General features: G+C 39.9%; 1 long non-coding RNA gene and 1 pseudogene across 1 annotated transcript; one reads left to right on the forward strand and one right to left on the reverse strand.

The window, feature by feature from the left end:
- Positions 1–34871: 34871 nt before the first annotated feature.
- LOC149250314 (ubiquinol oxidase 2, mitochondrial-like) lies at positions 34872–56335 on the reverse strand (annotated as a pseudogene).
- A 49-nt stretch (positions 56336–56384) lies between these two features.
- Positions 56385–57508, forward strand: LOC149250315 (uncharacterized). The gene is made up of 4 exons (XR_016265935.1): positions 56385–56793; positions 56913–56980; positions 57083–57117; positions 57303–57508. It is a non-coding gene; the product is annotated as an uncharacterized LOC149250315 (long non-coding RNA).
- Positions 57509–72089: the final 14581 nt, after the last annotated feature.

Genomic DNA, 72089 nt, shown 5'->3' on the forward strand with positions numbered 1-72089 from the left:
AAGTTTCCTCTACAGGGCTCATCATGGCAAGCCTTCAGGACGTTTTAGATTTCATCTTCATGAATGCATCTTCATATGCACATATCAGATCCTATATGAAAAGGTATCTGCCAATCCAAGAAAATCGGGCACTGCGCTGGACAATCTATTTCCTTTCTCTTTGTTGTCAAGTGTCTGGGTAGCTTTCCTACTACCAAATAGTTTGCTACATCTGCATACCATGGCATTTTAACTACTACAGAAAACAAATGTTCGTCTAGAAATTGGTCATCTACTGCCAACAAATCATTTATCTTTGGAACTTGAGACAAAAAATTTACAACTGGGGTTTCCTTCCCTGTACGGTCTTTAATGGTGATATCAAACTCCTGCAAAAGTAACAACCAACGAGTCACTCGACCATTTGTAATGGGTTTGTTAAATAAATTTCTAATGGCGGAATGATCAGTATACAAAAAAACTTGATAGCCAATTATATAATGTCTAAATTTTTTTATGGCATAAATGACAACTAAAAATTCCTTTTATGTTACTATATAATTAAGTTCAGCAGGAGTAATATTTTTGTTGATATAATAAATAGCATAAGGCTTTCCGTCCTCCTCTTGGCCAAGGACAGTGCCTATTACTACATCTAATGCATTTATAGAGATGTGAAAGGGTAGCTCCCAGATGGGTCCACGTAATATTGGTGTCGTCGAAACTAATTTCTTCAAATCTGTAAAAGTTGTGTCACATTTATTAGACCACTTAAAGTCAACATTTCCTGTTAAAGCATACAAAGTCGCAGCAATTTATGATTTTTTTCGATAAACCTATGATAATAACCTGCATATCCAAGGAATCTATGCACCTCTGTGTGCATACAGGGTGTAGATAGTAGGAGAATTACCTGTATCTTTGCTAGATCTAGCTGTATCCCAGCTGCAGAAATGTAGTGTCCTAGGATTATGCCTTCTGTCATCATCATGTGACACTTGAAATTACTTAAACACAGTTTGGTGGCGATGCATCATTCCAAAACCTTCTTTAATGTCTGTAGCGCTTGATCAAAGTCGTCCCCATATGGGGTAAAGTCATCCATGTTAACTTCAAGTCCTTCATTTATCAGATCAACAAAAATACTGAGTATGGCCCTCTGAAATGTAGCCGGGACATTGCATAAACCAAACGGTAACACTCTATAAGCGAATGTACCCCATGGGCAGGTAAAGGTGGTCTTTTCTTGGTCTTCAAGGGAGATTTGGATCTGATTATAGTAGCTAAAGCCATCCAGAAAGGAAAAGAATTGTTTTCTTGCCAATGTATCAAGGACTTGATCAATAAATGGAAGAGGGAAGTGATATTTCTACGTGGCTTTGTTCAATTCCTGATAATCCACACAGATATGCCACTTCCCATTTTTCTTGGGAACAACTACCAGCGGAGAGACCCACTTGCTATCTGAAATGGGATAAATAAAATTCACATCCAGCAACTTCTGTAGCTCTTCTTTTACAATATCTTTGAGATGTGGATTCAATCTCCGCTGAGGTTTCCAGATAGGACGAGCATCCTTTTCGGTGTAGATATGATGCGTACATAATTGTGGGTCTATGCCCTTCATGTCTGGATAGTCCCAAGAAAAATCCCCTTTATATTTTTGCAAAACTTGAATGAGCTTTTGTTGTTGGTCACTATCCAAACTATCATTAATGTTTAAAATATTGTCTGGTTCAATTTCAACAAGCTTGTTGTTATGAATGACAGTTGTCTAGATATGTTGATCATCAGTATCTTTCAAAGGGTCTTCCAAGGCTTCATTGTCAAGAATTTATTTTAACATTTGACATTTTACATTATTCATAGTGGCTGGCTGATTAATAAAGTTATTGATTACATCATCTTCAGTATGATTCTTGAACTCAAGTGGTGAATGAATGCTTTCTTCTAGGTATGAGGGTGGTTGTTTAAGTATTTTCATAATGGGCAGACTTGGTTTGGCAGGAGGATATAAAATAAGATTTTTTACAGCATCCCCCTTAGCAATGATCATGCTACCCTCTCAAAAACTTATGTAAGCATCAGTTGTTTCCAGCCAAGGTCAGCCCAAAATTAAAGGGTGCCCATCTAATCGAATTTTTTGGTTTATGACAAGAAAATCTACTGGGTACTCCCATGAATCAACAGAAACCGTAATATCCTGTAAAGTTCCCTCTGGTCTTACCACCAAATGATCAACGAGTTCTAGCAGGGTGGTGGTTGGTTCCAGAGCTATGACACCAAGGGTCTTACAAGTTTCTGCGATTAAGATGTTAATGGCTGCACCCAAGTCAACTAGTGTGTTTGGAAAGGAGCGGCCATATATTTGGATTATAACCATGGGATTCCCAGGATGTTCATATTTTATCAGTGTTTCCTCACCCAAGAGAAAATCAGACAAGGTCCCTACAACATGAATAGTGGGTGGATCTTTTACCTTCCTCACAAGCTTTTTCACACATAGTTCTTTAATTGTTTTAGCATAAATAGGAATATCTTGGATGGCCTGGAGGAGAGGAATTTTAATGCAAAGATTTTTCAGTTCCCCTACGAGATCAAAGTCTGGATAAACAACAGGTTTAGGTATTGTTAATCTTTCAGGGAATGGAGGAGAAGTAACTACGAGTTTTTCAGGATCTTTATGCTCAACTGTATCTCCTCCTTGTTTTATTTATATATCAGTCACAGTCGATGGTGTATGTACAGGTGGGATTTCTAACTCAATTGGTGGTTGGTCTTTGTCTTTCTTGTTGGACACCTAATCCTTAATGGGTTAGTGTGGAAGCCGAATGGACAAAAGGAGTCCAAGAGACCTTGGGATGTGAAACCCAACGGTCATAATATGTATTATAAATGTATATCAGTTGTTAATAAAATTGCACTCTCATGTTTTATCTTTCATATTTCTCTTGCTGCCCATGTGTGTTTAACATGGTATCAGAGCAGGCGATTGCTGGTCCTGCTCCAATTTGAGCCACTTGTTTTGTGGTCTCTATATATATGTCAGTTATGCCTTTCTCCTAATCAGAATTGAGCAGAATTGCCACCTTATAAAGTGTTTTACTGTGTGCAGACTTGCCAGTTCTGCCCATTACCTGTAACGCTCCATTAATCATTGTCTACCAGAAATTTGCTGCCTCTTCTACCTGACCTCTGGCACTGTATACACTGCACCTGACTCTGGCTATTTTAAGACTCTCTTCTGCGTTACCTGCGCTCTCTCGCTGTCCTGACTGTTCATAAACGTTTCATAAAAGAAGCATTGCCTCTGACCTCTCTGCCATAATCATTGTCTGCGCCATCTTCCTATCAGTTGGCACAATTTTTCTATATGGTCATAATGTCTTCTTTACCCACTTCCATCTCTCTTTTTTCTAGAAGTGGAGCAGGTTGGGGTCTGCGTTTACATTTTGTGCTGATAGCGCCCACGGGATTGAGTGGGTTTGTCTGTAGATTCTTATGAGAAACGACATCACCACCACATGAAGCTCCATTTATTTTAGATATATCATTGTGGAACTGCTCAAATTGGTTGTACTCATTTACTACTGCCGAGGACTATCTCATACACAATGTCATTATATTTCGTTCAAGCTCTAACAACAATGCAACCAAATTCTACATCATAATTCCATTTCGCATGGCAGCAGCCTGAATTTCATTGTGTGCCAATGCATCAGTTACAGTTGCTTTTGCGTGGAAAATTGATCAAGTGAAGCTCCAACTTGCTGAGTCAATAACTATTGTGTGGACTGAATGACTGCTGGTGTTGGCAAACCTCCAGCAGCTGATTGTAAACCAGTTGATTTGAAACCTTCTGTTTCATTGCTTTCTAAGGGAAACGAAATGAAACATGGCCTGGATCAACCTGAGTGTCATGAGTAGGTAAGCTTGCATGAAAATTGGTTATGATTTTATCACTCCCCTCAAGACGCAAGGATCTTTTGATGGTTGTCTGTAAGTTTAACTGTTGAAAGAACAAAACTTGAATGATGGTTCTCAGTGGTAAGCATTCATTTTCAGCTGCATGAGTACATGCATTTAGTGAGAGCTTTTGATAGTTAATTATTTGGGATAGTTGCTCCTTTTCACTCTCCAAGCCAAGGATGTGCCTTCAGATAAATGTCGACAGCTCTGTACAACCCATCATGCAAAGACTGTGAGTTCTCTGGCAGAACCTCTGTCAATGACTTGAATTTGGTTGGTTTCAGGTTATATACCACTGTCCAATGTCTAAATGCTTGTGAAGGCTACCCTTACACATGTTTAAAATCCACTTCACTGTACGTCCATACGTCCCTCGCCACTGGCTTCTTCCGCTCCAGCGTTTGGCACATCTTCTCCAGCGTTTGGCATCTCTTCGACACCAGCTTTTGGTGCAACTTTGACACCCGCATTTGGTTCTACGACATCTACTCCATTTGGTGGAACATCTACATTTGGGAAAAAGCTTTCATTTGGAGGATTTGGATCACCAAGTCCTGCTCAAGCAAGTCCTTTTGGAAGAACTTTTGGACAGACGCAGCCAACTTTTGGGAGTCAACTTTTTGGTGCAAGCAGTCAACTTGCTTTTGGTTCAACTAGCACACCTGCATTTGGATCTACTTCAACACCTGCAGTTGGATCTACTTCAATGCCTGCATTTGGTACCACAACCCCTTCATTTGGGTCAACAACTACACCTGCATTTGGAGCTTCCATTACTCCAGCTTTTGGGGCTTCCACTACTCCTTCCTTTGGTTTTGGGAGCACTATAGCTTTTGGTCAATTGACTCCAGCATTTGGTGCTACATCTACATCAGCATTTGGGAGAAGCATAACATTTGGAAGAACTCCATCTCCTTTTGTTCAGAGTTCAGCTTTTGGAGCTTAGTCAACAACTCCAACATTTGGAAGCTCTGGATTTGGACAAACTACCTTTGGTGGACAGCGCAGAGGTAGTAGAGTGGCACTGTATACAAGTACAAATGAGGCAGAGACTGTAGGTGGTCAGGTACCAGGGAAACTTATCTCCATATCTGTTATGCAACAATACAAGGATAAAAGTCATGAAGAATTAAGATTGGGAGGATTATCAATTGGGAGACAAAGGTGGCCCAAATCCGGCAAGCCAACAACCTGCAGGGGGCAGTATCTTTTCCTAGCCGGGAGAGTCTAATCCCTTTGGTCAAAAAACACCTTCTTTTGGTCAAACAACACTTTCCTTTGGTCAAGCATCTGCTGATCCTTTTTCGGCTACATCGTCTTCCAGTCCTTTTGGTAATAAACCACCTGGATTTGGTGGTAGCACATTTGCATCTTCATCAGGTTCTGCATTTAATTCACCATTTGGAGCAACCTCCTCATCCACCCCTTTTGGGACTTCTTCAGCTACATCTCTTTTTGGATCTTCAACAACATCAGCCTTTAGAGTGGAACCCACAAAGGAATATGTTCATGGAAAAAAATATTTCATATGTGAAACATTATTAATACCAAACAGATTGTGGAAGATTGTGCATGCTTCATTGGTATCTTTCTACGAAGACTGTAATTTGGTATGGGTATGTTGGCTCACATATATGATGCATGGTTGGTGCGTGGCTGCTATTTAAATCATTGAAACATATAAAGTCAAATTACAATGTTATTTTGGAGATAATTGCATAAATATATCCTATTTTTTTAACTATTTTGGGCCCAGCTCCACTTCTATTTCTAGGGATTTATTTCTAGTTGAAATCTTTTGAGGTCTTCATTTTTGCTGAGATAATGGCCAGAATCAATAATTTTTTAGAGCTATTGAGCACATTAATGTTGTCTACTATTGAAGACATGGTGAAGGTCAACAAAGACACTCTCTGTGACATTCAGACCTGCCTATATAATGCATAGGAAAAGATCGATTTTTTGCAGCTTGAATCACAACTACAGCAAGAAGAGCTACATCAAAATAGACATCATTCTGAACCTGTTTCTGTTCAGAACATTGAGACAACAACCCATCAGAAGCAAGTCAATAATGTTATAGTTCATTCAGATTTACTACCCAATAAAGCAGTAGTTGTACATGCACATGCAGAAGTTCAGTCTACACTTGCCAAGCCGATCATCAAACCTTGGGAATAGCTTGTCCACAACAAGCACAGAACCGGTCTTGGATATGACAAGGACTTGTTCTTTCATATTCCAGACTACTCAAAGCCCATTCAGTTTCAGAGTGCTAGATTCATTCATGACAGTTCACCTGCCCCTCATGACAGTTCAGCTTCAGTTGTTCAAGACTCTACCCCTCTTCCACAACAACAGATTGTGAAATGCCAACACTGTGGCCGAGTTGGCCATTTGAAAGATCACTGTTTTGATCTTCATCCATGTAAGCACTATCATAAAACCAGTCATTCTTCACACAGATGCTTAAAAAATAAACGTCCTGCAAGAACAAAGATTCATCTTGGATGGATCGCTTCTTGGCAATGGGCATCAACAGCCAAGAAGATATTCCAAACACATGTCAGAACTTGTTCTAGAGTATTGAACAGTCTTGCAGTTGAGTTTTCTCCATCATCTCACCTTGTATCTGACAGGGGGGGAAATGATGGTCATCTACAAGCTTCAAAGTCACATCAAGCGAACCTGAGCCACAACCTGCCACACCAGTTTCAGAGTTGTAGCGAGAGACAAAGATGCCCGTGAACATGCCTTCAGTTGGTAATCTGGGACACTTCCTCTAGCAGAAGACTTCAGCTTCTTGCCAATTTTGGAAGAATTCCAGGAACAAAATTGAGAACACTTCCTCTAGCAGAAGACTTCATCTTCTCACCAGCTTTGGAAGAGTTCCAAGAATTGCATTAAGCATTCCAGAGTTGTTGGTCATCCTTAAACCATCACAGGTTGAGACTTCCCTTTTCATGTTGAAGTTTTCCCTTTTATGCGAGGTGAGACCTCTCTTTCATGGTTGAAGGTTTCCCTCTTCAAAACAATAGGATCACTTCCTCTAGCAGAAGAATTCAGCTTCTTGCCAGTTTTGGAAGAGTTCCGGGAACTGCACTAAGCGTTCCAGTGTTGGTGGTCATCCTTAAACCACTGCCCTTTATACGAACATTTCAGAGAGCACATTCAGCCTAGTGCTGCCATGCATTTTTGCACATTTTGTATTACAGCTCTCTTCTTGGACTCATACATAACCCTTCGCATTAAGGGGGGAAATGTTGGACACCTAATCCTCAATGGGTTAGTGTGGAAGCCGAATGGACAAAAGGAGTCCAAGAGACCTTGGGATGTGAAACCCAACGGTCACAATATGTACTATAAATGTATATCAGTTGTTAATAAAATTTCACTCTCATGTTTTATCTTTCATATTTCTCTTGTTGTCCATGTGTGTTTAACATTTCTCAGGAGTGATAATGCATCCTAACCTCAATCTAAGTTCATTTCATTCTTTTTGTTTGGTCTCATAGTCTAAGTTTTAAACAATTTGTATTAGTTGAACTGTCCTGTTATTGGGGTTTGGATTCGGTTGAGCTGGTAGTTAGGGATGCAAAAGGGGCTAAGGATTTTGCTATAATGGATATGGGGTTGATAATGTAGGTTAAGGTTGAGAACCTGTCCCCATAAGCGTATTAGTTATCCCTAGAGGTCACTGCCAATTCAGAGACAAGTTCGAATTTTTTGAAGTAGAGGCCGGCCATTGGGATGGGTATTGATTACTTTTCCAAAAAGGAGTAAATTGAGAATTTGGCCAGCCATTACCCAGAAAGGACTGAGTTGGCCAAGGTGACATAGGAAATGGTTGGTACTGCCAATTCGAGAAATGTGATTGACCTTGCCACGATGTTCTGGAATTTTGTTGCTCATTAAATGGCGTAGAAGGAAAGAACTAAGATGGGTCTTGTGACATACCTGTGGGTCGGCCTTGCCACTATCAATGTTGATTCATTAATTATATTGGTTTTGTCTCTTCTTCTTCTTCTTTAAAAACTTCTTTCAACCCTAGAAGTGATGGAAACTGCTTAATGGCATGGTCCTTGGTGCAAATAGTGCATGTCGGGACCATGTCCAATGGACACTCTCGTTGACTGTGATTCTTCCAGCAGTGTGGGCAAAAAATGGCCAAGTTCTGTTCTGTTAAGGCTTGTTTCTGTTTGGCTTGTAGGACATCCAACTGTGTTGTAAGGGTGCCTAGGATGTCTGTCTTGAAGTACTCCAGGAGGTTACCTGACCCGATGTGGGTGCTACCTCACGAACACCTGATACACGAGCAAACGATTTCATCATAATCCTCTTGAGAAATGTCTCCCTTCCCCATAAAATTTAAATTTTCTATCCATTCTTCTTTCATTCCTTTAATTAAGATGGCTTTCAGAACTTCTTTTGGTAATGTGGAGTGAGGGGATCTCTACAAATTGTAGTGAAACCATTCGACATATTCCTCTAGAGTTTCATTATCCTTTGCAGACATCTTAAAGATTTCATCTTTTAGTTCCCTAGTCCTACAATAGTCCTAATATTTTGTGAGAAAATAAGTTTTCATGTCATCCCAAGAGTTAATAGTGCACCCACCTAAACCCATGAACCACCTCAAAGCTTCTCCTTTTAGGGTAGAAGGGAACAACTTCAGTTTTTGAGGGTCGGTGGTATAATCGTATCCTCTACATAGGACATCAAACTCGAATAAGAAAGCGTTTAGATCCTCTGTGGTCATCCCATGAAAGGTTGGGATGTTTTGCAAGGGAATAGCTTTCATCAGGGCATTAGCTACTAGGTTGACTATGGGGTATTCCAATGTTGAGGTCTGACCTTGAGGTACGTGGTTCGCCATTTTGTTGAAAATGTGTCAATATCTCTCGGGGATTTCAGGGGATGTTATCTGAGTAAGTGGAGTATTCTCAATCCAAGGTGGTTTTGCGACACTGCCCAGATCTGGGATCACAGGAGATCCTAGTTCAGACAATTGTGGCTCTGCCTTAGCAGTTCCACTTGTTTCTCCCTCTCCTTCTCTTAGATTGCATGATTTTCCCTCTTGTAAAGGATGAGAATTTCAATTTTCTATAACCTGAAATCTCTATTCAGATCCTCCAATTTGGCTATGGATCTCAGCGTAGGCTTCAAATGGTGATCTTGCTGCCTGAGGGATTATAGTTGGGATTTTTCCAGATATAGTCCGGGGTCCTACTGATGCCTGAGATTCTTCTTTTCTTATGATTTCATCTATAAAAGTTGATCTCCCAAGGTTCACTAATCCCTTGGGTTTTGCGGATTTAGGTGGGGGGTTCTGATCTTTTTCTATCTTTCTATTCCTAGTCATTCATAAAGACCCCTACTCCTATTTAACCTCTATGCATTTGCTGAAAAGCGGGCTGATGAGAAAGCACTTTACTTGTTGGTTACACAAGTTCTTACCTCCCGCTTTTAAAACCCAATTCTTTACAGAAAAATAAAAAATAAATCACTTTGAAACACTCTCCTCGGCAACGGCACCAAAATGTTGGTGCATTAAGATGACTATTTAAACCAACCTTAATACCTACATTAGTTATCAAACTAGCGCAAGTTTGTTTAATTCAAAAGTCTTCGACATTGTTTATGAAAGTGAATTCAAAGGCTAATTCATAATAAAATGATTAAGAATCATTACAATGATTGATATCTATTCTCGAAGTTCAATCTAAAACAATTATGAAAGAAATCTTTAAATCATTTTCCAATCTAATTTAATCTATTCTACAGAGAACTGAATTGGAATGCAAGTAAAAGGAATCACTCTTAGAAAATTGTTGTAGCGGCTACAACCAACCTCCAAAATTTTGGCGTGCACCCAATTTCGGAGCCTCCCTTGAGGGTTTCACTTAATGTCTGCGCACACCCAAGTTCACTCTGTGAGCTCTTGTGAGTCTTTACACCCACCTTGTTTGATCATTTCACCCAAGTTTGCATGTTGATGTCAAAGTCATGATTGCGACCATGTTCTGGCTATACTCAAAATCTTCTCTTCGTGTGTACTTGTTATGTTCGCTATGAAAGCATCTGTTGCACTCACACACAGAGTCAAATTCACTATCGTGCAAGCGTCATCATGGTCGACCAATGATCAATCACAAGTGTCGCACTTGTTGCTTACACCGTCGGTCAGTCATGTTGAGTATGTGTGTATGGATGGTTTGAATCCTCTCGTCATCAAGTCATGTAAATGTGTGTTTGCAAGATCACGTATGCATCTTTTTCTCATTCACACACTTAGTCGCTTTGTTGAAGTTCTGATGACTAGATTCCCCTCTGACAGCTCGACCATCACCCCACTATCAACTTGATCAACTTTCACCTAGAACAGTGTAGAAGCACCAAGCAAATATTTTCAAGCTACACTACGTGCAAGCAATTCAATCAACCTTCATGTTGGCCACCCGGAGAGTCGGACCCGATAGCCACCCAGGGACTGACTCCCCTCAAAAATTACACAGAGGTTGCTGACCTTTCCCACTATGTTGACTGAAGAAATCATGCAGGCAGCCTGGACAGACACCTAGTGGTCATCCCTATCTCCCTCGGGAAATTGCGTAGTTTTTCCAGTCAGTCCTCCCGACAGTTGACTGGCTGCTCATCCAGAAAATTGTATAGTTTTCATGAGCAGGCCCCGTACTGTCCAACAGTCCGCTCAGCTCAGAAATTAGGAAGAGATGATCAGCAGGTCGACCTCCTAGCCTCAATACAGTTTCTCTCGCCAGCAGCTCCCAATAGCAGACTGCCAATTCCCTCCAGAAATTGCACAGTTTCTGTTGCCAAGCTCCCAGTAGCTGACTACCTGTTCCCCTTGGGAATTGTGCAGTTTCTACTACCATTGAACCAGCAGCCAGTTTCTAGTTCCCTCCATGAATTGCACAGTTTTGGCTACTAGTCTCTAGGCCAATTCCTCCAAAAAACTACGCAATTTCTTCTTGTTGATCCTCCATGAAGCCCGGCTTGTTCCCAGAAAATTGCTCAAATTTTGCTGTCAAGCCCTTACTACCCACTCATTTCGGAAAATGTGCAGTTTTTGTCTGCCTTGCCTTCATGTAGCCCGGGCTGTCCTTCCCAAAATTTGCATAGTTTTACCTTCCAGCCAAGCCAAACCTCGCAGACAGTCACTGTCGACTTGGATTTCCCATCTTCATCACCCAGTGACTCTTGGCGCAGTTTTCACCAATGGTGCCCAGAGCCATCATCCTGCCTCCCAACCTTGCTGCCACTCCAGGTCACCTGCATCCTAAATGATCATGTGTCATGGTAGACTAGGAGCTTTTTGGATTGATGTCGTCTCATCATGAGTGACTGCAGGTACAGGTACACCAACGAACATGGTGCGGTGATGAATGGGATGAACGAAGGGAGCACATGCAGGAGAACAGGTTCATCAATGGACGAAAGAATGATGCACGAGATGTTCTCACAAACAGATGATCATGCAAAGATGTGTTCATGGACGGATAGATGAGAAATCATGCAAGATGTGCTCATGGACAGACAAACGGACGAACATGCACCTTTCGCGAACAAATGAGCCTGTCAAGCCTTCTCCCATACAAGCAAGAAGCAACGTACTAAAGAAACATCAAGAGAACCAATGACCATCAAAGACTTCACGCACTTTTCCATGCAGAGGTGAAGCTGTAACACACCATGAAGACATCCATCACCCAACAGCACTACAGCTCGACATGCACTCCAGCAGCAGCACAAGCGTACCAGCACTGTCATGTGGAGTCGTGTCATGAGTGTTATATACCTAAGGGGGGATAATATGGGGTACAGGTAGAGTACATGGAGGCTCAAGCAGAAGATGTTCCAGGGACTGACATATCAGATGATGAGCCAGTGATGATTGACAATGAAACACAAACAGAGGTTGAAGCAGAAAAGGTTACGGGTGATGATACATCAGATAAGGGCTCAGTGGTTGAAGTAATATTGGAAGATAAAACACCACAGCAAGCACCCCAACATGCACCAGATAACAATCAGGCTCTAGTAAAGGGTGAATTAAGAAAAAGACACTGTGGGTTAAAACTTCAACATATCATCACCCACATCACCCCACAAGACAACAACCAACAAGATGGCAACTAATTAGCCACAAGGACAACAACCCCCGCATGATAGATAGAGAAGAGCGAAGATCCACCTACTACACATCAACACAGAAGAGCTGCCACGGTCAACTTCCATCTCAAGCGAGCGAGGTACCAGCAAGATCGTGGGTTCACGTTTCTCTTGAATGGCTAGATGCACATGTATGGTACTAGTGCACTACTCTTTTGAGTATATATTATTATTTATGTTCTTCCCATGTTTCGAGGACGAAACATGCTAAGGGGGGTGGAATGTTATATACCTAGGGGGGGATAATATGGGGTAAAAAAGGAGGTACCCAAGGTAATAATGTAATAATGGGATGGGCCATAGTAATAAATAAGGTGGTTAACCCATATCATGTAAGGGACCACAAGTAGTTAGTAATAATGTAATGGACCCATGGTATTAGTTCGATGGTATGAGGGAACCATGGTAATGACCCATGGTATTGTATGTATGAGGCCTATATAGAGGCTAGAGACTCCACATGGAGAGATGTCAAGGAATATTGTATGAACAGGCATATGGCTTGTGGAGTGTTCTCCTTCCTTAAGGATAAATGTATGGTGTTGCCCTACCTTAAGGGTTTGATATTAATAAAGAGAAGCATTTTCTATATTTAAGATCTTCTTATTTCTGGGTATCTTTGTATTTTCATATATTTCTGGGTTAGATCTATAACAATGAGTCATGTTGTCCACATCTCTACTGTGGGGCATGTTTTCAATCAATGTAATGTAACATGGAAGTCCAAGAGACCCACTTGTTGTACAAAGAGTCATGTAAAGTCGAAAAGTCATGCAAGTCAAACAGTCATGAGTGTAGTCGAACAACCACAAGGGTCAGTTTCACCCTTGGCTATAAATACCCCCTCATTTGTACATGAAAAAGGCCTTTTCACCTCAACTCCTCCGACATAGCCAAGAGAGTCTGTAATATTTTCTTTGAGGAGTAAGCAGTGGCTCCAATGCCCCTCACATAGGGCTAGTGATGTATGGTGTAACGATGTGTCTTGGAACTTTCACTTAATTCAAAAGCCTGCCAATAGGTCAACACATTTTCACACATGTATTGTATCTTTTGTACGACTAATATTTAATGCTTGTAATGCATGTTGCTTTAACCTGTGTTGAACACTTGAACTACTTCACTTGTTTTAATACATCATCTATTAATGAAAATGTGTTATATATGTTGTTAACACTATCTCACCTATCTAGACTACTCCCCCAGACATCAGACAGACCTTTCACATGGAACTTGCTATAACAACCGTTGTACCTACGCAGATTAATCATTGAGTCTTATACGTGTTATCTTCCCTTGTGTGTTGTGACTGCCACATCCGTGTGGACTGTTCCATCAGAAGCTACACATGTCCTGTTGTGTTGTGTGTTCCTAGCAGAGTTGGGACTTCTCCCAACTGACTTGGGACTCACTCCCACCCTCTCCCTCTATGGTGAAAGAACCATTGACACAAGTGACACTTACACTCACCAGGCACGCAAACCTCACTTCTCAGAAGACAAAGCAGACCACTCTCATGTGCTGACAAGTAAGAGTTGAGGAAAATCTTTAAGATAATGGCAACTGGTCCATCATATCGGATGGGACTCCTACACCAAACGGTGTGAGGTCTAGTTGGGACTTCATACCGAGGAGATCCCCTGATGTTGGAGGGTCAAGCACTGTTAACATTTTTGTGCTAGAAGTAGGGCCATATGACAAGCTGAGCTCATACATCTGGGTTGAATCTCTTACCCAATGAATAATACACAATTTGTGCTCCCGGGGTGTTTCTCTCATTTCTCCCTTAATCAATTATCAATCCCTGATGAGCTTCTCGATCACTTGTCCTTGTTAAATTTTGACGGTGAGGACAGAACGTCCATAATCAAGCACATTTTTTATTTTCTTCATTTTTGTGAATCTCATGAAATCGATAGTGATGAGATTTTTTTCGTACTCTTCTTCCTCACCCTTGAAGGTGGTGCTAATCAGTGGTGTCATACCCTACCACCTGCTTTCGTTCATTCCCTTCTCACTTTCCTCAAGGATCTCCATCAAGCCTTCGATGAGTGTGACCACCAAGATGTCTATGAAAGAATCTCTCATTTAAGAATGAAGCTTAGAAAATCAGTTAAGGACTTTGCTACCCACTTCCTTCACCTATGTCATGAAATTCCTAAGCAGTTTATGGACCTTGACTTCATGAGCCAAGAGATAAAATACTTGGTTCATGTCTCCTGAAATGGTGAACTTCCTGATTTGCCTTCTTCGTCAACTCTTGCGGATCTCAAGACACCTCATGTATTAAAGAGGGTGCCCCCTCGTAGCAACCGCAAAAATAATAAATCTATGCAGCAGGTCCCCCCTTGTAGTGGTTGCAAAGCTGAGAAATCTACGTAGCATGTTCCCAATCCATCTGCTCAGTTGTCTCCCTCCCCAATGGAGGAAATTTCAGAATGGTTAGGAAATCCTATGGAGAAAACTCATCCCTCCATTCCACAAGAGGACATCACCATTACTAACCCAAGTCTTGAGTCTAATCTACAGCTATACCCTCCTCCATCATCTACAAGCCATGACTCCTTTCACCATGACTCACTTGAGCGATCTACTTCACAAGCTAGTTGCACGCACTCTCTTGATTCTCGAGTTGTTGGCTTAAGTTGCAGTCATGTGCAAGGTAGTCTCATCATACAAGCGAAGGAGCAGGACGATGAAGATACAATCAATTCCTCTCAAAACATTGAGCTTCCATTCTTGATCGATCCTCGATCATGAGTCTTGGTGAAACATCATGTGAAATCAATTCTTTTGATCAACCTCGAGTCTTGGGTTGTCATCACTCCCACGCTTCTGTATGTTGTGATGAATGCCCAAGCACATCATATGATCTATTGTCATCTCATGTATGCTCTAACTCAGATATGGAATCAACATTGGTCAAAGCAGACATCCATATCGAAGCTTCCTCTGCACCTCACTTACATGTGTGTCCTATCATTCACAGCGCATCAACATGTGTTAGAGACACTCCACATTCTCTTGCTTCTTCATCTTCTGAGTTATCTCCTCGATCGACACAAGGCAATGAGGTTGTCCATGATGAAAATAGTCTCAACACACAGGACTCTTCCCACTCGTCATCATCTTGTGTGTTGCATGAAGACAACTCATCAAGTCAGCTTGCTGAAAATTTTGATGAAGCCTGTGACAAAGATGGCTGTCATCCTAAGAGAAGTTTTGAAATCAGTAACAACATCCATCCTCAAGCCATGCATGATCTGGTTCACATCCCAAAATACAATTTTTCAATTCTGGAAAGTTTTGGGACGTGCCAGGGAGTTGAGGCACTTCAATGTCCATTGATGGTTATGTCAGGACCTCGCGACTCTGGTAAGCCCGTCAAACCAAATCAGATCTCGTTTCTCATGCACAATCTATCTATCTGCATGGTTGCACTCGACATGGATCCCTGTGTAAAGAATATTTACTGTTTGGGGTATGATATTTCAAAATTTCATATTTTCGCTAATGATCGAATCCACGAGTTCGTTACAACATGTTTGTCTTCATGCACCTCTCTTACATCCAATTCGGGTTGGGAGTGTCCATCCCTCATCCAATCATGGGACAGTGAAGTTGATCATCTCTATCCAGAATCACACTTATCAGATGTTCTCTCTCGTAATCATCTCCTTGGTCTTTTTTCAAATTTTGCACGTCAAATTTGCCCACTCATCACACCAACAATCTCCCTGTGTGATGACGAGCGCACAACCTATCGCGCGAATCAAGTTACTCTCATTTCACCACACCCCAACCAGTTTCACACATTCACAGTGTTGGCATCCTTTCTACATTTCTATGATGACCATGATGCCTGCGCACTTTTTCACCAGTTGTAGGTGGGTGTTCTATCATGCCTAGCACACAACGAACTTGGTTCCCTCATTCAGAGTGTTTGCACAATTGTTCAAAAGGTTTCTTTGTTCATGTCAAACTGGGAATCCGGCATCTCGACCGACTGGTCTGATTTCTCTTCTATCTTGGGTGGTTGTCATGTAGTTTATCATTTTCCCAACAATACATCCAATGACAGTCGCTTCGCACACTATGATATTCACCATGTAACATCTTTCTTCTTAGACTTCTGTCAAGCAAGTGAGGCACTTCGACCTACACTGATGGCTATGGCAAGCCCTCACTGTCTTGACATGACTGATGAGAATGACCAGATCTATCTATCCGTATCAAATTCCCATTGTGATCCCCTCTCTCAAATCAGGAATCCATCTTCTCAAAGATCACGAATCTTTCAAAACAACCATCACGAATTTTATGATCCAATTGCTGAATGGCTGGAACAATCTTACTTGGCGAGTCATGTTGCAGGTAACAAGCTTCAGTCCTTCCTTGCACTTGTTGAGAAACTTGGTGCAAAACAACACACACTCGCAAGAGGCCTCCGAGGTTTGTTGAAAAATGGTAGTCACGGAAGAGGTAAGCGTGTGTGTTGGGTGGTTGTGACACATTCTTCCACCCACAGGTGAGACCTTCTCTCTCGTGTGCAAGTTTTTCAAGTTTTTTCATTTTTTGTTGCACACTATTTTTTATCTGTTTTAATCACTCATATCTTTGTGACTGCAGGTCAGGTATGCCTATGGTGGCTTCATTGGAAATTTCATTTCACATAACCCCGACCATTTAACGTAGGAGTAGGAGTAGTGTTTTCTTTTTCACTTGTCTTTGCTTTCTGGTTTGCATGTTTGTTTTCTTGCTGACTTGGTTGCTTTGCTTGCTTGTTGTTGTTTTCACTTTGTTTGCTTTGCTTACTTCTTATTTTTTTCATTTGTTTGGTTTGCTTAATACCTTACTATTTTTGTTTCCGGAAATAAGAGCTGCCAACTACTACGTTCTGGATTTTGAATAGAGTATGTGGCTGAGATTTGAAAACACTTGTCGCACTACAGCACTTGGCCAATCTTGTATCTGTCTTCTCTGTGCTTGGTTATAACGTTCGGTCAATGAAGTCTTGAAGAAACATGTGAGCCATATACAAGGGAAGGTTTGGTCCAACCATGAACCTATGTCCACACTGGGAAGCCTCATGCCTACGCTCAGCTTTCTGCTCTATGTGTTCAAGCTCATCCAACTAGTAGAGATGGATAAGGGGAAAATCTAAACGAGAAAACCTATGTCAGAGGTCTTACCGGCTTCTTTGAAGGAACAACCTCTTCTTCTCTCAATAAGTCGGGATCCCTCTTCTACCCCAAAAATAAATAAGTGCCTATTCACAATCCTCTTAAAAAATACAAAGGCGAAAGAAGAAAGGCTTCCTGCATAGAGAGGTGAAGCATTCAACTCCACCAGGGTATTGACCAGGATCGCTAGTAGTGAAGCAATGCGTGTTTTTCTGCGTGACTCTACCAAGGTACTGTCTAGGCCTGCTGGCAGTGGAGCAACACCAAAGATGAAAACTTATACTCTGAAAATCTTCAACTCGTGAGCTAAACTACCCTTCCCAGATTCAAAACATTGTGATCAAGCGAAGCTTTTGATTGTGTTTGACTGAGTTGGTAAAAGGTGAACCATGTATGTCCATGGGGTAAGTGGGGAAACCGGAGTAACACGCACAACAATTCAATACTCCTCGAAAGACCAAGGGCCTGTGCTATCAATTAACCAAAATAGAAAGCTGGACTTCTACCAGTGTGTTACCAAGTGTTTTAGCAGCTACAACCACCCTCCAAAATTTTCGCTTGAACCAAATTTTGGAGCCTCCCTTAAGGGTTTCACTTAATGGCTGTGAACACTAAAGTTCACTCCGTGAGCTCGTGTGAGTCTTCGCACCCACCTTGCTTGATCATTTCACCCAAGTTTGCATGTTGATGTCAAAGTCATGCTTGCGACCATGTTCTGGATATACTCAAAGTCTTCTTTTTGTGTGTACTTTTTGTGTTCTCTATGAAAGCATCTATCACACTCACACACGGAGTCAAATTCATTGTCGCGCAAGCGCCGTCACGGGCGACCAACAATCAATCACAAGTGTTGCGCAAGTGTCGTCACGGTTGACCAACGATCAATCACAAATGTCGCGCTTTTCGCTTACACTGTCTTTTAGTCATGTTGAGTATGTGTGTATGGATGGTTTGGGTTATCTCGTCGTCAAGTCATGTAAGTGTGTGTTTGCAAGATCACGTATGCATCTTTCGCTCATTCACACACTTAGTCACTTTCTTGAAGTTCTGACGACCAGATTCCTCTCTGACAGCCAAAGCATCACCCCGCTATCAACTCGATCGACTGTCACCCAGAATAGTGCAGAATCACCAAGCAAGTATTTTCACACTGCGCTGCTTGCAAGCAATTCAATCAACCTTCATGCTGGCCACCCGGAGAGTCAGACCTGACAGCCACCCTGGGACTGACTCCCCTCAAAAATTGCACAGAGGCTGCTGATCGTTTCCCACTCTATTGACTGAATAAATTGCATAGACAGGATAGAAAAACACCCAGTTCCTATCCCTATCTCTGCTAGGAAATTGCGCTATTTTTTCAGCCAGTCCTCCCGACAATCGAACGGTTTCTCATCCAGAAATTTGTGCAATTTCAATGAGCAGTACCCCTGCTGTCTAGTAGTCCCCTCAACTCATAAGTTGCACAGAGATGATCAGTAGGTCGACTTCATAACCTCAGTGCAATTTTTCTCGCCAACAGCTCCCAGCAGCAGACTGTCAATTCCCTCCAAGAATTGTGCAGTTTCTACTGCCAAGCTGTCAGTAGCTGACTGCCTATTCCCCTTGGGAATTCCATAGTTTCTGTTGCCAGTGACCTAGCAGCTAGCTTCCAGTTCCCTCCAAGAATTGCACATTTTTGGGTGTTAGGCTCCCAGCCAGTTCCTCCAAAAAAATGCGCAATTTCTGCGTGTTGATCCTCCATGCAGCCGACCTGTTCCTCTAGAAAATTGCACAAATTTTGTTTTCAAGCCCTTGTTGCCTGCTCGTTTTGGAAAATGTGTAGATTCTGTCTGCCTTGGCTTCCTGCAGCTTGGACTATCCCTCCCAAAATTTGCGCAGTTTTTCCTTCCAATCGAGCCAGACCTCGCAGACAGTCACTGTTGACTTGGATTTCCCATCTTCATCACCCAGTGACTCTTGCACAGTTTTCACCAGCAGTGCCTGGAGCCATCATCCCACCTCCCAACCTTGTTGCCTCTCTCAGTCACCTACATCCGAAATGGTCATGTGTCATGGTAGACTAGGAGGTTTTTGGATTTGATGTTGTCTTGTCATGAGTGACTACAGGCACAGGTACACCAATGAACATGGCGCGGTGACAAATGGGATGAACAAAGATAACACATGCAGGAGGACAAGTTCACCAATGGAAGAATGAATGATGCATGCGAAGAGATGTTTTCGCGAATAAATGATCATGCAAAGATGTGTTTGCAGACTGATGATCCAAAATGGATACTAAAAACCTCTAAGTCTTCATATACATAACTATCGGAAACACTATCACATGGGAAAAACATTAAGAAATGGTGAAAAACAGAGTAAAGCGAAGATTCAAACAGGATGCACAGGAGCCGTCGGATCAGACCGATCAACGGTCCAGATCAAATTGGCATATCGCAATCGGCGAAGGCCAGTAGGAGATATTGTAGGAAACCGTATGAAAATCGTGATAGCGATCAACGCGAGTCAACAAGGACTGTCGATCAAACGCGCAAATCAACAGTCCAAATCTACTCGCAATATCGCATCGCTAAAACACAGGGAGGACTTAAGTCGCAGCCCAAAGACTATGTGATATGTGATTGCGATATATCGCATCGAAACTATATAAGGGGTGATATCAAAGATGTTGGAAATAATACTGAGAGGGGGGGTGAATCAGTATTATCTAGCAATTTACCAAATCTTCCTTATTTGATCTTTTGAAATATTCTTGCATATCAGTACCATAAAACAATGAGCATGAATAAAGAAAATAGACAATCACACCGAAGAACACAAGATGTAAGGTGGAAACCCAATGCGGGAGAAAAACCACCTGCTGCAATATGTCTCTATCTTCTTTCAAGAAATTCTTTTTACAATGATTTTGTACTGGTGCAGTCCTTTACCAGCACGCAGGCTGCAACCTGCAGAGAGCTACAACTCTCTCTCGTTTTCCAGTCTCTCCTGGAAGGGAGCTACAACCCCCTACTTCTTTTCATGAAGAATCAAATGATCAACAAGTATACAACAGATACAGTCTACTACAGATATCAGATCAGTAATTACAGAAACAACCCAGAACACCTTATGGACAGAAATATACAGTCAACAGATTATCTTAAGACAGGGACGCATATTTTCTTTCTGTGGCCTGCGACTGGACGCAGTGTACCTTATGCTGTTCTGCGTGCAGACGCACTGTTCCTCTTTGCTTTTCTGCGACCGACGCACACAGAAACACTATCGCGCCGCGTCTTTCGCTTCAGAGACGCACCCAATACCACAGTCGCGCCGCGCCCTTTGCCTCAGAGACGCACCTGAGCCTTTACTGTACTGCGTCCCGGCGCACTTTCCCTTCACTGAATCTGCGTCCCTTCAGATATAGAAGATAAGAGGACTTCAGAACCAACCCAAACACTCAGATCCACAGATCTGATCATGCGCCATATAGATCGTAGTCCATTAGAAGATTCGCCCTTATAGATTTGGACTAGATCTCACCAAGAGATATTCAACCAAGATGATGCTTAATCCAAATGAACTCCTTTGCTTTATATAGGCAAGCTTCTCCCCAAAGCGTGGAACAATACCACGAGCCGACACCATAGAAACACAAAACCGTCGGCTAGATACCACACAAGAAACCCCCACGTGCTTTTCTCTGCCTTGAAATGTGTGCACTGGGCGGACGCACCTCCTGAACGGCTGGCCTGCGGCCCTGGACGCGGGTTCTGCATGGTCTACCTGCGGGGACGCACTTGCTGAACATATTTTCTGCGTCCTTCTTGATTTATCACCTGAATGAGTTTGCCATCAAGGACAACACCTGAATCATAATGCCAACAAAAGACCAGTGATCGTGCAATATGCCGATGTGCCGATAGCTAATAAGGCCGATTAGAGCAATCAGAGATCAAAGATCAGGGAAGATATATGACATGCGATAAAGCCGAACCTGAAAGGATTTATGGATGCGAATTGATATATTTTGAGTTTCAGTAACAAAGGTTTTTCCCTATGTATTTACGCATTTCTGTTATAAAACCGAAATACAAAGGAAATGCCCCATAAGCGATAAAACCGAACCTGAAAGGTTTATAAATGCAGCTCTATATTATTTGAGTTCCGTGGTAAGTGGGATTTCGGGCAGGCCTCAGGTGGTAAGTGGTATTGGATGGGCTCCACCCGATCCCATACACTGGCCGACACGTGGCTTGGCGCAAGACAGAGGAAACTGCCTTTTCTGGCGGATAATCTTCGTGCACATAACCCACCTGAAATGGATATCAACCATTGGATCGAAGACCACACAGATCAATGGTGGGCTTGAAATAGTGACCAAAGGTGGACCCGATAGGATTATAGGGCAAATTCAATGTTATTTGAAGTCTGATAGAAAGTGTTTTTACGGATTTTTCAGTGTTTTCTGTGTGTTTCTTTGTGTAAACAAAGAAACGACCTTTTGGGATTTCACCCACACCAGTGGTCCTTTTTGTTATGAACAGGTGGCCACCATACCTTAGGGAGTTTAGCAATGATTGTTAAATGCTCCAGAAGAAGAGGAAGGGATAGCAACTGGAAGCTAGAGAGCCCGAAAGGGGAGACAAACAGACAAGCATCAATAGGCTTAAAAGCCATTCAATGACAGAGATAGAGGGGCAGTTGCTGAGACAGAGAGAAAGCAAAAGATAGAGAACAAGAGCGAGAGTCTGTGTACTCTTGTAGACTTGAGGATTTCAAATAAATCCCTGTTGCTTTGTCACTGTTGTGTCGAGAAACGGTTTTGAGCTCACACTTGTAATAATCTGCTCTTGAAGACATAATATAGAGGTCAAACACTGAAAGCTGGACCAGGAGACACAGCCAAGAAGTCTGGTGAACTCCTTGATTATTTTACTGTGTTAACGTGTGTGACTGTTATGTTTTCTAACTGCTCATTGTCTATATTATTAGCAATCTTTTCGATCCATTGCACTAAGTAATATAGGCATTCCTACACATAAGTCTATAATACCTTTATATTGAATTAAGATCTCATTTTCAGATCAACAAACGGAAAAGCAAACATGAAATATGTGCTCATGGATGGATAGATGAACAAACATGCACCTTTCGTGAACAGATGAGTCTGTCAAACTTTCCACCATACAAGAAAGAAGAAATGTACCAAAGGAACATCAATTGAACCAACGACCATCGAAGACTCTGAGCACTTTTCCATGTGGAGGTGAAGCTGTAACACACCATGAAGACATCCATCACCCACCAACGTTGTAGCTCGACATGCACTCTAGTAGCAGCATGAACGTACCAACAATGTCATGTCGTCCAAATCTCTATTGGGGGCCATGTTGTCAATCAATGTAATGTAACGTGGAAGTCCAAGAGACCCACTTGTTGTACAAAGAGTCATGTAAAGTTGAAAATTCATGGAAGTCAAACAGTCATGAGGGTAGTCGAATAGCCACAAGGGTCAGTTTCACCCTTGGCTATGAATACCCCCTCATTTGCACTTGCAAAAGACTTTTTCACCTCAACTCCTCCCACATAGCCAAGAGATTCTATAATCTTTTATTTGAGGTGTAATCATTGGCTCCAATGCCCCTCACATGGGGTTAGTGATGTATGGTATAATGATTTGTCTTGGAACTTTCACTTAATTCAGAAGCTTGCTAACAGGCTAGCACATTTTCACACATGTATTGTATATGTTGTAAAACTAATCTTGAACACTTGTAATGCATGTTTCTTTAACCTACGTTGAACACTTGAACTATTTCACTTGTTGTAATACATAATCTGTTCATGAAAATGTGTTTTATATGATGTTAACGTTGTCTCGCCCGTGTAGACTACTCCCCTGGACATCAGACAGACCTTTCACATGGAACTTTCTATAACAATTGTTGTACTAGCGTGGACTAATCTGCTCAGTGTTATACATGTTATCTTCCCTTTTGTGTTTTGACTGTCACATCTGTGTGGATTGTTCCACCGGAAGCTGCGCATGTCCTATTGTGTTGTGTGTTCCTAGCAGAGTTGGGACTTCTCCCAACCAACTTGGGACTCACTCCTACCCTCTCCCTCTACTGTGAAAGAACCATTGACGCAAGTGACACTTACACTCACCAAGAATGCAAACCTCACTTCTCGGAAGACAAAGAAAACCACTCTCCTGTGTTGATAAGTAAGAGTTGAGGCAAATATTTAAGATAATGGAAACAGGGTCATCGTACCAGATGGGACTCCTACACCAAATGGTGTGAGGTATAGTTGGGACTTCATACCAGGGAGATCCCCTTATGTTGGTAGGTCCAACACCGTCAACACAAATCTAAATAGTATAGACAATAATTCGTTCAGCATGAAGGAGAGCTACAGCAAATGAAAATCAAGTAACTATTCAAACATCTCACAGAAAGCAATCAACTATAAGCTTAATATCTCTGGTTACACTACTCTAAAATGAACATCAATCAAATACTTAACTAAATTTATCAATTTAGTAAAGATTAACGCACAGATGTAAAACACAACAAGATCTAGAATCTAGTTTGAACGACAAAAGAAAATCGTAATAATCAATACCCACAACAATTAGAATAATTCAAATTTCATGAACTAACAGTAATAAAAAATTATAAGGATAAACATAAATAAATATGACACAATTAAAGTAGTAAATCTCTTATCGACCAGGCCCAAAGTCTCCAAAAGTCACTTCCTAAAGACACTCAGAATATAATTATAGGTAAAACACATTCTTCTTCATTAAACTTGATAATAGAGTTAAAGTGTCACAGTAATGAAAGTACTCTTTGTAAAAAATGAATAATTACAATATTGAATTTTCTAACAAGTTGTTCATTTCGCCTGGTGGCTTTATATAAGCTAGGAAAGATAAACAGATAAAAGTGAATCCTCACGATCAGGAGATCCTAAGCATTTTGCAACTGACAATCTAATTTCATCACATAATAGAATTGGTTCTCCTAGTCTTTTGTTGTCCTTCGTAATCGAGACGTTGTCCTTTTCCTTTCTTGGTCACTATTTTTCTGTTGTTTGGACAACAATCATTCAATTCATGTTCCTGCATATAAAGATAGCGAAAGTTAGTTTTTCATACCCAGATTTACCTAATTCGTTAATGATCGATTTTATTCAGCTTCTGCATTTGTTTCTTCTATATTTATTCATAAAACGAAGATAAACACATAAATACAAATGATTAATTAAGCTAATATGAGGAGAAAGCATACCTTTTCCATGGCCCAATAGTGTATTCATCCCAAGAATTCGATGATGGCTTCTGTTCTGCTACAACCACCCTCAAAAATTTTGCCTTAGCTTCATTTTGGATCCTCCCTACCAACCTTCCTCAGCATCATGTCTTGCCTTGTCAAGTACATAAGCTTCAGCAATTTTCTAGCATATTGCTAGCCTGTGCATGAGAGCTTGTTGCACCCCCCTCACAAGTTGTTTCTCCAAACTTGGTCCAGTTGCACGCTGAGTAGCTCCCTCAAGAAATTGCGCAATTCTGGAGGGGAACCAGCCTTCCCTCCAGAAATTGTGCAATCCTATCTGGCAGCCTGCTGGGCTCCAGAATTGCGCAAATCTTCCTGTCACCCTTCACTGAAAAAATCATGGAATTCCTCTGAACAGGACTGCTCAGCCCAGATATTACGCAATTTTGGGTAGAAATTGGCTACTCAGCCTAAAAATTGCACAATCCTTCTGGGCAGACAGCCCAGCTCCCTCCAAAAAATGTGAAAATTTTCCCCTCAACTAAGCAGGTTGTTGCATGTGCCATTGAGTTGATCGGTTCCACTCGAGACCGAGAAAAATTGACTTGCATGCATGGGATGATTTTTCCCGGAATTGCGAAAGAAACATGCAAAAATAATCCCTAGATTTTAGGGAGCTATTTTTAGTAGCTAAAGGTTACATGCAAAGATATTTTTAGAATCTTTCCTCCAAGTGTCGCTTTTTCCTAGATTTGTTGCATGCATGTCATGATGCTCAAACTTATTTATTCAACGCTTCATATCTCACTTATTCACATTGATCTTGGAGCCGTGACATCCCACAACACATCTAGGAGTATTCAACACATCCAGCTCAGGAATTCATAGGTAAGTCCTCTTAACTTATATTTTGTAGCATTTCTATCGCTTTTTGTGTTTTGACTTGTGTGTGTGTTGTTTCCTTGATTTATGTGAACACTTGTTGTCCTTTACATGAATACTAGCTTGTACTAGCACCGTTTTAGTTTTCGTTAGCATCTCACTGTTGTCACATGCACAAAACTATCTTGCACAAACAGTCATCGAATCGACAACTCACTTCACCCACATGCATGTTGTTTTGTTTTCTTAATGTTTCATTCACTATTTACATGCACGATCATTCACTCCTGCTTACACTCAGTATCGCCATACATTCACATTCACATTTTCTTCCAGTTGCCCGTCGGCGGGTCTGGACAGCGTTGGCCCGAACTCTGCCTCACCAAGACAACATTGTGCAATCCTAAGATGGAAGGCTCTGTCTTCCTCTCATGAAATGTACATTTCTGCCCAATGACTATCCTCCAGTATTGCATTGCATAATTCTGAGGGGCAGTGGCTGTTTGCCTAGAACATGGTGCAATGCAGTCACTGGGTCTTCAACCATTGCCAGCTTCAATTAAGCATTGCAAAATTCCAACAGCAAGCAAGCTAGCCTGGATTGTGCATTGCACAATTCCAGCAGCCAACTAGCCTCCCAGACAACCCAAACTACCTTTTTTGCAGTTCTGGAAGCTAGTCTCCCAACCTCCTAGGAAAAATTGCGCAATCCTTGCCAGTCAATCCCCAAGTATGTTGAATGTCATTCCTCAAGTTTTCTTTGGTTTTAGCTAACAGATTTGTTTCCATCCATGTCTCTATGTCTCTAGATCTAGCATATTTTTGTTCGCTTCTTAGAAATTCAGGATCAATGGCCTCCAAAAGAGCAGGATCAAAGGACACTGACAGAAGTGCAACAGGAGAAACAGTTGAGCGAGTGTCTACAAGTTTTCTGATCTATGAAGACACCAAGCTGATTGTAGACAAGGACATCAAGCTGAAATGGAAAGAGGTCAATGATGCATTTGCAGGCACATTTGGGGAATACCTCGAAGACCGCCAAGTCTATGTGAACATTCACAAGTCTGACTTGTACCAGATTGCATGCAGGTATCCCGTGCTCCCATGTGCGGACATGATACATTGGATCATCTTGCACACTGATCTCAAGACGATGACATTGAGCAGTATCAGCGGGATGGAGATTGCTACCTTCAGGGTACAGGATTATGAGGAGATGTATCATATGTCAAAGCCCATGATCACCATGGAGACTCCCTTCAACATACCCAGCAGCAATGCCAACTCCAGAGATATCTTGAAGAACTGGGTGAAGGAGCTAGCTAAATTCAGGATGACACCCAACCAGGTCTACAAGATGAAGATATTGTGGAAGGCGTATCAATACTTGGTCATCTTTGCATGTCGTATGTATGGCCAAGAAAGCACGGAAACCTTCCCACAAAGTTGGGTGATTGCATTGGACCAACTGGCCAGAGAAGGCAAAGAATGAAACTGATCCAACATGTTGGCTCATCAGCTGAAGGAATGAGTGACAAGGGCTCGACATCCTCCCAAAGGTATGCAAGTAGAAATCTACATGTCCACCTACATCTTGGATGCAATATGTGCCCATTAGGAGTTCCCGGGGTTTGAAGTGGGCATGGACATCGGCGGAGACCTCTGTGAACACTTATTGTAATATGTTGTCCGAATGAAACTTCAGAGGAGTTATCACACATATGTGAGATCATTTTCTCACCCTGGTTTACAAGATGATATTCGAACAGGATCCACCCTGCATGTCGAATGGATAAATGGAGGCACTAATTGACATAGTTGACTGGTATGCCTCACCGTCTGGCACCTTCATACGGATGTACAGTGTGGAGAAGCCACCACATGTTCTACCGAAGTTTGCCTTGGACAAACTCTTCATGTAGGAAGTATCATATCACATCTCGACGAGATTATTAGCTAGGCTGCACCAGAAGAAGAAGGCACCTTGGCCCGCTCTTTCGTTGCACATTGGTTTATACAAGATACAGAGTTTCAAGCAAGTGGTTTTCGAAGCGAATAAATATCCATTTGATGCCCGTAGTTACAATCTGTATGACCCACATTGTCTTGTGAAAGACCACTGCACGAGATTTCAGTTCAACTGGATCCACGGGGCATGTCATTGGGTGGAGGAAGACCCATGGAGATATTGTTACAACTTCTCTAGACCCAATGAACAATTCGGCCTTTCTATGGAATGGGCAGTGAAGCAGTGAGAAGCAATGTCCTAGAGAGCAGTATAAGTAGCACCACTAGAGGTAAACATACCAGTGCACGACAAGGGCAAGAGGAATATTGTCAAGAGCATGGAGGATGAGAAAAGTTGCAAGTTCCAAGCAGACCCACTTGTACAGAAAGTAGCTTTGGAAACAGAGGCAATGAGGCAACATCGCGACAAGAGAAACATGCAAAGGAAGAGAGAGAAATGAAGAAGGAGTTGCATGAGTTGAAGGAGCAACTGTGGAAAGAACAGAAGCTGCCCAAACAAGAGAAGGAAGCGCAATAGGAATAGGTACTGTAGGGGGTGAAACTTGTATAGACAGATGAAACTGTGCCTATACAGGTAGTAGACTCATCAGAATAGCTGGCATCAGGCAGACAGGGTGAACCATCACAGGAGCAGGACTTCACTCAGGAGATAGAGAAAGCACTTGAACAGATGGATATGAATATGGAGCAATAGGAGTTAGAGAAAGACATCGACCTCATGCCTCACCACCAAGAGGTCGACCCACCAGCTTCACCACATCCAAAAGAGGAGCAAGTCCCAAGTGACCAAGGAGACACTGAGATCCTTGGAGATCAGTCGAAAGGAGAGATGTGCAACATCTCATTCAAAGAGTCTCAACATAGAGTTATGCAATCCCATCGAGTGTTGACTCTGGATGATCATACATCTCCTGTGCAATTTGAGGAACGAGTGATCATGTCTAACGTGCGCAAGCATCCAAAAACATTGGCCGATGCTACCAGAGCATATGACGAAGCCACTAGCTCGAGTGTTCGCTTACTTATAGCTGAGAATGAGAAAATGGCTAAGGATCTACAGATGACCAAGCAGGGAGGAGAATTGGTTACAGCATCCTCCTGAGCAGAGTTGAAGAAGGCAATGTTGGATGAAGTATTATCCCTTGACATAGTCATGAGGGCGTTGTATTCCAAGTTTGGTACTGTGCATAAGGAAGTTGTCCATGTCAACGGTTGGCAATAGCGATGTGCTAGTAGAGCACGTATCTTTTCAACCATGCATGCCGTTGTTGATTACATGCAAACATGGACAATGAGATACAAGGGAGCCCTACTACACTTTCCTAAGATGATGAATTCGAGAGCATTTGAGTTGAAGGCACACATCCGGAGTCAGATCCGGAACTATGAAGATCTCCTGTAGCTCATCACTAGTCTATAGGCTTCCCATGCATGAGTATTCAACAGTATGGATGTTGTTGTGCGCGGACATGCAATCCCATCTATTGGACCCTCACCCAGGTAAAGAAAAAGGCACAGGTCTGACTGGAGCTTGACTCCAACTTTGACGAGTTGATGTGCATAGCCACCAACCCAGAGTTGTCATTCAATGCAAACACCAAGCACAAGTATGTTGCTAGTCCGGCCACACTCAAGACAATGATGCGCATGCTATCAGTCGAGTTGGGCAGAGGAGCCCGAGTAGTGTACCTAGATGTTATGGAGGCAAGAGTTCGTTTCCAGAAATATGTCACCTTAGAGTACACAAACAGCATCGCAGACTACCGAACTTGGCATCAATTCACTGCTATCAACCACCATGAGGATGTTGAAGAGTTGGTCTTCCAACAGTTGTCTGAGTCATAGTGATGTCTTGCATGGCTTGCTCAAGCCATTTTGTCTCACATGGGTACATGTGCATTGTAATGTAACGTCTTGTCAAGTGTAAGTTCAAGTGTCAATAGTTAGATGTAACAGTCATAGAGTAGATGAAGAGTCATGAGGGTAGATGAATTGTCACAAAGGGGAATGTCAAGGGCCACCCCACCATTTTCTATATATAGTCCCTCATAAATCATTGTAGGGGATTTTCGTCAGCCAAGCTTCCAATAGGAGTATCTTAGAGAAAGCTTGGACAGTATTGTAATGAGCCTTGGCTTCTCCACTATGCAGAGCTGGTATATCTATTTGGAGGAGCAAGCGGTAGTGAATGTAATGTTTCGCTGTCGTAACTAGTGGTTGGTCATGGATGTATTGTATTACCGGAACTTACACTTATTAATATAACAGATCCATCATGTTTCATGCATATGTCGTATTGTATTTCAGCTATATGTTTACTCTAAATGATATATGTATATGTTTGCTTACACATGCATGTGTCGCTATTTTCTGTATATGTATGTATGAATCTTACTTAAATGTGTTGTTGGTTTAACCATCACTTTGGATTGCTAGCTAACTTTCCTTCCATGTTGTGATGCATCTTTGCTCATGTGTTCCCTTCTTAACTACATGTTTTCACAGGTTTCAAAGGGGCGCACTCACCTCACCCTCCGTGTGTTAGAACTACTCATGCACCTTCCTTGACTTACTGCATATGTCACACCCTTGCTACCAACAAGGACATCTTACTTGCCTCTATGCGAAACCACGGTCAAGGTGATACCATATGACCCACTGCTGGGAATCCTACACCAAACGGTCTGAGGTCTAATTGGGACTTCTTACCAGGGAGATCCCCTGACATGTTGGCAGGTCTAACACAGTCAAAATTTCTGGCACTAGAAGGAGGGCCATATGACAAGATGTGTCCTCTCATCCTGTTTTGAACCTTTTCACATCTATCATGGAGTCTTGCACACTTAACCCTCCACGATGTTTTTCGCATGCCAAGTCTGTCCACATCACGAGGGATTTTTTGATCTCTTGTATAAATAGACGTATGATGGTGAAGGAGAAGTGGCCTGGCCTGTGTTCTTACATGAATTCCTTTCCATGATTGATGAGGAAAATGAATGTTTTGACAAACAAGCCAGCCTGTTGCTTGTATACACACTTCGTGAATCCCCACTACGGTGGCTATGTAACCTATCGGCTCACAGCGTGCACTCACTTGAGCATTTTTGTGATCTCATTGAAGATACTTTCCATCATTTTGATCCAGAACATCTTGACCACAAATTGTTACAACAACAGAAGGCTCCGCATGAATCGCTTATGGATTTTTGGTAGCACTTCCATGATTTTCAGTTTCAAGCTCCAAAAATCCAGATGAAGTTTCCATATCTTTGGGATAGATTCGAGTATGGTCTTAACAAATCTGTCAATCCCAAGAAGAAATATGAGCCCAAGCCTCACTCATCATACTTCAGTGATGGAGTTGCACAATCATAGATGGATATGGTCATTGTCACAAGTGATTGTCTGCTGTCCCCTCATCAAACAACTCCACCACTACAGAGTGATGCAGGAGATCAGGCACACACATCTATTCAGTTGTCACATCCTCCCAACATCACTTCACTTAATTTTCGTGTAGATTTGGTTGTAAGTTCATCGAGTTGTCATATGCATTTTGTACCACAACCTCCATCTTTGTACAAAGATGATCCTCCGGATGATACTGTCTTGTGTTCTTCCATTCCAGACTCTACACTTGTTGTGAATGAGGATCAAACCGTTGATGGAGTTGGTGTTGCACAACCAACATGCGATGTCATTCATGAAGAGTATGACTAGGATCTTGAACATCAACACTCGGTGAAGGATGATTCCCTTCTGTCTGAGCCTCCTCCGTTCTTTCCTAACATCTTTGGTAAACATGTCATCCATGATTTCGCATGTGTGTCTCTGTCTACGGATGCACCCATTGTTGATCACTCGCAGGACACATCGGATCCCAGTCCATCCTCTGACAATGGAGAGGATAAATTTTTCATTGAAAACCCACTAGACCTTTCATCTGCCTTTTCTGGAAACAGAGAGGGTGAATTTGTCTGCTTCTCATCTGCCCCTCTATTTGATTTATCAGATCATGAGGATGTCGAACAAATCATTGATTTTTTTTATTGTAGATGTCGTGATCTATTTACTCCCATATTCGATCACGATCATGATTCTATCGTAGTTGATTTTTCGAAGCCACCTGTTTATGATGATCTAGCTGACGATGAAGTCAAAACACCCTAGGTTGTCAAGGCACTTTAGCCCGAGCTGATGGTTATGTCAAGGCCTCGCTATCTTGAGGTTGGTTTCACTTTCGATCAAGAAATTGTTCAATCACCCGAGGCTCCTCATCACTCATCTATATGCATTGAAGATCAATCTCACACACAGATCATGCTTCCTCCACTCGAACTACATGATCCCATCGCTCATGCTTTGGAGGAATCTTACATTGCAAGCACAATGCACGAAACAAGCTGTCTTTGTTTATTTTGTTTTCTTGCATGTCACAGTCAAGAATATGCATATGCTTCACAGCTACACACAGTGTCACACAACACTGTGACAAGTCCATGGACTGCATGTCATGTACTTGCACTCACTTATGTCTTGTGGACACTTTTAAACATGAAGTGTGTTTGTCTTCGTTGTTATATCTTTTCTGTTTGCTGGTTTTCACAATCGGGTTTCTCAGAGACCAAGGCTTCACCAACATGGGTCAACCAATGTGTCGGTGGCTACATTGGAAATATCACTTCACGTGATTAGGCCCATGCACTGTTAGCTTAGGAGTAGGGGTATTGTTTGCTTTTAGTTTGTTTGCTTGCATGCTTGTTTGTTTTCTTTCTTTGCATGTTTGTTTGTCTGCTTGCTTGTTTCCTTCCTCACTTTTCTTTCGCGTTTACTTCTACTTCTTCTTTTCTTTGTTGTTTGTTTGCTCTTTTTTGTAGTTTTGCATGAAACCATGCACGACTCTTGAAACAAGTTAGGTAAAGTACAAGAGGCCATGTACAACTATCACTACTTGGTTATATGTTATCCTGCCTCTGTGTGAAGAACTTGTTACTTTTGGTCCATGATACATTGATGGAAAATACATACTGTTCAAAGTGAACCCTCGTGAAAACACAACACTTGCGTGCTAACTAGTGTCACCTACTCTAATCGGTTGTTTTTGGGTTAACCCTTGTCATCTCAGTCAAGTAGAGTAAGGTGAGGGGGGAAACCTTAACATACACGTCATAGGTATATAATAAACTAATCCTCTAAAGGAACAACCTCTTATGCTCTCAATAAGTCGGGATCCCTCTTCCACCTCTAAAATGAAGTGCTATGCACAATTATGAAAATGAAAAATGAAGAAATGAAAAGTGAAAAATTTCGAAAAAGTGAAAAATGAATAAGGCGAAAGAAGATAAAGGCTTCCTATACAGAGAGGTGATGCAAGTAACTTCGTTGGGGTACTGACCAGGCTCACTGGAAGCGGAGCGATGCTTGTGTTCCTGCGTGACTCCACCAAGGTACTATCCAGACCTATTGGCAACAAAGCAACACCAGAGATGAAACTAATACCCTGACAATTATAATGATTGCGCAGCAATATACCCCTCAACCCCAATCGAAATGATTATGTTTCCTCGGCTTCGAATGTATTTTAATCAACCAAGAGCTTGGCAGATGCTACATCTTACAATCAAGAAAATGTGAAAACCAAGACAAACTGAGAACTGAACAATACTTCTAGAGGTGTTAGACTTGTTTTTCACAAACAAGGTCCATTCACAGAGCTGGAGTTCTACTAGTGTGTCACCAAGTGTTGTAGCAGCTACAACCACCCTCCAAAATTTTTCCTTAGCTTCGTTTTGGAGCCTCCCTACCAACCTTCCTCAACAGCATGTCTTTCCTTGTTTTTTTTTTCTCGTTAAAACTAATCTATTATATACAGGAGCAAGAAAACAGTTACATCATTTCAAGACCAACAGAACCAGAGGCCTGTTGTGGCACTTTGGACCAAAAAGAACAACCCTCGCAGGGGCGCCAGACTAGAGATAAACAACCCTCGCAGGGGCGCCAGACCAAAAATGAACAACCCTCGCAGGGGCGCCAAACCAAAACTAAATAGCCCTCTCAGGGGGGTCGGACCAAAACATTACATCCCCCGCAGGGGCGCCAGCAGAACTTCAGCATAATCCCTCTCGGGGAAGACAGACCCATCCCTGAGCCAACATACCATAAACAGACTATGAGCCAACATAACATGAACAATAAGACCAAAACAAAACCTGAGCAGCGAGGGAGGTCGGGACTCCGAACAGATGAGCGGCTATTCGTCCGGCTCCTCCTCGACCACCCTACACCATCCATACTTCTCCACCTCCTCTGCAGTGGGAGCAGTGTCCATGTTGACATTGTCCCCTTTGCTGGTCGTCGCCTCCTGAGCCAGAGGGCGATTAGAGACATTCTCTGGAACATCCGCAGGCTTCTCCATGACATTCTCTGAGCCGCCAACAGGATGCTTCCCCCTGCTGTCTTGAGAGTCGCCACCATCCGGAGAGTCTTCGAGGAAGAGAACCGACACATGGGCACTGATTCGGGGTCTATTCAGAGAACTGCTAAAATTGAAAATGGCGGAACCGAAGGCAGGCGTGGAAGCCGGGTCAGAATCAGGAGCGCTTGAGTCCAGAAATTGGCTAGTCTGAAGGGGGTTGGCCTCAGAGGTTCGGTGGCAATAGCAGTGGCAACAATGGGGATGAGAAGCATCTACTGGAGGACGTGAAGACCCGCCACGGGTGGAACCTCGACGGCTGAGCATTCGCTGTCGAGGCCTAACCATATTTGCAGGGTCACCAAGAATATAGAGCAGCTCGAAATTGAGTAACCGTCCAGGCTTAGGACTACCCAGAACAGTCAGGGAATTGGCCCTGGCGACAAGAACTATAGCCTGAAGAACCATAGACCGAGCAAGAACCTGCACACAGAGCACCATGGACTGAGCATGAACCGGCGCATAGAGAGCCAACCCACCGCATCTTTTAACCTCCCTACCGCCACCTCGAATCCCGTCCGCCATTACTACCATCTCCATTCGAACCAAGGAGCCGGACAGAGCATTGAATTGCCTCTGGAGAATACCAATCCATTTATTCCTTAGCAGCTAAAGACAGGTCGTCTCACATGCGTTACCCTTGTGACAGCGCATGGCCTGCATGTGGCCTCCATTAAACGCGCGTCCTGTCCACATTATCACCCGCATCCAGGGGCATGTCTTTCCTTGTTAAGTGCACAAGCTTTAGTGATTTTCTAGCAGATTGCTAGCCTGTGCATGAGAGCTTGTTGCACGCCCCTCACAGGTTGTTTCTTCGGACTTGGTCTAGTTGCAGGCTGAGCAACTCCCTCAAGAAATTTCACAATTCTAGAGGGGAACCAGCCTTCCCTCCAGAAATTACACAATCATGTCTGTCATCCTACTGGGCTCCAGAATTGTGCAAATCTGCATGTCACCCTTCATTGAAAAAATTTCGCAATTCCTCCCAACAAGCCTGTTCAGCCCAGAAATTGTGCAATCCTTCTCGGCAGCCAGCCCAACTGCCTCCCTGAAATGCAAAAATTTTCCCCTCAACTGAGCAGGATGTTTCATGTGCCATTGATTTGACCGGTTCCACTCGGGACTGAGAAAAATTGACTTACATGCATGGGCTACTTTTTCCCCAAATAGAAAAAGCAACATGAAAAAGGCATCCCTAGATTTTAGGGAGCTATTTTTAGTAGTTGGAGGTTACATGCAAATATTGTTTTAGAACCTTTCCTCTAAGTGTTGCTTTTTCCTAGATTTCTGGAATGTGCATCATGAGCCTCAAACTTATTTATTCAACACTTCAAAGCTCACTTATTCACATCAATCTTGGAGCATTGACATCCCACATCACATCCAGCTCAGCTATTCACGAGTAAGTCCTCTTAACTTGTCTTTTGTAGCATTTCTGTCGCTTTTTGTGTTTTGAATTGTGCGAGTGTTTTTTTCTTGATTTTTGTGAACGCTTGTTGTCATTTACATGCATAATAGCTTGTACTAGCGTCGTGTCAGTTTTCATTAGCATCTCATTGTTGTCGCATGCATGAAACTATTTTGCACGAACAGTCGTCGATTCAACAACTCACTTCACCCACATGCATGTTGTTCCATTTTCTCAATATTTCATTCACTATTTGCATGCACGATCATTCACTATTGCTTAAACTCAGTATTGCCATGCATTCACATTCACATTTTCTTTTAGTTTCTCATCGGCTGGTCTAGGTAGCCTTGGCCCATACTTTGCCTCACCAAGACAACATTATGTAATCCTGAGAGGGAAGGCTCTGTCTTCCTCTCAAGAAATGCGCATTTCTGCCCAGTGACTGTCCTCCAGTTGATCCGGGTCTTAGCGGAAGGCCCTCAAGATCTAAAATATTGAAATGGATCTTAGTGTGGAGGCCCCCTAGAACTGAAAAATTGAAATTGCCAAAAGAAAAAGAGTAAAATGCCCAATAAACAAAACCACAAAGATTTTTTTTATTAAAACAGATAATAATTGTAAGGACTACATTGTGGTGGATAATCTGTCCTTTTACAAAATTTGACTTGTTACTTATAGTATTTTTCAGTTACAATACCATGGGTGGATGTCATAATACCACGGGTCAATTCCATAGGTGAATGAATACCATGGGTGGATGTCACAATACCATAGGTCAATTCCATGGGTGAATGAATACCATGGGTGGATGTCAGAATACCACGGGTCAATTCCATGGGTGAACGAATACCATGGGTGGATGTCACAATACCACGGGTCAATTCCATGGGTGAATGAATACCATGGGTGGATGTCACAATACCATGGGCAAATACATGGGTGAATGAATACCATGGCTAGATGTCACTTGCAATACCATGGGTGGATGCCTCTTACAATACCATGGGTAAATTCCATGGATGGATGAATACCATGGGTTGATGCCATTTTCCATTTGGATCATTCCTCCCTCCTTAAGAAGCAATGGTCCCCATTGCATGAAGTTCCCCCCTGTGAAGCCTTTGTTGAATATGAAGAGCCACTGAAGAGAAGGGTTTTATGTGGTTAACCCATAACCATAATGAACGAAGATCCAAGGATAGAGATATCATGTAATGCTTGTGACCAACTGTGATACTGATAGTGTGTGGTCTAGCAAATGGACTTCAATGAAGTGTGGCTTTGTAGATAACCCATAACCATGATGAATGAAGATCCGAGGATAGAGATACCATGTAATGCTTGCGACCAACTATGATACTGACAATGTGCGGCCTAAAAAATGGACTTCGATGAAGTGTGGGTTTGGGGATAACCCATAACCATGATAAACAAAGATCCAATGATAGAGATACCTTGTAATTCTTGTGACCAACTATGATACTAACAGTGTGCATCCTAGCAAATGGACTTCGATGACAAGGACTTTGTGTGGTTAACCCATAACCATGATGTTGGTTGTTGATGAAGTAGCAGGTGCCTACATAGCCTGGGGTAGGAGGGCACATCTCCAAATAACCCAAGTTGAATGCTGCTATGCTGAAATTGATGAATGTGAAGCAAGTGCCTACTAAAGTGGGGTGGGAGGGCACGTCTCCAATGGGAACCTGCTCCGAATGCTGCTCTAGAATTAAAATGGACATAAATCAATCAATATAACTTAGAATGTTTATTATAACCTATTTTTGGAAGCATAAGGACCATTTTGCATCTTCCCATGTGTTGGAAATCCTTATCTGGACACTCTAGAATCTCATATTCGTGCTGCAATTTTTCCGCCGTCACAAAAGTTCTAAAAAAATAGTTGATTTTAAATCAACAATATCTCCCACATCCGAACTCTAATTCGACCCATTTTTTTTTAAATTGGGTGATTTTTCAAGAGGAGCTCAGATCTACAATCCTTTTTCTGAAATTATGCACAAAAACTTCAAAAAATGATAGGAGAGTCATCGTCCACCAGTTGTCGTCAGAAAAAAATTCTACAACATAGCTGATTTTAAATCAGTGATATCTCCCTCATCCAGACTTCGATTCAACTGCTTTTTTTTTTTTTTAATTTGGTATTTTTTTGCAAGGAATATATATATATATATATATATATATATATTGTAAATATTGCACCAAATGTTTCATATCTGATCTGCAAACTCACTGCCAAAAAAAAAATCCTGCAAAAAAATGAAAAAAGAAAACTTTGTCCTGCTTGACCCAAGAAAGTGCTCTATGGAGCTCACAGCGCGTGCCTGAAGTTTGTTGAATATTGTTGCAAAAATTTGAAACTAAAATATGCATGAAACCCTCATTCTCATGGAATCGTAACCTGCTCTGATACCAATAATCCGGATCTTAGGGGAAGACCCTCAAGATTAAAAATATTGAAATGGATCTTGGGGGGGAGGCCCCATAGATCTGAAAAATTGAAATTTCCAAAAGAAAAAGAGTAGAACGCCCAATAAACAAAACCACAAAGAATTTTTTTATTAAAATAAATAATAATTGTAAGGACTACATTGTAGTGGAAAATCTATCCTTTTACAAAATTTGACTTGCTACTTATAGTATTTTTCAGTTACAATATCGTGGGTCAATTCCATGGGTGAATGAATACCATGGGTGGATGTCACAATACCATGGATGGATGTCACAATACCATGGGAAAATACCATGGGTGAATGAATACCATGGCTGGATGTCACTTACAATATCATGGGTGGATAAATACCATGGGTGGATGCCACTTACAATACCATGGGTAAATTCCATGGGTGTATGAATACCATGGGTTGATGCCATTTTCTATTCAGATCACTAGTCTTGCATTGCGCAATTTTGAGGGACAGTGACTATTGGCCCAGAAAATTGCGCATGCAGTCATTGGACCTACAACCATTGCCAGCTTCAATTGCGCATTGAGTAATTCTAGTAGAAAGCAGGCAAGCCTGGATGACGCATTGTGCAATTCCAGCAGCCAAACAACCTCCCAGACAGCCCAAACTACCTTTTGTGCAGTTCTAGGAGCTAGTCTCCTAGACTCCCAAGAAAAATTGTGCAATCCATTCCTATCAATCCCCAGGTATGTTGAATTTCGTTCCTCAAGTTTTCTTTGGTTTTAGTTGACAGATTTCTTACATTGCATGTCGCTATGTCTCCAGATCTAGAAGGTGTTTGTGCACCTATTAGCAGTTCAGGATCAATGGCCTCCAAGAGAGTAGTATCAAAGGACACTTACGGAAGTGTAACTGGAGTAGAAATTGAGTGAGTGTTTGCAAGTATGCCAATCTATGAAGACACCAAGCTAATTGTAGACAAGGACATCAAGCTAAAATGGTAAGAGTTCAATGATGCATTTGTAGGCACATTTGGGGAAGAGCTCGAAGACCACCAAGTCTCTATGAACATCCACAATTCCGGGTTGTAACAGATTGCATGCAGGTACCCCGTGCTCCCATGCACGGACATGATACATTGGATCGTCTCACACACTGATCCCGAGATGATGACATTGAGAAGTGTCAGCGGGACAGAGATTGCTACGTTCAGGGCACAAGATTATGAGCAGATGTATCATATGTTGAAGCCCGTGATCACCATGGAGACTCCCTTCAGCATACCCAACAGTGATGTCAACTCCAAAGATATCTTGAAGAACTAGGTGAAGGAGCCAGCTAAATTCAAGATGACACCAAACCAGGTCTATAAGACGAAGATACTGCGGAAGGCATATCAATACTTGGTCATATTTTCATGTTGTCTGTGTGGCCAAGAAAGCATGAAAACCTTCCCACAGAGTTGGGTGATCGTGTTGGACCAACTAGCCAGAGAAGGCAAAGCATGAAATTGGTCTGACATGTTGGTTCATCAGCTGAAGGAACAGGTAACAAGGGCTTGATAGCCGCCCAAAGGTATGCAAGAAAAAATCTAAATGTCCGCCTACATCTTGGATGCAATCTGTGCCCATCAGAAGTTCCCGAGTTTGAAGTGGGCATGGACGTCGGCGGAGACCTATGTGAACACTTATTGTAAGATTTTTTCCGAATGCAGCTTCAGAGGAGTTATCAAATAGTTGTCCGATCATTTTCTCACCCTAGTTTACAAGATGATATTCGAACAAGATCCAGCCTACATGTCGAAGGCAGAAATGGAAGCATTGATCGACATAGCTGATTGGTATGCCTCACTGTCCAGCACCTTTATACAGATGTACAATGCGAAGAAGCCTCCACATGTTCTACAGAAGTTTTCCTTGGACAAAATCATCATGCAGGAAGTATCATATCACATCTCGGTAGTATTATCAGCTAGGCTGCATTGGAAGAAGAAGGCACCTTGGCCCACCCAAAGTTACAATCCATATGACCTGCATTATCTTGTGAAATACCACTGCACGAGAATTTAGTTCAACTAGATCCGCGGGGCATGTCATTGGGTGGAGGAAGACCCATGGAGATATTGTGATAGGTTCTCTAGACCCAATGAACTGGTCGGCCTCGTTGTCGAAGCAGTAGTGAAGCAATGTGAAGCAGCATCCCAGAGAGCACCAAAAGTAGCAGCAGCAAAGTTAAACATGCCAATGCGTGACAAGGGTAAGAGGAAGATTGTCGGTAGCATGGAGGAAGATAAAAACTACAAGTTCTAATCAGACCCACTTGTGCAGAAATTAGCTTTGGCAATAGAGGCAAAGAGGCAAAAATGTGACAAGAGAAATGTACAAAGGTAGAGAGAGAAATGGAGAATGGAGGAAACAAAGAAGGAGTTTCATGAGTTGAAGGAGCAACTCTGGAAGGAACAGGAGTTCTGCAAACAGGAGAAGGAAGCGCAGCACGAACCTGTACAACAAGGGGCACAATTTGTACAAATAGATGAAACTGCGCTTGTACAGTAGTAGACTCATAAGAACAGTTGCCATCAAGCAAACAGCGTGAACAATCGTAGGTGCAGGACTTCGCTCAGGAGATAAAGCAAGCACTTGAACAGATGGATACCAATATGGAGCAATATAAGATAGAGAAAGACATCGACCTCATGCCTCACCACCAAGAGGTCGACCCACCAACTTCACCACACCCAAAAGAGGAGCAAGTCCCAAGCAACCAAGGAAACACTGAGATCCTTGGAGATCAGCCGAAAGGAGATATGCACAACATCTCATTCAAAGATTCTCAACATAGAGTTGTGCAATCCCATAGAGTGTCAACTCTGGATGAGAATACATATCTTGCGTAGTTTGAGGAACAAGTGATCATGTCTGACGTGTGCAAACATCCAGCAGCATTAGTCGATGCTACCAGAGCATATGCCGAAGCCACTAGCTCGAGTATTCGCTTCCTTATAGTTGAGAACAAGTGAATGGAAAAGTTGAAGAAGGCAATATTGGATGAAGTAATGTCCCTTGACACAATCATGCATGTGTTATATTCCAAGTTTGGTACTGTACATAAGGAAATTGTCCATCTTAATGGTTGACAGAAGCAATGTGTTAGGAGAGCATGTATCTTGTCGAACGTGCATGCTATTGTTGATTACATGTAAACATGGACAATGAGATACAAGGGAGCCCCGCTACACTTGCCTAAGATGATGGATCCTAGAGTAGTCGAGATGAAGGCACACATCCGGAGTCAGATCCAGAACTATGAAGATCTCCTGCAGCTCATCACTAGTCTATAGGCTTCCCATGCATGGGTATTCAAGAGTATGGATGTTGTTGTGCATGCACATATGATCCCATCTATTGGGACACTCACCCAGGTGAAGACAAAGGCATAGGTCCAACTGGAGCTTGACTCCTACTTTGACGATTTGATGCGCATAGCCACCAACCCAGACATGTCAATCAATGCAGACACCATGCACAAGTATGTTGCTAGTTCGACCACACTCAAGACAACGATGCGCATGTTATCAGACGAGTTGGACAGAGGAGCTCGAGCAATGTACCCAGATGCTATGGAGGCAAGAGTTCATTTCCAGAAAGATGTCACCTTAGAGTAAACGCACACCATCGCGGACTATCGAGCTTGGCATCATTTCGCTACTGTCAACTACCATGAGGATGTCAAAGATTTGGTCTTCCAACAGTTGTCCGAGTCATAGTGATGTCTTGGATGGCTTTCTCAAGCCATTTTGTCTCACATGGGTACATGTGCATTGTAATGTAACGTCTTGTCAAGTGTGAGTTCAAGTTTCAATATTTGTATGTGACAGTCATAGAGTAGATGAAGAGTCATGATGGTAGATGAACTGTCATAAAGGGAAATGTCAAGGGCCACCCCACTCTTTGCTATATATATTCCCTCATAACTCATTGTGGGGGCTTTTGATTAGCCAAGGTTCCAATAGGAGTATCTTAGAGAAAGCTTGGATAGTATCGTAACGAGCCTTGGTTTCTCCACTCTGCAGAGCTAGTATATCTCTTTGGAGGAGCAGAAGGTAGTGACTGTAACATTCCCCTGTCAGAACTAGTGGTTGGTCATGGACTGGAACTTACACTTCTTAATATAACAGAGCCATCACGTTTCATGCATATGTCATATTTTATTTTAGCTATATGTTTACTCTAAATGATATATATATCTATTTGCTTACACATGCATGTGTACCTATTTTCTGTATATGTATGTATGAATCTAACTGAAATGTGTTGTTGGTTTAACCATCACTTTGTATTACTAGATAACATTCCTTCCATGTTGTGATGCATCTTTGATCGTGTGTTCCCTTCTTAACTATGTGCTTTCACAAGTTTCCAAGGGGCACACTCACCTCACCCTCCATGTGTTAGAACCGCTCATGCACTTTCCTTGACTTATTGCATATGTCACAACCTTGCTACCAACTGAGACATCTTCCTTTCCTCTATGAGAAACCATGGTCAAGGCGATACTGTAACAACCCACTACTGGGACTCCTACACCAAACGGTCTGAGTTCTAATTGGGACTTCTTACTGGGGAGATCCCTTGACGTGTTGGCGGGTCCAGTACCGTCAACACAGCTATGTTGCATGCTTCAGCCCACAAGTGTAATGGTAGGCCGTAATCATGCAACATTGCCCAAGTTGATCCTACATTGCTTTTGTTTTTCCTTTCATCCACCCCATTCTTTTGTGGGTTATGAGGTGCTATCAACTCTCGTTGAATGCCTTTTGATGCACAAAAATTCTTGAACTCATTTGACACGTACTCTACACCATTATCACTCCTGAGAGATTTAACTTTCGTGCCGGTATCTTTCTCGACCAATGCTTTAAATTCACAAAACTTTTGCAAAAGTATGATATTTCTTCTACATGAAGAAGATCCAATACTTACAAGAAAAATCATCAACAACTATACCATAATACATGTTCTTGGTCTTGGATGTTGTCAAGAACGGTCCACACACATCTAAGTGAACTCGATTGAGGATCACCTGTGCTTGACTGTCTTTGTCATGAAAGGAATATTTTGTGTATTTTCCCAATGTACACCCTTTTCATGTGTTAGCCTGCTCTAGTATACCCTTGGGAATATTGGTAGAAATTTGTTGCATGATATTCAAAGCACCATGGTGCAAGTGACCCAAGCTCCTGTGCCACAACTCACCAAGCTGCACCTTCTCTTATTTTGTTCTCAAGACAACACAATATTATACCTCCAACTTATAGAGATTCTTCACTTGAACCCCTATCCTCTTCACATATCCTGTGACTATGTGATTAAGGAATTCCTTTCCCTTACTAAATATCACATCATAGCCTTTATCCTCCAACATGGTAACAAATACCAAGTTCTTCTTCAAACCAGGAACATACCTAACATCTCACAAAGTGAGAGGAGAACCTGACTCCCTTTGAAAGGTAATAGTACCAAGGCTAGTAGTGTTATACCTCCCATCATCACCCATCTCGATATGCATCTGGAGATCCTTCTCCTCCAAGTTATTGAAGAACTCTTTTTTACTGGTCATGTGGAAAGAAGTTCCACATTCTAGGTACCACACACTACACATAATCGATGACACCATACAAGTGATGAGGGTAAAGTCTAGTTCGAATTGTGAGGCAAGAACCTCACCTGCTGCTCCTATTTAAGGCTTCTTATCGGCCTTCTTGAGCGGACACTTTGTGGCAAAATGTCGTAGCTTGTGACAGTGAAAGCACTTGACTTTCGACATGTCCTTCTTGCTGCCCTGATAAGAATGTGATTTGGAATGGGATGACTTCCCCTTCCCTTTCTTTGCCTTACCCACTAAGGCACAATTCTCCTTATCATCAACCTTTGATGAGGATCCATCTATGGCATTCCATTGAATATCTTCTTGTACCAAGTCATACCACAATCGCTCCCTATCTGGTAGTTTCTCCCTCCCATTAACTGTGTCCTGGTAACTGTGATAGCTCTTGGGAAGTACTAGAAGATCTAGGCTCACCATATCGTCTTTGGCAACAGTAATCCTGACACTTCCAAGCTCATCCTGACAATGGGTGAACTTGGTCAAGTACTTCGGAATTGAGTCGCCCTTCTCCATCTTGATCTTTCTGAGTTTGTCCTTCAGTGCCAACTTCCTATGGTCATTTTTATGTTGAAAAACGTTCGTTAATGCCTTCCACATTGCGTATGGAGTGTCCTTACCTTGGATACTCCAGACAATGTGATCTCGAACTCCTTCCAGGATAATCCTTCTTGCTTTTTCCACACACTTTCTCCATTCATCCATATCTTTAGCATAAGATGTTAGAGGCTTAGGAATGTCATGATCTATGAATTCCTTGAGGCCATTATCTTCCAACACTACCTCCATTATTTCCTTCTAAGCTATGTAATTCGAGCTGCCCTCCAAGTCATACTCAAGTCACAAACCGTAGAATGACATATTGTTGACTCTGAAGTATGAACTTGCAAATTTGACTTCACCTACACAACAAACTCAAATTCTCCTCTTCTATACTATCTTTAGCTCTAACACCATGTAGATTTTTACTGTAGAATCTACAACTTATGTGATATGCTAAAACATAATACAAGAATCTACTCTACTCATCAGTGAAAACCAAAATTGATCAATGAAAACAATAAGCAGAAAAGGAAGAATATCAATCGCACATAACACAATATTTCTCTAGGGAAAGAAATTGCTTAAAACCCCAACTATCTATATTGCATTAACTAGAAGATATAAGAAGAAAATGCAATGCTTGTTCAACCCAAACAATACCTTCACTAGTACAATCTAACTCTCTACCTCACAAGCCAGCTCAAGCCAACAGTTAGCCAATTCTGCTGCCTACCAAGCCCCTACTTCCATGAACAATTCCTGAGAGAATTAGCTCGTATTTAATTGGGAAATCCACACTACATAACTGCGCAATCCATCCATAGGCCCTCAACTGATTGCATGCACCATTTGTACAACTTGAAAAATTATACAACTAATAGTACATTGTCCCTGAACTCTAATATCAACTAGGTCTTCCTCTAAACTAACATGCATGAGTTATTTATGAGTGAATATTCAGTTAACTGGTGTGGTACTGAGGATGCACTAGTTCCCATCCCCACTACTAGACCTCCTACTAGTTCCTCCAACAATTAGAACTAGTTTAACTGACTATAACTCAGTTAGACTAAGTTAATTAATTACAACTCAAAAGAACTCAACCTAGGCCCCTAAAATTTAGGGATCACTCTACATGACTCTACATAGACTGCCAACTCAAATTTCCTAAGTCAATTAAGTCAATTTAACTTAATTAACTATTACAAGTTGCTATGAGAATAGAATTTCGATTTAATTCCCAATTTAATTCAAGGACAAATTAAATTGGATTTTCTTGTTGTTATTTTTAACAAAAGCGTAGTCACCCACAACCTTGGTGATGGTGTAAGGCTCGTAGCAGAGTGGTCAGATCTTCCCATGGGCTTCGAAAAGGCAATATTTCTGCAAATGTAACCAATATTTGTCGCCCACCTGAAACTTATGTGGCACCTAATGTTGAACATGTCGTTGCTTGTACTTAGCATTAGACTTATCCAAGATGTCGTGAACCTGTTGGCAGATGTGTTGGATGCACAATAAACCTTGTTGCTTTATCATCCTTGGACTATACATGTGTGGATTTTGTCTATGTATAAGTAGCATGAGGCATGGCAACATCAATCAAACACAATGGTGGAAATCCTATACCCAATTGAAAGGGAATGCGATGAGTCGAACTATGGAGAGCTCTATTATAGTTGTGCTACACATAGGGAAGGTTCTCAACCCAGGTTCGTGGATGATTTGAGTTATACATGAGGAGTATGTGCACTATCATCATGTTTATGACCTCTATCTAGGGATGGAATGTAGACGATTTGGTGAGCTTGGTGTTCAATAGTGTCCGTAGGCTCAACTAGAATGTGCTTAGGAACCTGCTTTCCCAATCTGATATAATGGTCTTTGGGATCTCAAAATGTACCCACACTCGTTCAAAGAAAAGTTTGGCAGTATCCTTCGTTGTGATACTCTTCTTGTAGGCCACCAATAGATCCATCTTAGAAAATATGTCCATGACCACAAATACATAGGCATTACCATGCTTTGTAGAAGGGAGGCCAGACACATAGTCCATGGAGATGGATTCCCAGGGTTGGTTGGGAGTAGAGTAGGTAGAGGAGTCTATAGACCTTGCTTCTTGATGGTTGGATTGGTGATGGCACAGGAAGTGCAAGATTTGATGTATTTTCAACGTCACATCGAATTTTGGGACAATAAAAATACTTATGTAGTACGGCCATAGTTTCTCCACACCAAAGTGTCCTGCGACCCAACTGTAGTGCACATCCAAAGTCAACTTGGCACACTCACTTGAAGGAACACAAAGGTGGCCCAAGTCACAGAATAATGCATCCTAGAGGTGGAAATGCAGAACTTTCTTGCTATCCATTAGCATCTAGTATGTGGTGGCGAACTCCGGATCATCTTTGTACAGTTGCGGCCATCCACAAGTCTCATGGCCACAAGAGTTGAGAATAGTAGTCAATGATGCAACTAGGGGACGACTGAGATGATCTACAACATGATTGGTGCTGTTATTTTTTTATTTAATGTTCAAGTCGAATTTTTGCAAATATGTAGACCACTTTTGATGGCGATCATTCTGCAACTTCCATTGTGTTTGTATAAACTAAATAGATCGGTGATCTGTGTGGCCTTCCCTAGAATGTAATGTTTCCATTTTTTGCAAGCCTTCATGATAAAATACATGTCTTTATCATAGGTGGGGTACTTCTAAATTGTATCGGAAAGTGTCTCACTTTGATAGGCCACTAGATGCCCCTGATGGGTGAGGACTACAACAATAGCATAGTTGGAGGCCTCTGTCTCAATTTCAAATGGTTGTTGCAGGTCTAGCAATGTGAGTACAGGTGTAGAGCAGAGGCGATTCTTTCACTTTTCTCTTAGTAATATGACTCAAGGGCAAAGTGATATGGGAGAATCCCAACACGAACCTCTGATAAAAATTGTTAAGTCCCAAAATGCTGCTAAGTTTTATTACAGTGGTTGGGGTTGACCAATCCTAAATGACTTGGATTTTAGTTGGATCCACATGCACACCTTTCTCATCTATTATGTAACCCTATATATGTACCCGAATCATTCCAAAGGTGTATTTATCCAATTTGGCATGAAATTTGTGTTGCCACAAGGTTTGAAGGACCCACCGAATGTGTTGCAAATGCTCCTCCCAACTCTTGTTGAAGATGAGGATGTCATCTAGATAAACAACCATGAATGAGTTGGTGAAGGGCTACAAGATGTCATCCATAAACTTCATAAAAGTTGCAAGGTAATTTGTCAACCTGAAAGGCATGAACAACCACTCAAAAAAACCTTCCTTGGATTTGAAGGCAATCTTCCATACATCTGTAGGATCTATTGGAACCTGGTGATGGCCAGAATTCAAATTGATCTTGCTGAAATACTCGACCCCCTTGAGCTGGTCTAGAAGGTCATAAATCCAGGGGATTGGATACATGTTCCTGATATTGAATTTGTTTCGTGTCCAATAATCAATGCAGAGCCTCCAAGTCCCATCCTTATTCTATACAAATACAACCAGGCTGCCATAAGGTGAGGAACTTGGTCAAATGTGCCCTTTTTGCAGCAACTCCTAGATCTACCGCTTGATCTCTTCATTTTCTATAATGCATTGACGATATATAGGCCCATTGGGTAGAGGTGCTTTGGGAGTAATATCGATCGAATGCTTGACTTGACAGTGCAAGGGTACCCATGTGGGTGAGGAGAATATGTTCCTGTATTCTTCCATAACCTTATCCACCTGATTCTGCTACATGGAGGAACACTTCTCGAGAGACATGGATGTGGCCATGATATTTACCTTATTTTGAGAGTGAATAAAAAAGAAAACAAATTTCCCAGTCTAGGAGATGATCTTACTACATTTCTTAGCAAAGATGAAAGAGATGGTGGTAGGCGGGGCTAACTCTGGTATCTTGTATAACTTACTATCCAAAGTAATAATAACAGTGTTATACCTTGACTCATACACAACATGATGCCTCCATAATTATGGTTGGCCTAATAGTACATCACAAAATTCAAGAGGAGAAATTCCACATAGTACCTCATCTGTGAAGGGTTTGATGTTGTAGAGAAGAAAACACAATTGGTTGACGCGGAGATCCCGTCCTTGGTGGAACCACTTAATTGTGTATGGTTGTGGGTGTGGTATGGTCGGTAGGCCCATACGCTTAACTATCACTATTGAGATGAGGTTATTTTTGGCTCCCATTGTCAATAATCAACTGCAACAGAGACCCCTTCACCCACATCTATGAATGGAAGATACGCTCCCCTTCCTCTGGATCTTCAGGCTCTATCTTCTAGATCTTAGTGATGGAAATGGTGGTGTTGGGCTCCGCATCAATAATCTGCTTCCCTTTGTCATTCCCCTTGTCGGGTTTTGACATTGCTCTTCTTTGCCATGTAGGTCACCTATGGGGTGCCATGTGGAAGTATCCACTAATGTGGCATGGGTTAGGTAGTAAATATTTGGAGGGGAATATATTCCAATCTAGAAGTTGGATTAAGATAGAAATTATATCATTGGAAATCCCTTACTGAGCTGAAAGTGATAGTTGTGTTTATTCTGAGTTTCAAGGAGATTTGAAAAAGAGAATTTTGGTGACCCCATCTTCATAATAAACGTTGTAGATTGGGTTAATGTTGATGTAATAACTTTTACTTCCTGAGAATAATCCAAGGGGGTGGTAGGGAGTATTACATATTTTTTATGGCTTTTTTTCTCTTTAAGTTTCTTTTAAAAATTCAAATATTAACACTAATACATCAAGAGGTAGTTGGGATGCCCTGATCTGTGACATGGAAAATTTTGCCATATGAAAATCAAATATTAACACTAATACATCAAGATGAGTTTGGCTTCCCTATCCTAGGACATGGAAAATTAGGCCACATGAAAAATCAAATATTAAAACTAATACATCAAGAGGAGTTAGGTTTCCCTTGTCTATGACATGGAAAATTATGCCACATGAAAAATCAAATATTAACACTAATACACCAAGTGGAGAATGTTGATAGTTTATGTATATGTAGTAGCCACTGATATCTGGTGTCCATGAAATGAAATCAAGTGGAGAATGAAATATTAACACTAATACATCAAGGGGAGTTAGGGTGCCCTGGTCTATGACATAGAAATTTCTGCCACATGAAAAATCAATATTAACACTAATACATCGAGAGGAGAATGAAATATTAAGACTAGTACATTAAGAGGTGTTGGGTTTCCCTAGTCTATGACATAGAAAAATTTTACACATGAAAACCAGATCAAGTTTGTAATGTGGAAAATTCTACCACATGGAAAATCAAACCAACCTAAAAATACCAATGGCAATGCCTTGAAAATTCATCACTAGAAAGTATCACATGAAATCCAAGCTCTAAGGAATTAACTTCATAATTCAAAGGCATATCAGCAACTTACTTTCCACTTGCTAAAGAATCAACCATTTTTTATTCTGATAAAAAACAAGCTTAGGTGAAAACTCTAATCTATAGAATACATCTATCCTTCCTTGTTGCTACTGATTATAAAAAAATGGAATTACTAATTTTTCACTTATAAATGTCAATCAAATAAATCTTCCTTTTACTTACAGCTATCAAGTAGTGAATGGAATCTTACAAAGTTAGTCAATATTCAATTTTATTACTCTATTACTTCATAATCAAAGGAGAAAGAGCATCATGTGCTATCCTCAGGTTCCTAAAAAAATGAAGGCTCGGAATTTGACACAGAGTTATCCCTCTCAAGTTAAATATGGCAAGTACACAGAGAGAATTTAGGTTTTATGTGTTCAGGTAGTATAGAACCTTGCAATGGCATAAGGTTAATAAGCCTACAACATCCATCTTGAAAATTTTGATGAGCAGTGTGGATAAACCAAAACTCTGTATTCTTCTAATATCTATATATACATAAATGTAATGTAGTACAACACAAGAATTTTTGAAATATGTATAATATGTTTCTACTTTTATCGAAATGGTTTGTTACCACTCTAATTTCAAACCTATCCTATGATATCCATATTTTATATGGTACCAAATTCTAATACATAAGCTAATACCATAGAGAGAGAGAGTGCGCGCCCTTAGCTCTTTTCCTTGAATGAATGTCCTGCGAAATCATAAAAATGACACTAACACGACATTGCAAATGATTAGTCCGTAACAAAAACTATCTAGTGAATGAAGTTAAACTAAAACAAATTGAGAAGATCGATATGAAAATTCTTCCCTAGAATCACATTGTTGAGGCAATTAGAGTCTAAATGAAACAAAATGACAAGATATGTCCTAATGAATGAAACAAAAAGATTGTATAAAGCTTAACTTGAGCCATAAAAACTAAATGAAATTAACAGAAGATGGGATAAACCCTTAGCCTTGAGCCCTACATCCTAAATGAAACTAATAGAATTAGAGGTTTATCCCGTAAACCCTAAAAGATATGCAAAAAAATGATGGGAAATACTACTTACCAATGCATAGAGTTTGATGTAACGGTGGTGTGCCTCACTAGCCCTAACTACCATAAACACATCTCTAAGAATTGAATCATTGGGAAGCCTCCAATAATCTATAGTTATGGCAGGGGTTGACATGTTTGGAATGTTGCCTTTGTCTATCTCCTTGAGAAATTAAGTGTAGGATTGAATAGCTTCTTCAAGATAACCTACAATGTTGTGTGCAAGTTTGGGGGAAAGGATGTACACAAGGAAGTTTGCATTGAAGAAGACTCATTGCCCTATAAATATCAAGGCCCTCTCATTCCACTTGGGTTTTGCCACATCCATAAACATCATGAGGTGCATCCTCTCATTCTCATATTATTCTAAAAGTGCCTTTATCCATCCACCATTGTACTAAAATTCCTAAGGGACTTGCAGTGGAGGAGCATTCCTCCAACCATCCCTAGGATAACAGCCATTGTTTCAAGCATCATGACTCGACAACCATGCCATAGTTTCACAAGAGACAGACCATTAGTTGTAATCCTTTTCAAACTGAGGCCCGAAAGGAAATACTTGATAAAAACACATGCACAATCATGAATGTTAAAATACACATTAACCATAAAATGAACCAAAAAAAAAACATAATCTTGTGACCTTTTTCAAGACTTCCCTCTGTCTTCAAACAAAGGAAGACAAAAATCATACAAATATGAAATTAGCAATGATACTTACCTACTCTTACTACATCACACCAAGATGGTGCTCCATTTCATTAACCTTAATATCAACTTGTTGTCGAGCACTGCTCCTAGCGTGGGAATATGGTATAGAGCACAACAATCTCCAAAAATGTATCACCAAATAAAGTTTAGTCTAATTAATAATAACAAAACAAATCCAACAAATCATTATTGCTTGATAAACACTCCTCAACTTTTCAAAACATATGACCAGCCAAATTGGCAACCACAAACAAACATTAATGTAAAAGTGTTTCAAAAAGAGACACCAAACCCTGCTTACATTGTTGCTTTACAAACTTTGTTCAACCTATGAGAAGTCATTAGATGTGCAGTGAATTGAAATAAAAGGAAGATTTTTAACTAGGGAATCAAATAAATTTAAATTCTCACCTGAAGAGCACATTCGTTGGAAATCTAAGTACCTTCACAGTGCAGTAATAAAACTTGTCAAGAAATGTCTTTTGAAATGATGCTTCTTCAATTTAATGCTCAAGTCAAGAGTGTATGTTTCCTATGGCTGCAAATCACCTACCATCACAAATTCAAATGACTTTGAATAATCCTACAAAAATAGAAGCAACACTAACCAAAACCAAAATAAAATAATTATCATTAGGAAAACTCAATGGTTTTCTTGGATTTGGGTTTCCAGGGTAAAATGTCTATGTTAATGTGTTTGTTTTCCATAGCATATTTTCTATTATAAATAATTTGTTTGTAACAATTAATCTTATAGGGTTAAAACCTCTCTCTCTCTCTCTCCCCCCTCTATATTTATCTCTATCTTCCTCCTTTCCTTTGCTCTTTCTCCCTCACTATCCTTCTCCTCTACCTCTCTTTTTGTCTCCTCCTCCATCACCATCTCTCTCTTCTTCCCTCTCTATCCCCTCTCCATCTTTGTCTATCTTTCTCCCTCTCTTCTTCTCTATCTCTCTCCCACCCCCTCACTATCCCTCTCCATGTAACACTACCTACCACTCCCTAGCAATAATATGGGCCATGGAAGGTGTTAGTGACATTTTGACTCAAATTTCTCAATGTTTAAAAATGTATTGGCCATGAAAATGTTGTTTTTCTAGAACTTATGGGATTAATTATTAATGTAACCATCATGCCCAACTCGGTGAGAGTTTTCCAATAATGTGAAACTACTTATTGATTCGAAACCCGGATTGAAAGTATCAATCAAAGTGCAATCTAACTTTATTAATGTGATCATGTTAACCTTAGCATTCTATATGCTTCCTACACAATTTTCTATTTAATTCTATTTATCGTGTGGGTCAATGGTTCTACCAAAGCTCATCAAAAGTATATGTGTGTGTGCACACAAGTATAAACCAATGCAGTTCTCTTTAGTGTGACTTTTTGGACTTTCCTGTCCTAGAATCCTGCAAAAAAAATTGAGGTGAAGTTTTGATTTATGATATTTAAACGGGGCTTTTTACTGTATATATGGATTCAACACCCTGAAAAATTCCTAGGGCACTTCGATTGTGTAGGGGTTACCGATCAAGCTTGTGATTTCAATAAATCCCTACGGGATTTTAGAAAAATTAGACCGGAAAAATCTACCAAAAAAACTTCCAAAAAATCTCACTAAAAACAACTCATAAACCAATTCAACCACCATTAGGTGTCCATGGAAACTAAACCTCGCCATGGTTCAAGCCAACATCGCATTCGTTACCAGCTCGGGCTTACGCTGATCACGGATGCATGGGACCTACCTTTGTCCCATCGAGGACCAAGGGTCCCAGACTTGAAAAAAAATAGCGGTTTTCCATAACTTACAGAAATGGCGAATATGAGGGTCGACGTTATTAAAGCGGAACAGACCCACCCATCGCCCCATGGGGGATCTAGCCCCGATGGGGGATCCAGCACTATAGCAATGAGCTTATCCCTCAAAGGGGCCAACGAAGGATGTGTACTTCCATGTAGCAATGAGCTTATCCCTCAAAGGGGCCAACAAAGGATCTGTAATTCCAATTTAACATGGGGTGTTTACATATTATGCAATCACATAATTGAAACAACAACAAAAAGAAATTGATTTATGTAAGTCTGGCTTACGGTTGCATTAATATTACACCAATTTTTTTGTTACATATAAACATGTCGGCAATATCATGCGTTAACACGATTAGAACAAGTAAATCATGGCCAACTTGCTACATCCCTACACCTGCCATATCACATACCCTACCATAATTTAATTAAATGAGAACATAAATACATTAAATCAGTGAAATACGAGAGGCATGCGCCGAGACCACATCGCCACGCCCACAATACATACACTACATGATTAAATGAGAACTTACAAACATTAAAACAATGATAATAACAGAGGCTTGGGCCGAAACCACATCCATGTTACCATAAATTAATTATGTGAGGATTGGGCCAAATATCTACATCCAATTTCCAATCTTCATGAGGTTTTTCACTGCCTCCACACTCGTTAAACTTGATATTGTTTAAATGGGTTTGTGATATTAATGATCTAGCATTAGCAATAGAAAAATAAAGGCATGGCCTCACACAGATGTCCATTGTCCCCATTTATATATATATATATATATATAATATTCAAATATAGAGTGTGGCATGGCCTCACACAGATATCCATTGTCCCCATTTTTTTTTGTATATATATATAATAGTCAAATATAGAGTGTGATAATGTAAAATGGCATGGATGTTAACATTTACCGAGCTTCATTGTGAAAACCAAAGTGTATCACTCTATTAAGTTTTTCGTGACAACAACACACCTTTTCGTATACCATTCATTCCATACGTTATCTAAGTGGATTTGGAGGTAGATATATGATAAAATAAAGATTTGCATCATGCAATGAGATCAAAACAAAGCCAGGAACGACCTAGTTATTTTCTTGTGACTAGCATATGCATTTAGTTCTACGAAAATAAAAATAAGCATTGTTATTTCACTAATTTCCATATAATTTCCAAATTAGACCTTTAATGTAATTCATATAGTATAATTTATATGAGAATTCCATGTTAATAAATAGTATCTAGGGCAAGTGACTTATTTGGTAAGTCAAATTTCGCTAGTGATAGGAAAAGGGTCACACACTATCTTTTCAACCATATGTAGTCATGATATTTTGTTTTATAACTCATTATCCCCGTGCTAGGTTTAAAGTTTTAGAATTAATAAATTTCCTAGGAATTCACCCATTGAGTTATAGGTGTGTTATCACTTGCAAAACTAGAGACAAGCATGGTGGTGTATCAATTGTAGTAAACACCAATGGTTTATCAATCCAAGCAAGCACCAGTGACCCATTGTATAAGTGGCTTCTTGGCCAGAGACAAGCACAATGGTTTATTAGTCATAGCAAGCCCTAGTGGTTTATCAATCCTAGCAAGCACCAATACGTTTAATCAAACTCCCTTCACACTCAGGATTGGCAATCTTCAGGTAAAGCAATTGAAGGGTGAGAAACAATAATGCAATGTGCGCAATTCCCCTTTGTGAGCTACTCCTGCACTGGTCTTTCCTAGGAATTCTCCCTTTCTAACCCAAAATCAAACCCCTATCTTAATTTGATCATGCATTTATGGTAGTTTGGGCTACCTCTCCAAGTGTGGTAGTGAGGGAACTCTTTGCCCATGCACTTCCTCCCTGAATATGCTACCCCTTTAATTTTTTAGAAGGAAAACCGAATTAGAATGACACCACCATTTGTATTAATGGCCAACTTGCATCGAGAGGCCCCTTCCCAACCACAAGGTTTAGCATTAAATTTTGGATGAGATGGGTATCCCCTATCTCTTCAAATTATGGCTTGTGCTCCTTCTCATAGGGTATATATTTTATTAATTATATTTATTTAATCACTAATCTGTAGTTATGTTATTTCAAGCATTACTATGATTATTTTAGATTTGGCATTAATTAGAGTGTTAAGGAATGATGAATATTAAACAAAGTATTCACATGATTTGACACCATGATCAAAATATAAGTGAATTTCACTAGTAATGATTTTCATTATATTGAAACAGAGTTTCTTCCCACAATCACATATTGTGTCGAGATGCTCAATTACAAAAAATGTTTATAAGGATCATAATTAATGTAGGGGTGTCACGAACCCCGCCCCCTTAAAGGAACACCATCCCCGGTGTTCTTACCAAACCAAGAGGGGAAACAAAACATTTGAGTTTTACATAAACAATTCTTCTACATCCATTACATATTAAACAAGAATGGGTACAATGCTTTCATCTGATCTACATGCTCCCAGGTTGCTTCATCAAGTTCAAAGTGCTTTCATTACACCTCGACCTATTTTATGACTTGGTTATGGAGCACATTTTTCCTCTAGTCTAGGATACACAAAGGTTCAGGTTGGAACTCTCCCTCGGGTTCCACTGTATCACAAACCAATCAAGCACATGGTTAGAATCATGTACATACTTTTTCAATAAGGATATGTGGAATACATCATGTTCCTTTATGGTGGGAGACAAGTCTAGTCTATAAGCCACTGGCCCCACTCTCTTCAAAATCTAAAATGGTTTGCAAAACCTAGGTGTTGACTTAGTGCAAGACCCCACTTTTAGTGAGTTTCTCCCCATTTTAATTTGAAGATACATGTGTAACTGGCCTCTAAAATATACCCCCAAAAAAATCTCTTTCTTTACCCACTGTTATATAGTATTACATGTATGCATTGTGTAGATATTAATAAGTGGATTGTGCAAAATATAACTACTGTATATTAATGTAAGGAGACCTTTGTGTATTTCATTTTTCTTTCTAGCTATCATTCTACATACACCTATACATTCTAAAAATGTTGAACCCCATTCCATTGTTAATGATTACACCCTTTTACTATGTGGTCCTAACTACCCACCCTCTTACATTTAGGCCATTGGCCCCATCCTTGGCCATTAACGCTCTGCCTAATTCGGTTTTGTGTTTATCGGTGATGTCCATTATGAATGCATACTCATTCTTTTCTTCAATGAGTTGGAACTCCATGAGCTCTTCCTGCCACTGGCTGGCTCGAGTCTGACTGTCCATTGTGTCTACTCACCTATCAATTAAAATCTCTTCAACGATGTACATCTAGACCCATGTGAACATGGTAGGTGAGCACATTTCTTAAGGTTTATAGTTTCAATGTTATTTCGATGGTTACGATCCACTCGCTCCAAATATACGACCCTGGTTCTTCAAGCCTAACCCTAACCATATTTGATTACCCTCCTTCGCGATTTTCACACCATTCTCGGTCTTTCTGGAGGGCTTTGACAGAGCGAGGGTTTGATCCTCATGTTGGAGGTATAACTCCCTGATGATGTTTGCATTGTTGTCGTCTTAAGGATTCCATTCACCTCTGCTACCAGCGCATAACATGACTTCATCTTCGGCGTTACCTGACACTCTTACTCCTCTATCTTTTGATGGAGGTTTTGCATACAAAAAGGATGATGGTAAAGTTTCATATCGAGATTGGTTCTCCTACACTTCGAAATTAGGTAATGTTTCTCCACATCAAATATCTGTCAATCTTCTACTATTTTCTTTCCAGTTTCCAGATTTCGTAAATGCATTTGATTTGTTCCCTAATTTGACAGTTTCTTGTTTGTTCATGCAGGGGAAAATCCAAAATTGTTGCAGGGTATGTCATTTTCTTCAGCATAGAGAATACCTCCCAGAACCCAGGTAAACTTACCTCATGGTTTCCTTCACGTGTTTCCGGGTTTTGGTGATGGTTTTTCCCTGATATCTGACTAGGTTCATTTTGTTTTTTCCTTTCTGTATTAGGGTGGATGATACCCTGGTTCCTTGCACTACTTCAGGTAAGATTGTTTCTTACCTTTTGTTCCCTTCACATTTTTGTTTGTTCATTCAAGTTTTAAGGGTCTATCTTTAGGTAACAAGGTTTTGTGTTGCTAGTCTAGGTAAGCTCAAAGGGGATGGGTTGTTCGCACATTCTCGGTGGAAACTGGGTACACGTCTTCTAATATTTATCTTCTTGTTCCAGATTGGTGATCTCTTGGATCCCACTTTCTCCATTTCATGGGATTTGCCACTTGTAAATACTACTCCTATCGCCTCCATTCCATTGGAACTGGACGAATGTATACCATAGGTTTACTTTGTTTCTTGGATATATGTTTGTGATAGCCCTTGCAATTTCAAGTGCATGTTTGTGCCTCCAAGTCGTCAGTCGACCCCTACTTGGTCAAAGTCCTGGGGCATGCTGGAATACTATCTACATATGATCTTTATTCTTCATGTGTGATCTAAGTTTGACTTACATTCATATTATGTGATTGTCTTAGTTTTATGGGAACTTAGTATAATGTATTTTGTTCCTTTTCGCCCTCTTATTGGCTGCGTCAGCCATATTTTTCTTTGATGAACCTGGATTGGAATGGAAAACTCTGTGTACATAACTATGCTCTTTCTTTGTTGATTTAATGAGAAATGTGTGGGACTGTTCAAGTGTGGTTTTAGCATTGTATACGTTTTGTAATGGATAGCCTGTCAATTTTCTTTGCAATAATATTGAATTACGATCTCTAAGAAAGATAAAATGAAATTTGTGTTCTTGAAATTTAGGCCTCGGGGCAGAGTACTAGATTATAATATTCCTCGATTTCCCTTAACTCAGCTAAGGTCACTGGTTTCAATAGTGCGTTTTAAATCTGGCCATGTACTTAATCATAACCACTAGCTTTTTTTCATGATTGGATTTCCTTCTATAGTGTATTTTGTTCAGTACTCACTGATCGCACCATATATGTTCATTCCTCCTAACCCAATTTGTATCAACAATGTTTTAAAATAAGTTCATTATCTGCATGCAAGTTTTCTTACTTGAGGTGCACACTAGGTTCCACACAATTCTTTTCTACATATGTATCTATAGCAGATAGTATGGGTTTTCCTAAAAATACTCAATTTTGCATGCAACCTATGTTTATTTATTATTTCCGATGGATATATGCAGCTACTCGTCTATCTTAGATTTATCGTTTCCTATACGGTTGCATGCATCCCTAGAATCATTCAAATGAAACACATGTTTTATTTCGACAAACAGCTCTACTTATTTCATTCAACAGTATGCATTTACTCAGGTTTGCACTGTGATACAAGTACTTGAAATCATTCATGCATAGTATTAAGTAGATTCACTTTCTCGTTCCCTTCGGTATCTCTACTTATATCTGAGATGCATGAATTTCAATAAAACAATTTCTAGTATATTCCTTGCACAAGAATTTCTTGCATCGTGCATACAGAAAAGTTATGGTTGACATGCATCATGCATACATATAATTAATGGTTAGCTCGAGACATAATTCCTTATTAAATAACTAACCCACCTACTACATAATATTATCCATATATCAAGAAATATAGTAATAGCTTCATCAAAGATTATGTTGTACCTTAAGAAACCAATTTCCTGGTTGTGTAGAAATCATGCTTAAGACATTAATGCTTGTAACTATTGTCACTTGATCATATGTTGTGTTCTCAAATGAAGGACCTGGAAAACTTGCTTTTAACCATTAATACATATATGTGACCTGAAAATCTCAGAATTCCATGTACTTGCTGAATATAAATGGTAAATGAAGAAGGAAGAAGTCAGAGACAATATGTTGCTTTACACAAAATCTATTATCTGTGACACTTGGAAAAGTTAAAGATAATATGCTAGTATTTCACAGAAACTACTATCTATAACTTAGAAGAAAGGTGAAAACTTCAAGTATAGGAGCGCTCTTTTAAGGAATTTTAGCTTTATCTACATAAGAAAATAAAGACTTGCAGCTTCATTACTATACTTGAAAGAAGAAAACATAAGATGGCACATCACAGGGAAGTTACAAAATTATACCGAACAATTCATGGAAACTACTGATTCTTTCATAAATCAACAGTTATATCAAGAATACAGTGGCCTAGTCTCCGGGTGCTCCAAAATTCCAACAACAACCCTTTTCTTTGTGGTTTTTCCCCTTTTATACATTGGAAATAGTTATTGATCTTTGAAACTATCAAACTACTTAACTGCTCCCCTAACTATCTGAAGTAAAAATTATTACAGAATTTTACAGAGGGTAAAAGACACCTCAAAGAACATACAATAACAAGAAATAACTGAACTAGAAGATGAGGATAACTGCTGGCTTTTCGGCTCTGTTAATCGGCTCTTGAGTTCCTCTGTGGATGCTTTAATAATTCTTAATCCGCTTTAACCATAATTAACTGCGTTAGACTTTGACTTGTGCGAAAACTAGGCTTATGTATATATCGAGCGTTTTGATTGGCCAAAATACAAAGAAAACATGCCCAACTGTGTTTTCTTCGGATTTAGTTTTAACATTGATTTTTCCTTTATACAATGAAATTAATGTTAATCTTTGATTTACCACAGGACTCAAAAAGAATTAAATCGGTTGCATAAATCCATCGGATCCGCCCGTTCAATGCTCCATTGACTTCGTATCACAAATCGCAATTGGCCCTTTCAAATGATATAACAATACAAAACTCAATGATATGCGATATAACAGATGCGCTAAGAGTTTAAAACATAATGTATATATTTTTAGGTCTGGCCAGGGGTGATTTCTTTGCGATTGTGATTTAATTGCATCTTGTCGCTTAGCCTGATCAATCAAACTTGCGTGACAATCCTCCACCGTCTATCTGCACTCAACGGATCCGACAGTTCGCAATGATTTCGAGTAGACAACAAGCACGGGGATTAACCGCCTGATAAAGCGGTTTTCTTTCTCCACCCTCGTGCTACGTGTCGCTTGATAAGTGGAAATGGGTGCTCACCCTTCAATACCACTTACCACTTCTACCTCGCCCGAAATACCATTTCCTGTGGCAAAACTACTTTCCTCGCGCACTAACGCTCACGCATCTAAGCTTCGCGATGACCATCGATCTAACGGATTTGTTAATCTGACGATCCAGATCAACTTCTGGTGATTCCTCACCTTCCACTTTTACTGTCCGGCGATCTAAACGATCTGACAATTCCTGTGGGTTCATTCTTCATTTTTCCACTCACTTTGACTTTGCGCCATTTCTTCTTTATTTTGTGGTTTCGAGGTTTTCTTCAGAGTTTTGGCATTTCATTTTCCTGCTGCTCAACTCTCTCTAAGCTTGATTTCTGTGAATTCTCACTTCGTTGTTATTCTTGGGCTTTACAACATAGTATATATATTTCAGTTATGGCTCCGTATAACCATTTATATTATGATTTAACTTGATCGCATGGGTATACTGGGATCGATTCTTTTATACTTGTTCCTTTAGCAATTATGCTATGTCATTATCACTTCTTTCTCTTGCTTTTATCTTTTTTGAAATATTTTCAAGTTCTTGAATGAAAAATGAATACTGCAAGTAATCAAAAATGCATGTTACAACATCTAGCTCCACCTGGGGATAGTGCTTTTGCCACAAAAGCACTAAGAACTGCAGATTAGTGCCTTCACTTCGGGCATGGAGTCATATATTACTTCACATAAATTTAAATTCTATGGCATTTGTACATTGATTTCACTCTAGTATTTACAATGAAATGATGCTTATTCTTCAGAACTAGAAGTAATGCTTTAAGTATTGCCCATTGACAGGCAGTTGTAGAGTTTCACCATCAATATTCTCAAGAATGAAGGTATTATTCAATCTTACTTCAGCAATTCTAAAAGGGTCATACCAGAGAGGATCAAACTTCCCATGTTTACCCTTATATTCTCTTCTGGTATCCCATCTCAATACTAAATCTACAACTTTAAAATCAATTTCCTTGGCTTTTCTGTCAAAAATATTTTTCATCTTGGATTGATACATAATCAAGTTGTCTCTTACCTTGTCCCTATTCTCGCTTAGCTCCATCACTTTATTCATTCTTCTTATCAAAGCATTTGGTTCTTCTTTCGCCTCCTGAATCATTGCAATCACTGGCTTCACAAGTTGACTTGTAAATGGAGCTTGAGTTCCATATACTAATTCAAAAGGCGATTTCCCTGTAGATCTTCTTGTAGTTACTCTAGTAGAGCACAAAGAAAACTTTAACTTAGAATCCCAATCTCTTTTATTTTCTGCAATGGTTTTCTTAAGGATCTTCATCAAAGTTTTGTTAGTAGATTCAGCTAATCCATTTCCTTGCAGATGGTAATCCATTGAAAGGGACGAAGTAACATTATAATTTTGACAAAAAGCAATAAAATTACTTGAATTGAAGACTTGAGCATTGTCTGTTATAATTTTGATGGGGCATCCAAACCTGCTGAAAATATTCTCCTCCAAGAACTTCATTACTATCTGATCATTTGCTTTCTTAGTAGGTATAGCCTCTACCCATTTGGTGAAATAATCAGTTGCTGTGAGAACCCACTTGTGTTGTCTACTTGAAGGTGGATTGATTTCTCCAACAAAGTCCAATCCCCATTGTCTAAATGGCTCCTCTATGAAAACTGGAATCAAAGGTAAAGGGGCTAATCTCTTTTTCTCGGCAAAAAGCTGACACTTCTGACAACTTCTAACAAACTTATATGTATCACCAAATAAAGTAGGCCAATAAAATCCTGCCTGAAGGATCTTATGTGCAGTTACTTTCCAACTGTAATGTCCTCCACATAACCCCTCATGATAATCTTTGATTGTTTCTGTAAATTCATCTTCTGTTAAACATAGCAATAAAATTCCAGCAGGATCCTTCCAGTACAATCTGCCTTCCACAATCACATATGGTTGTGCCTTGATCTTTAGTTCCCTATACTTTGTTCTATCTAAGGATTGGGGATAGGAAAGAAAGCACAAATAATGAATTATATGCTTATACCATTCTAAACACAAAAATTTATACCTGATCTTCATACCTGGATCTTGCTTTCCTTCACTTTCTTCAACTGCTTTTTCATCCACAGGGGCCAACAAGTTGATTCCCAATGCTTGAAAGTTTGATTTTGTCAACATTTTTTCCAATTCTTGTCCTTTCACCAACTTTGTGGGTTTTATGTCCAAATCATATTCTTGGATCTTGGCTATCCATTTTCCTCTTTTGCTTTCTACATCTCCCTATAGTAATACATCTTTCACTGCAGCATTTGGCACATAAGCAATGATTTCTGACTGCAACACATAAGTTCTAAAATCTTTCAGGGATTTTACCAAAGAATACACCTGTTTCTCAAGAATATTATATTTCAGCTCAAAATCCCTAAGAATCTTACCCAAGAATGCAACTAGCTTTTCTTTCTCTTCGTCATTCTTCTGCAGTAAGACAACGGATATTGAACTTGATGATGCGAATGAAAAAACTAGGAAAGGCTTTTGGTAATTAGGGCTAATTAAGACTGGAGCTGCTTGTAATGCCTCTTTAATCCTGGAAAATGATCCTCTAGCTTCTTTGGTCCAATTCACTTCATTCTCCTTCTTTAGCATATTAGTAATTTCTTTTACAAATTCCGCATAGTTGGATACAAATCTTCTCAGGAAGTTTATCTTTCCCAGAAACTTTTGAATATCCTTTTTACTCCTAGGCAATGGCATTTTTTGCACAGCTTGTACTCTGGTCAGATCTATCTTCACTCCATCTCTGGAAAAAAATGTGCCCCAATAGTTTTCCTTCTTCCAGAGAAAAAATTAATTTCTTAGGATTTAAGGAAAGTCCAAATCTTCTACATTTATCAAAATTCTTTTTCAAATGGTCCAAATGTTCTTCATCAGACTTTGAGAAAACGGTAATATCATCCAAATATATTACTACAAAAGCAATGTCCATAGCCCTTTGAAATGTAGCATCTGTGTTCATCAATCTGAAAGGAATTCTGGCATACATAAAAGTTCTCCAGGGAGTTGTGAACGTCGTTTTCTTCTGATCCTCCTTATCCATAGCCACCTAGTTATAACCAAAAAACCCATCTAGCATTGACATTCTAAAATATCTCGTTACCTTTTGCAGCACATGATCCATTTTAGGCAATGGATAGTTATATTTCAAAGAAGCCCTGTTGAGATTTCTGAAATCCACACATAACCTTATTTCTCCATTTTTCTTTCTCACAGGAACTAAATTAGCCACCCAATCAGAATACCTGAGTGGAACTACTATTTTGGCATCAAACAACTTCTTGACCTCCTTTTCAATTGATGGTAGAAGTAAAGGATTTATCTATCTAAGCTTCTGCTTGTAGGGTTTAATTCCCTCCTTCAAGGGAATCTTGTGTTGAATAATATTTACATCATAGGTTTTGAGATCTTCATAATACCATGAAAAGACATCAATATAATTCTTAAAAATTTTAGTATATCTTTCTTTAAAATTAGGCGGAACTCCACTGAATAATTTCACTAACCTGGGATTCTCTTGAGTTCCAAGGTTGTGATCCTGAATGTGTTCCTCCTGTGAAATTTTCCGTGAGTCAACAGCCACATCTTTGCGATTAAAAAGTCTTTCAAGGAGAACAAGTCCCTTTGGCATAACATTATCTTTCAATTGAAAGATTTTCTGATTAGCTATTGAATCTTTTAAACCACTGACTTATGCAGCTTCTGTTGTTTCTTCTTCATTCTGATCAATTTCTGTGCCCTGAAACTCTTCAACCATAGTCAAAAACTCCTTAATCTGTTGATCATCCTCAAAAACTTGCCAATTCTTAACATTATCAGGAACAGAGGGTCTGTGTCTCATCTCTATCTCGTATCTTAGTCTTGGATTAATAGGAGGCTTGAAAGTACTAGCAGCCACAGCCAATGAATTTGCGAATCTATTCTCATCTCTTGGAATGAATTGAATGCTAAAATCTTCAAAAAAGTTCTCAATCAAATCCCATACCTCATTTATGTCTACCCTAAGCCTAGGGTGCTTCATTTGGCAGTGATCTTTTATTTGATTAATAATCAGCTCCAAATCTCCAAAAGCAAAAATTGACTTGACTCCCATATATTTAGTTGTTTGTAAAGCAATAATCAAGGACTCATATTCTGCCACATTGTTTGTTGCCTCGAACTCTAATTTAAAGGAAAAAGGGAACATATTACCTCCAGGTGCAATTAGAAGAAAACCAGCACCTGTTCCTTCCTTGGAATAAGCTCCATCAAAGAAACATTTCCACACTTCTTCAGTTTGCAGCTCTGTAATTACATTGGCTGAAGCAAGCTGCTTCTGATTATCTTCAGCCAGCTCTGCATTATCATGCAGCATGAAACAAGCAAAGTCATCCTTCTCCTGGCTATATACAGGTGAATTACTTGCTCCATTTTTTGTAATTGTTTTTACAAATCTAGTTTCTCTGTACAATCTCCTCTCTTCCCCACCAAAAGTTGGTATAACAGCATACGTAAAATCTAGCTTCAAAACACCACCCAATTTAGCCCCCCAAGACCTAGATAGAAGCATTCCAAATCTAGCAGGAATATCTGCTACTACTACATCCATGACCAAGCTTCTAGCTGGAATTTGAGCTAGTGACACTACCAGATCCTTAATGACCCCAAGACACTTGACTTTGTTTGAATCAAAAGAATACAAGTCCCTATAGGGTTTGGTAACTTGTAGATTTAGTTGCTTCATTACTAACAAAAGCATAAGATTGTGTGAAGCTCTCAAATCAAACATACAATTATGTAAGAGGTAATCATGGACCAATAAAGAAATATAAAAAGGTGGTATTGAAGAGTCTATTTCCTCAACATGTGGACCAAAAACCACTATTGGTTTGTCTTCCTACAAATTTACAGTGTCATTTATAATCTCATTTTCTTTCAAATTAACAAACTCAGCAATCTCCTTTTGATAAATAGGTATTCTTGTCAATTCTATAAGAGGAACCCAAATTCTTACCTTTTCCAACTCCTTAGTAAGACTAAACAAGTGACCCTGTTTAGCAATCTTTTCATTCTCCTCTTCACCTTTTTTCATGACTGGAGTTACTTGAGGAATTGAAACAAGTTTCTCCAAAGGATTTTTTTCAACTTGATCTTGAGAAGACTCACCTTGAAGTATTTGTGTCTTGCCATTTGCATTCTGCTATTGCTTTCCTTTATTCACTTGTTTTGCAGGCTGAGATTCTTGTAGAGTCGGCTTTAGCGAGGAAGTTGAAACTTGTTGCTCACTTTCATTTTCTTGATTTCTTTATCTTTTCCTCGATCTCAAGTCATATTTCTTATGTAGTTCAGCCTGCATAAAATCAGAGAATTGCTTCCAATATTCATCAATTTTATTTTCATCATGAATGGCATATGTTTCATCATATTCATACTCTTCTTCTTCGATACCAAGTTCATCTTCATCTACTACATATAATGTAGAAATTTGATCTTCAGGTTGCTCTTGTTCTTCACCAGGATCTGCTTCTATATATAATGGTGCTTGAATCTGATTTTGATCTTTTCTTTCCTTTTGCAAGATTTGCAAAGGTTGTCTTCTGTATTGGGGATTAAAGTTCTTATTATACTGTGTTTGCTTCTGAAAATTCTTATTTTCTAACTCTAATTTATTTAACTTATCTGACAAAGTTTTAATTACATTACACATATCCTCCAATGCTTGACTTTGAGAGGATTCCATCTTTGCCTTTCCCTTGTCTTGGATAGGCTATGTCTCTGGTGCTTTTCCTACAGCCACCAGATTTGCTTCTATCTCTAATGCATCTGTTTGGATTTGATCAAGGGTTGGAGATCTTCTTTCCCTTAATGTGAATCCAAAATTTGATTCAAAAGTTATTTTTGCACCAGTAGGAGGAGGCTTAATTTCCGCTAGAAGACTATTGTACAATTTGTTAAATCTTCTGACAAATTCGACCACAGTTTCATCAGACTTCTTCTTTATGGCATTAAACTCTATTAATGAATACCCATGGTCTTTTTTTTCTCCCCATTTCTAAATGAATAAATGTTCCATCTCTTCCCAAGAAGGAATAGAATTATTGGGAAGTCCTTTAAACCATTTCCTTGCTTCTCCATCCAAGGACTGAACAAAAAGTCTTAGAACAACATCTACATGTTCAACATTTTTGTTTTCTGTAAAATTGCGAAATACTAACACATGATTCTCTGCAATTTGTTCATCTTCCCCTGTAAAATGAGGAAGAACATTGAGGTATTCCTGTGGCATTTGATTTAATGGTTGTGGCAATTGAAGAGGTGCATACCTATTCATCAAGAATGCAGGTACTGTCGTGTTTATTCAACCTTGATTACCAACAAATGCAGAACCTGACTTCGAAGTAAATGGAGTGTGCAGAGGTGGTAATGTGGATATTGGTTCAGGTTGAATAATTATAGCAGGTAAATGAAAAGTAACAGACTCTAAAGATTTCTCTTGATAGTTAGGTTCCTGAAATGAAGATGATGAAAAAGATGACTCTTTATCAGATGAATGTTCAGATAAGTTATTGCCTGATGCAGACAATGTAGGGATGGGTGTAATTGGGATCTTAGACTTTCCAGCCCTCCTAGAAACTAGCCTTTCAGGATCTGAAAGAGCTTGAACCTTCTGTTGTGAAGTGTCTGATCTTGTATGGGGTCTCCTTGAAGCCATAGTTATTGCTTTGATTCAAAACAGCGAAATATTTCCTCCTCATTGAACAACTAGAGGAAAATATTGAAAAACCCAAGGAAAAGTGTTCTTGTCTTCTCTCCCCGGCACGACATCAATTAATTTTGTACCTTAAGAAACCAATTTCCTGGCTGTGTAGAAATTGTGCTTAAGACATTAATGATTGTAATTATTGTCACTTGATCATATGTTGTGTTCCCAAATGAAGGACCTAGAAAACTTGGTTTTAACCATTAACATATATGTGACCTGAAAATCTCAGAATGCCATGTACTTGCTGAATATAAATGGTAAATGAAGAAGGAAGAAGTCAAAGAAAATATGTTGCTTCACACAGAATCTATCATCTGTGACACTTGGAAAAGTTAAAGATAATATGATGGTCTTTCACAGAAACTACTATCTGTAACTTAGAAGAAAGGTGAAAAATTCAAGTATAGGAGCCCTCTTTTAAGGAATTTTAACTTTATCTACATAAGCAAATAAAGACCTGCAGCTTCATTACTATACTTGAAAGAAGAAAACATAAGATGGCACATGACAGGGAAGTTAAAAAAATATACCCAACAATTCATGGAAACTTCTGATTCTTTCATAAATCAACAGTTATATCAGGAATACAGTGGCCTAGTCTCCGGTGCTCCAAAATTCCAACAACAACCCTTTTCTTTGTATTTTTTCCCCTTTTATACATTGGGAATAGTTACTGATCTCTGAAACTATAAAACTACTTAACTGCTCCCCTAACTATCTAAAGTAAAAATTACTACAGAATTTTACAAAGGGTAAAAGACACCTCAAAGAACATACAATAACAGGAAATAACTGAACTAGAAGATGAGGAAAACTATTGGCTTTTCGGCTCTGTTAATTGGCTCTTGAGTTCCTCTATGGATGCTTTAATAATTCTTAATCCGCTTTAACCATAATTAACTGCGTTAGACTTTGACTTGTGCGAAAACTAGGCTTATGTATATATCGGGTGTTTTGATTGGCCAAAATACAAAGAAAACATGCCCAACTGCCTTTTCTTCGGATTTGGTTTTAACACTGATTTTCCCTTTATACAATGAAATTAATGTTAATCTTTGGTTTACTGTGGAACTCAAAAAGAATTAAATTGGCTGCATAAATCCCTCAGATTTTCCCGTTCAATACTCCATTGACTTCGTATCACAAATCGTAATCAGCCCTTTCAAATGATATAACAATACAAAACTTAACGATATGCGATATAATGGACGTGCCGAGAGTTTGAAACATAATGCATATATTTTTGTGTCCAGCCGGGGGTGATTTCTTTATGGTTGCGATTTAATTACATCTTGTCGCTTAGCCTGATCAATCAAACTTGCGCGACAATCCTCCACCGTCGATCTGCACTCAACGGATTTGACAGTTCACAATGATTTCGGGTAGACAACAAGCACGGGGATTAACCACCCAATAAAGCGGTTTTCTCTCTCCACCCTCGTGCTACGTGTCACTCGATAAGTGGAATCGGGTGCTCACCCTTCAATACCACTTACCACTTCTACCTCGCCCGAAATACCATTTCCTGTGGCGAAACTACTTTCCTCGTGCGCTAACACTCACGCATCTAAGCTTCGCGATGACCATCGATCTAACGGATCTGTTAATCTGACGATCCAGATCAACTTCCAGTGATTCCTCACCTTCCGCCATTACTGTTCGTCGATCTAAACAATCTGACGATTCTTGTGCATTCATTCTTCATTTGTCCACTCACTTTGACTTTGCACCATTTCTTCAATATTTTTTGGTTCTGAGGTTTTCTTCAGGGTTTTGGCCTTTCATTTTCCCGCTGCTCAACTCTCTCTAAGCTTGACTTCTGCGAATTCTCACTTCGTTGTTATTCTTGGGCTTTACAACATAGTATATATATATTTTGGTTATGGCTCTGTATAACCATTTATATTATGATTTAACTTGATCGCATGGGTATACTGGGAACGATTCTTTTATACTTGTTCCTTTAGAAATTCCACTATGTCATTATCACTTCTTTCTCTTGCTTTTATCTTTTTTGAAATATTTTCAAGTTCTTGAATGAAAAATGAATACTATAAGCAATCAAAAATGCATGTCACAACAGATTCTACAATATTTATCACACAATTTTCAGCCTACACATTATAAAACCAGAAAGTAATTTTATAATCTACCATAATTTAATCCATGCATTCTCTACCATCACTACATCATTAAGAATATTATTAAGATTTTCAGTGGGTACAGGATCCTCTGACCAGTACTCCCACGCTGGAAATCTATGGCTTGCAGCACCAAACCTCCCAACCTTGAATCACCTCTGATTCCCCCTGAGCTATGATAACTTTCCAGGCCTCAGTAACCTCTACTAAGCCTTGATAATGTTTATTTAACATTATCCTGCTCACATATGTTTCCTTGGCAGCATCCTACCTTCTGGGAATCTGTTTCCCCTTAGCCTAGGCTTTTCAATTCTTTTTCCTAAAATCAAAAGCCTTCTTTTCTCCTTGCAACACTTTTATCCTCGACCTTTATCTCCCACTGATATATATATATATATATATATATATATATATATATAGATATAATTTAGGAAAATCAAAGTGAATCTGATTCTTCTTAGATTCTGGCAAGTTTCATCTACTCTAGTGTCAGCCAACATGATTCCAAAAATAAAACCAACAACTTTATTTATTAATTTAAACATCCTTTCACAATTATAATAAGTTTGTTCCATCCTAGTAAAGTCACTAGTAATGGTAACCATCAAACGACTAATTATTTTAATTACAATGGGGGGGTGTTACAACACGTGTTCCCCCACTTGAAAATATCCATGCATTCTTTGTTGATTTGTGTAGCTCTTTTGTCTATCTTGAGTTTCCTTTAGATTTTTCCCAATACTCATAACTTCCTATTCCATCTCCTTTAACATATCAAGTTTGAGAGTTACCCTATTCACTGGGTCATCCTAGCTAATGGTTGTATTACACCCCCGACCATACAAAGCCTCAAAGGGACCCATTTTCAGTGATTCTTGATAGTCGTTGTTATATGAAAATTCAACTAAGGGAAGAAACTCTTCCCACATTTTTGGTTGGTGCATAATGTACATTCTTAGCATTTTCTCCAACACCTTGTTCACTCTCTTGGTTTTCCCATCCATTTGAGGATGGTATGCTATATTGAATGCCAATTAAGTTCCAAATCTAGTGAATAGTGCTTTCCAAAAGTTGGATGTGAATTTGGCATCCCGGTCTAAGATTATCTTCTTGGGTATGCCATGTAGCCTAAATATTTCCTTCATCAAGGTATCCACGATATCAATTTCTTTGTGGGCGGACTTAATAGGGATGAAGTGAGATACCTTGCTCAACTTTTCCACCACCATCATGATGGCATCATGTTTCCTTGGCATCTTTGATAGTCCTGTGATGAATTCCATAGATATGACTTCCCACTTCCACTCTGGGATTGAGATTGGTTGTAATAGTCCAGATGGATTTTTACATTCCACCTTAACTTACTAACACTCCAGACACTTGGAAATGTACTCCAAAACTTAATTTTTCATACCCATCAAATAATACATCTTCTTGATAACAGTAATCATTTTCTAATTTCCAAGATGACATGAATAAGGTCTTTTATGAAACTCATCCAGAATGAGTTCCTTCAGGTCATCCACATAGGGTATGTACCATCAATATTTGAATTTAACATCCCATCATCTATGAGTGTGTAATTCTTACTTATAGTTCCATTTGGATCTTTTTGCAAACAATATTATACATACTTGGAATGTTCATCATGTGCCAATGCTTCCTTGATCTTTTTCCTGATACTATATTCACAAACACTTATGGCTGCTAAGTGGTTTACTTGCAGACCTCTAGTAAGCACATCAGCCACCCTATTCTCCTTGCCTTGATGTACTTTATTTCGAATTCAAATTCACTTATGAGGGATAACCATCTGTAATGTATTACATTCAATTTAGGTTGGTCGAAAAAATCTTTCAGCCCTACATGATGTGACATTAAGAAGAACTTTTTCCCAATCAAGTAATGTCTCCACATTTTTAATGCATGAATGATTTATGTGAGGTCTGTCATGTGTGACATAATTTCGTTTTTTCTCATTTAAATTTGATTCATAGTAAAATACATGTCCCTCTTGCATTGGTACTATGCTTGGTCCTTCTTTACAAGCATCTGTGCACACTAGGAATTCTTTCTCCGGATCAACAATCCTTAAAAATGGGTGCATGTGTGAGCAAATACTTGATTTTCTCAAAGTTGGTTGCGCACTCTGATGTCCATTGAAACCTTACCCCTTTCCTCTGCAAGATTGTGATTGGATGCCAAATTTTTAAAAGACATGGATGAATCTTTGATAATATCCTTCCAACCCCATAAAATATATAAATTATATGACATTTCTATGAGTGGTTCATTCCATGATAGCCTCGTTCTTCTCAGGGTCCACATCCATGCCTTCTTTTGAGATAATGTGCCCTAGATATTGAAGTTGAGTCTTAAATAACTCACACTTACTTAGCTTATCATATAACTTGTGGTCCCTTAGTAATTGTAACATTGCCTTTAAGTGCTCCTCATGCTCCTCTTTGGTTTTTTAGTAGACCATAATATCATCCATAAATACTAAAACAAACTTATCTAGGTATTGGTTGAGCACATTTTTCATTAAGCACATAAGTGTGGCTAGTGCATTTGTAAGTTCAAATGGTACCACAATGAACTCGTAGTTCCTATACCTAATTTTGAATGTCATCTTATGAATATCTTCATCTTTAATCTTGACTTGGCGATATCCAGATATAAATCAATTTTTGAAACATAATAACTTCTCTTAACTGATCAATAAGTCATTGATTCCTGGAAATGGGTATTTATTCTTTATTGTTTCTTTGTTCAATTGTTGGTAGTTCATGCATAGCCACCGCATGCTAATCCTTCTTCAAAAATAGAACTAGCGCTCCATGGGGTGACACATTGGGTCTAATATACCCCTTATCCAATAGCTCCTTTAGCTGCAATTTCAATTCCATCAATTCGGGGGTGCTCATGCAATATGGAGTCTTAGAGACTCACATTGAACCAATAATTAGCTTGATAGAGAAATCGATGTCTCTCTTAGGTGGTAATGATGGTATTTCATCTGGGAACACATCACTATACTATTGTAAAATGG

The sequence above is a fragment of the Pinus tabuliformis genome, chromosome 7 (genome assembly GCF_031772625.1).
Source record: "Pinus tabuliformis cultivar Carrire ecotype Pingquan chromosome 7, CPIR1, whole genome shotgun sequence".
NCBI classification, from domain to species: Eukaryota; Viridiplantae; Streptophyta; class Pinopsida; order Pinales; family Pinaceae; genus Pinus; species Pinus tabuliformis.